Source organism: Micrasema longulum, unplaced genomic scaffold (genome assembly GCF_059751315.1).
Source record: "Micrasema longulum isolate JH-2025_06_02 unplaced genomic scaffold, ASM5975131v1 h1tg000097l, whole genome shotgun sequence".
Classification (NCBI taxonomy): Eukaryota; Metazoa; Arthropoda; class Insecta; order Trichoptera; family Brachycentridae; genus Micrasema; species Micrasema longulum.
The window spans coordinates 2483766-2555854 of record NW_028277303.1 but is presented as its reverse complement, the minus strand read 5'-3'; the positions used below and the strand labels follow the sequence as shown (position 1 = coordinate 2555854).

Here is a 72089-nt window from a genome sequence, read left to right as displayed (position 1 = left end):
TCTCCTGATCTTGTAGATCATCACTGAAACTAATATCAAATAAGAGTTATCATTACACATAACCTTTTCCATTTTTGTAATAAAATATCTCGAGAAGTTGCAATATGATTCCTATTTGGATACAAATAAATTTAATAATAAAATTAACCGCAATATCGTCCACATGAAGTTTAGCTACGTACAAAGCACTGATTTCTAGAATATTCATTCAAAATATTAGATTGAAATACAAGCCCGTTGAATATTAAAAAAAATGTCTGCATGGAGATAGATCCTAAACGAACTAATTTTTGGGTATTGTTAATTTATTCTTTGTTACATTGGGTTCTAATAATAAAGAGTTGTCTTCAATTTTTGTATTTTAATATTTTTTCTTGACACGTTCATTGCTAATTAAAAATCTTGAATATTTGTCACGCTGAAAATTTCAACCTATTTAAAGTTAATAAATTTCTAAAATAACTTGTCTAGGATCGGACAAACATAGGCTACCCGTTTATGCCTGTACGCACCCGTATGCTAAGCCTCTGCGCCTCGCGTGGTGCCCGCAGTCAACGAGTTAATGTTCAGTTGAGAAAAATGGATTCTGTTTGCTACTAGGGAAGATTTCAACAGTTAAGAGTTTAGACTTTCATATTCCGTTTCAGAAAGGTTCTCCTTTTCAATTAAAATATCTGTCAAAATCTATTCAATATTTTTACCGCTGAAATGCATTGTTTAAGATACACTGTTGTACTTAGAAAATGATGCAGGTAAGAAAAGAGTTATATTGAATGAAATGTTTTATCTTTTTTCTTATTGAAGTGAATCTATTGGTAATGAGGCGTAATTATAAAATCTTTCATGAGCTGTTTGTAGTATACTGACAATGTAAAGCAGCGAAGAGAATTTGCAATGTACAGTAACTAGGACATAATCATTAGTCTGTCTTCCCAGTGAATTTTTAAGAGATGAGAAAAGTGGAAAACGATACTGCATTAATTTATAATAGGTGAATAAATATCAATCTAGACTTGCTATGTATGAAATGAGAGTTGCTAACTTTCAGTAAGTAACTTTGCTTCACGACTGGCAGATGAAAGATGAAGAATATATAAAAGTAGTTAAATTTGATTCCTTGAATAGTTACCATCGATGAAATCATGTTGTGTGAGACTGAAACAGGTAAAAACCCTTCTTAGTGATAATGTTGTGTTATCACTAAGAAGGGTTTTAATATTTGGTCATATGGATTGAATGGATGATACAAAATTGTTTTGTTTGTAAACATAAATATATTTCGAATAGGATAGGAAATTGCAAAGACATATTAGTCTACGGGACGTGATGTGGTAGAGAACTTTCCATTCAACTAAATAAATCTGTAAATGTAGTTAATTGTGTTTTAGGTAGAAATCCAAGAAATTTACAAAATGCTAATTGAATATGCATAAAGCCCATATTTACTTTATACATCATATGATTTATATATCAGTGTCTTGCCCAATATTGAATTTAGAATCATTTTACTTCCACAATAATCGGTATTAATTTGAACTTAAATATTTTTATAATAAACTCTTCTATAATCCTAAAAAAGACTATTGAATATTTATTCTGAATGAGAAGTAAATAAAAGCAGTTGGTGGTTACTCGCATGTAATTAATCACATAATTGTGATATTATGGAAAAATGTATTTCAAAAAACAATATTTAGTTTAGATTTTTTTTTAAAGCAATCAAATAAAATACTTTGCACTATTTGACACAAATTATTTAATCTTAAGCATCAGTTAGAAATTGGATTAGCTATGAAAGCATGAGGATATAGCGTAAATCCACCATGTGCTAAAATTTAATACTGTGTAAAACGCATATTAAAGATCAAATATTCTCGAAGAAGGTAGTTAAATGAAAATATTGAAACAATAACTAAAATTGTCTAATAGTGCTTTTGCTTCATAAATAATTTTTATAAACATCATGGCATTCTTAACCCAATATGAGCCAAAAATGCACTTATTGTTGTGTTCATGAAATTTTGTATAAACACAATTTCAATTTTGCAATCAGATAATAACCGGGTAGATGGTACAATTATTTTTTTGCTTATTTTTCGGATATTTGATGTTTAATAATGATATTTTTGTACTGATGTTTACCACTTATTTAAATGAAATTTTTAGAATCTCTACTTAAATTTTTGTGAATTCTAAGAGTGCATATATATATAATATATAAACATGTTTATTATATTTTATCCTTATATTGGCGCTTTTAAAACTAGTTAAGTAAGTGTGTGACAAAATGTTTTTGCACTTTTACACAGGAAAGACTTAATCAGTGCTATGAAGCTACCTGATTCGGAGCCATTAGCACATGATGAATATTGGGTTATAACGGACCCTTGGAAGCAAGAGTGGGAGCGAGGAGTTCAAGTTCCTGTGAATCCGGATTCTTTACCAGAGCCTACTGTGTCTAAGATCGAACAAAATTCTAATGAAACCAGAAATGAATTCAAACTGTAAGTGGAAATACATTAATTACTATTAAAATTTTTGGTTAGTTTTATGAAACCCGTTTTTTTAATTTTTAAAATATGTTATCATTAATTTATTATGATTTAAAATTGTCATAATTAAGAATTAAAAAAATTGGGAAGGAATAATCTTTGATATGGTCATTTTTCATTCAAATTTATAAATGTTGTCTGGGTTTTATTTTCTAAATTTATTTAAATTGTTTGCAGACCTAAACAAAAGTATGTGAGGCTTGCTCAAGATGCTCAGTTTTCATCATCGGAACATCACCTCAGTACAGCAAGCGCTCTGGCCGAAGCTGCTTGTGCATATGACCTGGATGCATGTGATGCTGCTTGGCTGCGAGCTCTCAATGGAGAAAGGGCTCGGGCTGGCTCTCAGACCATTCATGAAAACCACCTTGAACGGGTCATTGAAGAACTAGAGGTATGATCATTACATGGATATTTTATTTTATTCAGAAAACATAGTTATACATAATAAGTATTAAAAACAATGATTTTCTAACATAATAAAACCAATTAATTTTTCATAAATTATGCAAAAGATTTAAACATTACATGTGACAAAAATAATAATAAATAAGAAACTCAAGTGAGAAAAGAATAATTGTTAACATTTGCATTTTCCATGGAGGTTATCATTGGTAATACCGAATGCACACTCCGAGCCATCCATCCATACACACATGAACGCACATATAAAACATACACAAACATATACATTGCATAAACCACTCAAGATGTACATTCAGCATATGCAATGCATTTATGAATTATGTTGGTAATTTTGTTTCACTTCTGATGTTTTTTTGAACATTTTGCAGGTTCGTTGTTGGGACAAGATTCAAGCAATTATGAAATCTGAGGAAGGTCTTGGAATTGAATACGACGAAAATGTCATATGTGATGTATGCAGATCTCCAGATTCTGAAGAGGGAAATGAAATGGTTTTTTGTGATTCCTGTAATATATGTGTTCATCAAGCTTGTTATGGAATAACAGCGATACCATCAGGTAATAATATAATATAAAATGAATGTTTTTATTGGTTTAATAATACTTGCAATATTGTATTAATGCTTTTTTTTTTTGCAGGACAATGGCTGTGTAGACCATGTGGTGATGGCGCAAGGCCTGTTTGCGAGCTGTGCCCCAATCTGGGGGGTGCTATGAAGTGCACACCCTCAGGACATAAGTGGGCCCATGTAAGTTGCGTTCTTTGGATTCCTGAGGTGTCTATTGGCTGTGCAGAAAAGATGGAGCCTATCACCAAGATATCTGCTATCCCGCCTTCTCGTTGGTCATTAATTTGTGTTTTGTGTCGTGAACGTAACGGAGCATGCATACAATGTTCTGTAAGGACATGTAAAACTGCATACCATGTAACTTGTGCTTTTAAACATGGCCTTGAAATGCGTGCCATAATAGAAGATGAAAATGCAGACGATGGTGTGAAACTTCGCTCTTACTGTCAAAAACATAGTGTTAATTCTAAAAAAGACAAAAACAATGGTTCTGGTTCTGAAGAAGATGAATCGAAACGTAAAAGGCGTAAAGATATGACATCAGAAGAAAAATCTCAGGCAAGAGCCCTTCGCTTGCATGAAATTGAGGCGGAGTTCGACAAACATGTGAGCATCAAAGACATAAGTACCCATCTCCTTGATGTAGATCAAGATGGAATTCAGTACATCTATAACTATTGGAAACTAAAGCGCAGAGCTGGCCACAATCGTCCCCTTTTACCTCCCAAGGCTGACGAGACTGACATATTAAGTCACCGCCAGGAACAAGCTGATTTAGATAAGATGAAAATGTTTGTCCAATTAAGGCAGGATTTGGAACGAGTGCGAAATTTGTGCTATATGGTAAGCAGAAGAGAAAAACTATCCAGATCATTCTTTCGGATGCGGGAGCAAACATTTCACAAGCAAGTTACTGTACTTTCAGAAGACAATGCTCTGGCTCCTGCGGCTATGGCTGCAGTCATAGAAGCCAATCACGGACCATCTATTTACGATAGGTTATATTCGCATCCTGATGCTGTAGATCATAAGGGGGATTTTGAGAATCTACTGGCTCAAATTGCTGGAGTTGATTCTGGGGATGAAAAGAAGAAAGATTTAAATGGAATTGTAAAAAGTACCAATAAATCTACAGAAAACCCTTACAAGCGACTATTTTTGAATGGAATTTCAAGAAGAAGTGCAAGTCTTTACAGTGGACTTTCTAGTGGAGCTGAGAGCATCCCAGATGGAGATATTTACTGCAGGCGTATCTACTCCACTACTGATGATGAAGAAAAAAGTTCTTTTCAAGCACCAAAGAAAAAAATATTGTACAAAGATAAAGAAAACAGTGAAAACTCTAAATTGTCAGATAAGAAAAAGCCAAGGGCATCCACAGCTTCTCAAAGTAAAATAGAAAGTTCCAGTGAAGATGAAATTAAGAACACTAAAAAGAGGGATTGGCCAAAAAGTCGTACGCTACGACAAATGGAGCGAGAAATGGGGGCGAGGCCTTTGTCGGGAACTGAGAGTGATGAATTGATGCCAATTCGTACTACTAAAAAGTTGAAATTGTCGGTAGATATTTATTCTGATAGTGAAAATAGTGATAAACATGAAGACATAAATGAAGATAAATCCTCTAATGCGACTAGTGATTCTCAGCAGCATCCTTTTAAAACGAAAGCAGCTGTTAAGGAATTCATTCCATCGCAAAAAGGCGAAAACAAAAACACTAAGCGCACTAAGAAATCTCTTTCTAAAGACAAAGCTCCAGAATCTGATGAAGAATTTAAAGATAAAGAAAACTTTAAATCTTCCAAGAACAAAGATTATCCATCTGATTTAATAGTGCCCCAGCGTCAAGCTGCCAAAAAGGCTTCAGAAAACATGCGTTCTAATACTGTGAATGTGAAAAATAGAGAATCAAATGACAATTTACCTGAGAATAAACCTGTACAAATAGCTGCAGAAGACGTAAAATCAAAAGTTAAAAACAAGAAAGATAAAAAAGATGGTAAAGACTCTAAAGAAAAGAAATATGTAATGACTTCTTTATCAGGGAATGATATTTTTGAATTTGAAAAGGAAGGAGAGCGAGAAACTCTAGATATTTTAGCGTATGTTCCACAAAGGCAAGCCGCTAAAAAAGCAGCAGAACATATAAAAAGTGGAATGTTTAAGCCCCCTGGAACAGAAATTACATTAGATGAATCAGGGAAGAAAAAAGAATCTGATGTAACCAAGAAGCTTTCACCCAGAAAAGAAGAAGACAAGCGTCCCAGATCTAACAAATCAAGCTCCGGCTCAACAAACAATACAAGCAGCAGTAGTAGTAGTTCTTCCAGCAGTAGTTCTGATGATGATGACGTGGTTAAAGGCGATCCCAAAGGAACTGTTCACAAAAGATTTATGGTAAAATCCATGTTCTCTCCCCCTAGAAGAATGAACGATGACCTGCCCTTTCTTGACAAGGGAAAAAAGGTCACCTCTTCTTCTAGTCCATCCAGTGATTCAGAAGCACATAAAGATGCATCCAAAATCCCCTCCATTAGTCCAAATAGTAAATCCTCTGAGAAAACAGCAAAATCACCTCCCGCAACTGAGAGTGGAGCTAAGCAGGGCAGTGGTGTATCCCGCAAGGCCCCGGACAAGAAGCTCAAAACTTCCGACGGCAAGCCTGAGCGTAGGCTACATTCACCGACTGCTGAGAGAGAGAAACCACCTCGACCAAATCATCCACTGCCGAGGCCTTCAGTACGTGCTCGTACCCGAAGCGTTACTGCAGGGTCGCGAAATCTGTCTCACACAGGTCTGGGAAAACCCGAAAAACTTCGCAAATCAGGAAATCAAACCTCTTCCTTTACACAAAATGAAGATTCCAAAGAGGATTGCCAGTCCCGTGAACTTCCATCTACGCAATGGGAAAAGGACAAGAAGTTAAAACCAACCACTCCATATCCTAAACTAGAAGTCAAATTAGATCAGCATTTTAGAAATAAAATCATTGATGAACCCAAATCAGAATCCACAAAAAAATCTGAAGAACCGCACTCCTCGCCTCAGGTATCGAAGGAAAAAGAAGTTAGAAAATTAAGGAAATCTCAATCTACTTTCCCTTCATCTCCTTCCATCGAAACATTACCCAGTAGCCCTACAAATAGTAATGTTAAGAATCGAAATTCTATTTCTGAGGAAACTAAAGAAGAAAATTTAGATATAGCAGAACAATTGGTCAGTGAAAGTATTGTTGAAAGTTCACCCCCAGCTAAAAAAGAAAAGATCCTAATGTTCAATCCAGCTCCAAAACCCAGTGACGAGTCAAACATTGAAAAATCACCCCAAATTCTAACAGAAATTGAACCTAAAATGACTGAAACATGTGAAGTTCAAATTCCTAAATCACCTGCCCAGACTCAAAATACTGACTTGAATATTACTCCACTAGATATCGAGAAAGATTTGAATTTTGAAATTGATTGTCAGGAGATGGAAGAAGGTGAACAGAACAAACCAATAAAAATATCAACTCTTCCTCGACCATATCAAAATCGATCAATATTCTCCCCTCAACCTACTGGAAAAGATACTGGATGTTCAGAACTGTTTGATTTTGAAAATGATATTTTAGCTGTTGACGATGGTTTTAATATCTCTCAAGCAGAAGAAATAATGAAAGTACCACCATTGACATCATTTTTCGGTTCAGATTTTCTATTCAAGGAGGATTCCAAAGAAGATAGGGGTGTACGTGAAACACTTAATTTAGTGGAGAAACTTAGAATGCAAATGAGTTCGAAAAAATCAAGTTCATGTGTTCAAAATGAGAGTTCTGATGCAGAAGTCAGTGACGTTAAAGAATCCGATTTAGCAATGCCACCATTTGTAGAAAATGAGCCTTTTTCAAAATCGCATTCATTAGATGATTCGAAGCCTTGGCTTGAAACAGCGGTCAAATCTATGGTGAAACAAGCAATGGAAATTAATGACATAATGCATCCTCTTCAAACTATTGATAATTCCGATTCTAAATATGATGAGACATCCTCACATACAGAATTGAATACTGATGAAAATCTTGAAAAGTATAAGCATTTGAACCCAGAAAGTGATAAATGGCCAACTACTGACAATCACTTTACAGATAGACCAAGCGATATGGAAATCGAAACAATGCATGTAAAACAAATGCAATATAATATAATGCAGCGGCCGGATATTTGGGCTGTGTACCCACATGGTTTGCAGAATGAATTACAGGATACTTCTCATATCAACGATGTTTCTAAACAACCATTTTTACAAGACAAAGAAGAGAAAAATACTGAAAGTAATATGGAAACTGATGCTAAAGAATCAATGGAACCTCTTCATATCTTCACATCTCAATCTAGTGAAACCAACATTAATGTCCCGTCAGAACCTCAGCAATGTCATTATGAAAGAGATAAAGCAAGCATGATGCTGCAACCTGATTGCACTCCAGTCTCATCTCCGTACAACAGTGTGAGAAGCCGGGAAAAATGGGTTGAGAGTGAGCTTATACCAGCAAGAAGATCCTCTACCTCAAGCTCTGCCTCAGACTCTTCTATTTGTGTAAATAAACAAGATAATGAACATTCCAATATTAACAATAGTATGGAACACAAACAAACAGAAATGGTACCAAACATGGAATATTCTTACCATCCTTTCCCTATGGACGTGCATCCTCCCAAACCATTTAGTTCTGAAGCATCTCCGTTTGGTGTTGTTCCAGTGTCATTATTACCTCCTACAACTCTTAGTTCTCAGTTGCCTCTGGCTTCTCCTGGTGCTGCATTATTTCCACCCAACCTCAACATGCCATATCCGAACTCCACATCCATGCTATCTCAGCTACCTAATTCCTCGAGTGAAGACTCTCTTTCATTTAGTGTCCCGTGTACAGCGGCGTTCACTTCTTCGTCTCATAATATGGCCCTTACAACTGCCATGATAGCTCCTCCTACCCCAAAACCCACCAGCGTAGAATCTCCTCCACATCATCCTGAATCACAATTAACACCACCAAATTCATTTTCTATGCAAGTATCTCCGCTACAGTTAAACCAAGAGCTCTCTAACAGTACAATACATCAAATGTCAAATGAAAAGCATTCCACTGACGAATCTTCTCCCATACAAGGAAAGAAGTCTCCTGCCAAACCTACAAGAATGTCTTCTAGATTCATAAACCCACAAGTTAAATCTCCTTGCAAGAGTCCTGGAAAATCACCTAGGCAACATGATACCAATGTTAAGGGTGGTGTTAGTAGAAAAGGTGGAGTTTCAAAAATTTTGCGTGGTTCTAAAAGTAAAAGAAGACCAAGAGGCAAAGTAAATTTGCACATAAATAACTATGATACAGAATTGTATACAATTCGTAATAAGTTAGCTGGAACTGTTTACGATTTAGATTTTGATGAAGACATAACCAATGATAGTATAAATAGTTTGAAATCATTAAGAGAAAGAAGAAAATCAACAGATGTTCATGAACGGTATCGAGACTTATCTCCATCTCCTAAGTTTGCGAGCCCATCACAGCAATCGCTGAAACGCCCATACTCTGCTGATATCCGAGATTTGAGGCCTCCAACACCCATAGCTAAGATTCCTGCTGTAGTTGAAGCTCCTAAGTCACCTCTTCAGATTAATGCTCCTCCTGTCCCGGCTCAGCCAGCATTTAATAAAATTGTACAACCTGTTCTGCCAGGTCCCGTAGACATGCGCACATATAATGATTTTGAAGCGAGCATCAATGATGCATTTAAAAACCTTTTGGGTGTTTTTGCCAGTGGGACTGCAGATCAACAACTTCCTGATATAGATGAAGAAATGGAAAAAGAACTGCATTCTGCACTGATAGCTAGTAGCAATAAGTCTCAAGAGCCATTAAAGTTGACTAATGAACCAAAAGGACAAGTATTAGAAATACCGTCTCAACAAGGTCAAGACTTAACTACACCAAAAATTTCACTTTCTGATTCAAGAAATCAATTAAAAGTCAAAATTAAAGGGCCATTTTTGGATGCTAATTATCCAACAAGCTCTATTGCTCCTTTAATACAACATCCTACAATCCCCATACTTGAACCTCCATCTGGGATTCCGATTCTAGGAGCTCCGAGTGCAGTCGGGTCTGTGAGTTCGGCTGTCATGTCTGGCACATCTAATCTTAGGAGGATGCGCAAAAAGGAGTTGCTGCGGCAGTACTGCACTCAAGACATGAACATGGATGATCCTATGTCAGTGACAGTGGTCAACCAGATAGTTCCCCCTGCACCTGTCTCCACTTTCAGCCGGACAGTAATAACGATACCTAAAGCCATAGCATCCATGACAAGTATTCCAACTATGGAAGATTATAAAGCGGTAGTTGAAGCCAATATGGAAAAGAAGCGCAGGAAAGTTTCAGGAAATCTCGGCCGCGACATGCGTAATTATGACAACGATGATTCTGAAGATACACATAGTGCGGGCAATTTATCAACTGCTCAGTTGGCTATATCCTACAAGCGCCGTGGAAGGGTCATCAAACCATATCAATCATTTAGTCCGAACAATGTCACTCCAGCTCCGAAATTAAAAATTAAAATAGGTAACTTTCATAGTGGAGAACCATCCGCAAACTCGAGCGATTCAAAATATGTCGTTCATTTTAAACCTCCTAAGAAAAGACTCGCCAGTATACCTAAACCTAGTGTTGAAGACCTACGCAGAGAGAGTATGAAGTTTAGGAGACAGGTGTTTGCCGATTTTAAAGAAGATAAAAAAGACAAAAAGAAACGTTTGAAAAGTGAAAAAAGAAAGAAAAAACGTGAGAAACGTTCTCCTGAAATGCATGTTGTGAATAAACAGTCAGAAAGTGAGACGAAACTCATAATCCGAATAGCTAGGAAGAAGGAGGTGAAAAAGGAGGGTGAGGAGACGGTGGACCCATTTGAGTACGACCCGACGGCTGTAGATCCGCTAGCGCTCGACTCGCCCGGAGCGCGAGTGTCACCCATTCGCCTGAAGCTGGCACGCGGTGCTGGCGGAGCAGGCTACGTCATGAAGGACTCTCCCGAGCAGGAAGCCTCCAAGCACTGCGAGGTCATTTGATAGTCAATCATATGCATCCTTCTTTACTGCATTTAACACAATGTACATTTTAACTAGGAACTAAAAGCCAATTATTCGTATCTACGTAAATCGTATTTCAATTTAAATTATTTATAATAGTGGCTTTCGAGAGTCCGATTCTATTTTTAATTTCTGAACATATTTTGCCAATAATAGCATATGAATTCTACGACTCAGTCGATAAGCGCTGTATTTCTAACTAGCAAATATTTAGTGAAAATATTATTTTTATTTCACTTTGTTTAAAATCACTTTGTTATATTTGTTAAATAATATAATAATGTGGATCTTGTACTAAGTACAATGGTACATATACATTGTAATTGTATCTTTTTATAAAGAAATGAGAAATATCTAGTAGAAATTTGATTTCTTTTATTGAGAAAATAGAGGCTTTATAAGATCTTCATACAGATTTTATTTTACCAAGTTAAAGAGTGGTTTAGAGTCTGTCCAAAAAAGCAGAAAATAGAAAAAAAAATATGCTGGCAAGACCAAATTATAAGTGGCTTGTTTTGTGATTCGTTATTGTTACTGAAGTAAAAGTTATTATTGCCTGTAAATGATTACAACTTTCTTTAGTACATTCTTTAATATGTAACACATGTTTCTTTCTTTATATATATAGTTATATCCATGTGAAGAATTAAAACTAAAAATTATCAATAATTATAATAAGTCTGTGTATAATTCTTATTCATGCATTGAGACATATTAAAGCTTATAAGTTACCTCCAATGCTATATTTTTTTCTTTTGGTATTTTTACACACACCAATACAATAGTTGCTTAAATCATTTCACTATTGTTTCTCCCTTTTGAGATGAACCTCGTTACAAGATTTTTGAACGGACCTTATCTTCGCTGCAAAGTTGTTTATACATATACCTTGTTGGTTATAAAAAAATCTTTATATTGATGTAAATGTTCCTCATGTGTGAGAATATTATCGTAATAATGCAATACATATTTACAATTTTACTAAAACTAAGAATTTAAAAGTTATTACTTTTTACATTCACTTCTGAATCATGTAAGTTGTTTTATATCTTATCCTTAAATAGTCTGAACATTATTTCACGATGGTATGTAAATGTAAATTTAAATCATGAATTCTCGCTTATTATTTGTACATGAAGTGGGTCAATTATCATAGAGAATTGAAATATTTTTGTACATATTGAAGTACAATGTATGAAAATAATCGATTACTTTTATGCTTATGTGGAAAATTATTTCTCATTAAGAATCACCATTGATTTAACTTAAATTTTCACGAAATTTATCTGTTTTCCATAATCTTAATTATTTTAAAAAAATAATAAAATCCCAATTCTTAAAAAAAAGCTTTTTTTTCAATTGTATAGGTATTTAACGTTAAGATATATTGTATAAGTTCTGAATGTTTTAAGTTGACAGCAATGGTCCATTTCTTAGTTGGTTGTGAATTATGGCTATTATAAATGCTCTGTAAATATAACATTATTATATTTATTTAAAAAAATATTTTTTATATTGAATTGTCTTTCGTTTGCTCTAGGAATAATTTATGTTTTAGTTAAGCTATTTGTACATTATACGTTTAGTTATCATTTAGAAGTAATTATTCAATACGACTATGCTTATGTTACACTGAGTCTGTTTTGTAAAGAAGTATTTATTCTAAATAGTTTATTTCTATTATTTGTATTAAATAGTCTAGAAACATTGCTGACAGCTTATATACATTTGAAATTATTGATACTCACTATTGTAAGAAAGTTATATAGCATAATTATTATAATATGCGTATTCAATTATAATTGCACATACACACACCCAAGTATCTATTTTTATCTCTTCATACTCCCGAAGAGTTGTACAAACTACTTAAATAACATATGTACAGATATATAGATAAATAAATTATAATTGTTTTTATGAAGAAATTTAGAATGTGTTTCGGTGTACTTTAATACATATTATAGTGTACCTAATGACATTGTGTATCATAAATTTGTTTCCATACAGTCACTGTCATTCTAATAAAAACTTTTTTAGAACCTTATCATTGTTTCATTCAACCATTTATCTTATAAAAATGTGACTCTTGGTGTTAATTGAGGTAACCGTTGTAGAATTTGGTCTGCTGTCGTGCCACTCGAACGGCTTATTGGTAGTCCGTGTTGCTGATACTGCCTTACTGAGGCTTAAGGGTTCGATTCCTCATATCGGCATTGTTCTGAATGCTTATATTTCCAAATCAAAGCTTACTGTATGAGGAAGTTTGTGCTATGGGAAATTGGATTTAAAAAATGTTTTGCGAGTGGTAAAAATTAGAGCACTAAATTGTACGGCAAAGTTTCTTGAAAATGTGTGATAAAGTCATTAAGATGATTTTAATAAAAACTAACTACTAATGATGTCACAGATCAACCGATAATAGTGTTGTGATCTTAGAGTAATAATGCGAGGTTAGCTTGGCGCATTATCACTCAGGTTGTGGTAGATTACCAGTATACGGGAAGCCAATTCACCAATCAGCAGAATTCCCTGACTAGAACTGTGATGTCTAGACTAGTGAGATGCAAAGTATGTACACTTAGTGGTACGTCTCTTCATCAACTCATTTATGAACAAAATAAAATAACCACTGAACTTCCTCGTTACTTGATTCCATCTCCGGCTTTAAATATTAGACGCAGTCTTTTATCTAAACTAGTGGTATGCTAAGTATGTACAGAGAAGTTTGTAGGGAAAACAGTGTGAACAATAAAATTAATTGAAGTTGAGTACGATGACTTTCCCACACCAGAGAACACTTCTTGTGGACCACAGGAACAGTCTTCCCGAGGAAGTGATTAATAATAATGTAAATAAAAGCGATTAGACAACACGAAGGGAACTTAAAATTTTCATATCGGGCTATAAATATCTAAACAGAGACAAATAAGTTTTTTTGAAAAGGGAAAGTGGAATTCTAAGCATTTACAGGCCTGTCATTGGTTAGTTTAAGTGATTATTTACACCATTACCCATATTTCTTATACATAATTTATTTATTTATTTCATCAACATATTCAGAAAAATTGTCTTTTACCACACCTACAATATGAACATATTTATTTTAATTATGTTTAAAAAACATACATTTCTTTTAACTCAAGATTTAAAAACAACAATTAAACTTAAAAATTATATAACTCATTCAGTAAAAGTTTCAAACAATTTATAAATATATGTAAAATCAAATAAAACAGTAAAATATTTTATAGGATTAATATAACAAGAAAATAATAAAGTTATACTTGTACTGTTTCATACAATAATTATAGTAAAACTTTTATAGCCATTCACCATCCTTGAAAAAGTTTAAAAGGTTTGTTCTAAAGGAACAATACCCTACATTAAATATATCCGATATGTGGGAATGACTATTGCCGAGTTCACGGAGTCTCATTATATCGTCATTGCGCCGGCAATATCTGTTGTAACATTGTAAACAGAATGAGGAGTTTTATAAAACAGTGTACCCTTCGACGGCGAATTTTATTTTTTATTGATAAAAAAAAAGATAAATATGTAATTTTATTTTTTAAATATATTTTAGCATATTTTGTTGAAACAAAATTGTGTAATATTAATGGGGTTCTAAAACAATGAACCTCTGTACATTATAAAACTGTAAAATAAATATATAAATGCTTTAAATATATTTATCTTTGATGATACATTTAGCATTTTTAAGAGGAGGGTTTTTCAATAAATTATTATTGCTCTAGATAATATTTTATGGTAAATTTATGCCTTTTGCTTTAATTTTGTTGAAATCAATGGTGACCTCCATTCCGTGGTGTAGTGGGTAAGATCCTTGATCCACCCATGAAGGTTCCGGGTTCTGTTCCTGGTGAGAGCACAAAATTTAAATGTGATTTTTAACAAGCCTGGGTGTTCTGTGCTGTAATTCACCACTGTAATTGGACCTCCTGGCCTGTTGTAGTGCAATAAAAGAACAATATTTTTTGTATTAATTTAAAAAAAAAAATCTTTATGATTTTTGTAACTCGCTTTCTGTGGATACTTATAAATTAGTATCTGTTTAAGGGAGAGTTGCTAGTAATTGGTTATTGTTCCAAAAATAAATGATTCGGAATGAAGTAAAATTACAATTGGTATGTTACTTTACCGAGCATAACTCAAACATCTTTACTATACTTATGTGCGTAGTCAACTCGAATTCGCTTCATTGCTATAGTCCCCTCAGTATAATGTATATTTTAATCTAATCAGGAACATTCAAAATAAATTTATTAGGAGCCTGGAATATCGTTTTGGTAACATTGAAAATGATTATGGCGCATCTTTGATTAATTTTAATATAGAATCACAACAAAAAAAGGCGCCTTACGTGTGATTCAATTTTTCTTTTAAAAATTCTAAATAATATGGTTGCTTCGCCGTATCTTTTACAAAACATTGGTTTCTGTTGTCCTCTTCACAATACCAGATTAAATTGCCTTTTTTATACACCAACTTGTAAAAACAATTTTACCTCGAATTCATTCATTAGACGTACCTGTAGAAATTATAATAGACTCAGTTTTGATATAGACATTTTTAACTGCACGTTGCATTTATACAGAAAATTTCTTCATGGGGTTGATTATTTGGGATAGTTGCTGAATGTGCATCTTGAGTGGTTTATGCTATGTATATGTGCCGCATGTAATGTATATGTTTGTGTATATTTTATATGTGCGTTCATGTGTGTGTATGGCTTGGAGTGTGCATTTGGCATTTTTATTTATTGTAATTTATTACGAACGATAACCTCCATGGAAAATGCAAATGTTAACAATTATTCTTTTCTCACTTGAGTTTCTTATTAATTATTATTTTTGTCACGTGTAATGTTTAAATCTTTTGCATAATTTATGAAAACCCAATTGGTCTTTTTGTGTTAAAAAATTGTTGTTTTCAATACTAATTATATATGACTGTATGTTTTTTGAATGAAATAAAATAAAAATAAATAAATAAAATAACATCCTGTGTTTGATTCCTAACAGCATCATAAGATATTATTTCAATTCCCCTGTAATATTCCCCTTCTACAGCAAGTAAAGAATTAACATATTACAACAGAGATGATGCACATTTAAGAGAAAGCAATATAGAAGTCTAAGATTCTACAAAGCTTATGACCTGTCAATGGCTGTGTAACATTCACCATTCTGCCCATATTTAAACATCTATATGCCTTCAATTCTTTCATCTGATGATGTTTGTGAAGTTAACGAGCTGAAACCTTTATTTATGCGGGTGAGATTCTTCTAATTGAATTATTTCACTAGGCAGCGCCTGAAAATGTTATTTTATCAATTTCTATACTTCATGGACCAGGTGGATTTATCAACAATATTTTGAGTTTGTCCAAATTTTTGTAGACAAGGACCGGATTCAACTCCCTGGGGAGCTGTTTATATTATATCTCTAGATGCCTAGACTTCTATATTACCTTCTCTTAAATGTTCTTCATCTCTGTTGTAATATATTAATATAAACAGCTCCCCGGGGAGTTGAATCCAGTCCTTGTCTATAAAAATTTGGACAAACTCAAAATATTGTAAATAAAATATTATTTCACACCCATGCTATTTAAGATCAATATAATTATGGCGAGACCATGTAAATAGAACGGAAGATGAAAGATTTGCCCGTGTTGCTGCAAACAAGATCCCCACATCCACCTGGAAGGTCACTAAAAAGATGAAGGGATAGGTGGTCATCAGTTTCCTAGGAGTGAGGAACCGAAAAATAGATCCTGGATCTAAGACAAGTGGAAGAACAATGAATCGGGTCGTGGTCCCGTGGCTAGTGTCTCGGAATCACGGGTCTAAGGTCCGTGGTTTGAATCCTACTCTACCCCATCTTGATTCCCATTTTTTAATAGTGAGTTATTTACAACTCGTTAAAAATGTCCCTCAAAATAAAATATTTGGGTAAATCATAACGAAAATATTTCTTTTGAATAAAAAAAAAAAAAGTAAATAAACAATAGTTCTGCGTTTGGGAAACAACACATAATATGACAAAACAATACTACACATTTCTACGAAAAATCTTTTTTTCATATGTATTTTTAGTGAATAAAAAAAAAAAAACAATATGATTAATACAAACGTTTTTAATATTTACACTTTCGCATAATATTTATATGACGCTCAGTATACAGACCTTAGCAAGGCTTTTGACAAAATTAGTCGCAAAATCTTTCTTCATAAATTATTAAAATGTTATAATCTTCTACGTTGGATTGAATCATATTAAAGGTATCGCCTCCATCAGTTGCATTATTAAACTGCCAGTCTTCATAAAAAAAATGCTATTCCGGTGTACCCCAAGGATCTCAATTGGGTCAATTATTATAAAAAATAAATAAAACAACTTTTTTTGAAAAACAGTTTTTAACCACTAACTTTTTATATATTTTTTTCCACCGACCGGTTTAAAGCAAATAAGCTTCTTATTACGTAATCATTAGTTACGTAAACCTTGACGAAGAAGCTTGTTTGCTTTGAAACCGGTCGGTGGAAAAAAAAGTTAGTGGTTAAAAACAAAGTTGTTTTCTTTATTTTATTATAATTAATAACTACAAAGTTAGAGCTTCAAATATAAACTTTATATGGGTCAATTATTGTTTGTTCTTTATATTAATGAAACGACTTTCAATTTTCTGAATGAAAAATTTTTGGTAATGACACAAAATAAACAAGAAAGTCACATCCCTTCGTCTTGACATGCAAGAAGATATTAAACACTTATCTACTTATTGTGTAATATAGCGTATAGCACGTATTTGTGGGTTATTTGCTTTGCTTCGATATTTTATATTATAATGAGAAGAAGCGGGAGAAATGTCACAAAAAAAACTTATGATATGTCATTTCATTGCTTTTTAAGTATATTAAAAAAAAAAAAAAACTTGGAACAGGCCCAAAAAGCGATTTTTTAAATCTGGGTCTATTTTGACCCACTTCGCCACTCACGTTTTTTTTACCATCGGGCTTTACGAGTTAGATTTTTTTATTGTTTTTTTTACAATATATATAAGAGGTAAAACAGAGCATACAAAAAATAAAGGATAATTACGTAGCAATGAAATACATATTAACAGTGAAAATAGTAAACAAAAAATTCCCCAAAGGTATGGCCTGTTCGTGGGTATACAAGAAATGATTAATTAAGATTAAATTTATCTACCTTATAAATGTAATAACTCTCATAGCGCGCTGCATTGGTACATCCAATGCAGCGTATTTCGATCACCCTAAAACATTGGCAGTTACTCAAACTCCACCAGTCTTACGCTTCAGGTGCTAGTCCAGGGATAGTAAAATGCTGCCTTTTAAGCAAATATTTCATGCCGACCTTGCCCGGTTTCGATCCTGGGACTTAAAATGATGGATAAATGCGCTAACCACACACTACGTGATGGAATAGCCCGGTTCTGAACCATGAGACTGATCAGCTCACGTCCATGTATCAAATGATCGTGATACGAAATATTTGGTACTTGTACCAATCTAGTGTCATATGCACCATTAAGTGTGGATAAAAAAATGTGATCCTTACTGTCATCGGTTTTTGTGAAGCAATAGAGCTAAAACATTTTTTTTTTTTTAATGAATAAACACGCAGGGGAAACGGAGGCACATTCAGGCTTGGGGCACATTCCACCAAGGTGTCCAATTCCAACAATCTACCTAAATCGTGAATATTTAAAAGGGAAAACAATATTTTTAACTGGCAACACTCAGTTTGCTGTCTTTAAGAAAAAATGTGGTATGTTTTGTTCGGCGACGATAAACACAAAATTTTATATTTAATTCAACGCTTGAAAGGTAAGATTTTTCGTAAGTCATATTTATGAAAATTGTTCTCAAACTTTATACATGATATTTATTCTATGTTTGTTGATTGTTTTATCGATTTCTGTTTGAGTTAATATCAGTAGGTAATAACACAACCCTACTATAGTCTGCTTAGAATACAGATGACATTTTAATAAAAGTCTGTGTATGGGGCTCATTCAACTGCATAAAAGGCGTATTCTGCTAAATCTACCCCCACCTGAAAGAAGGCAGGGTAAATCAAGTATTTATACTGATGTGCACTTGAAAACGCAGATTAAAAGAAATACAAAATTTAAAAAATCAATAATCATATAGCATTGGAAGAAAAGAAAAAGATCAACATAAATATTTTCAATAAGACGAAGTAGATGAAGTCAAGAAGGTACTCAATGTCATCCAGTGACTCCTATACTGAAGTGTTATTGTCTTCAGGCGAATCGTTTTGCATCACAAGTAGTGATGGAGAAGAAAAACAGAGCATTAATGATAATTTAATGACGGAATAACCAGCAAAGACAATACAATTTACTTAATATTTTTTTGTCTACATTGTACTATGTCGGTAGAGAAGAGAAGGCGAAGCCCCGCTCACAACACGAAACAGCACGATCAATGTACACAATACATTTCAGTTAATTTTTTTGTGATTTCATTTATATAAAAAAGTCCAAAAATACCCGTGTTTTTTGTTATTTCCTTAAAAATACTAATAGCTGAATCTTTTAATGTACCCCATATTCCCGCAATTTTTAAAAACGCTATTTTACTATGAATGTATTGAAATATAGTGAAAACTGAAAAATAGCTGGATGTCCCTCCCTTTCTCCCATAGGTATGACTTATAGGCACTTGTATGTTCGGTTGTTAAAACATATTATGTAAACCTATAAAGTAAGTGTTTTAATGTCGAATGTTCAGGAAGGTCAAAAAACATATTCAAGCGTGGCTTACATCTATCCAAAAACAATTAGTAAATATAAAATGTTACAAATCTTGTAAATATCTGGATTACATGCATTAGCAATCAACAAAGGTTAATTTATCTTATTACTACTTTTCATTATTTTCTATTCCGCACACATTGGTGCATTAGTACTCCGATTGCAGCGTATCGAGATCATTTTTGTTAGGTACATATAAAGTAAGGCGATCAATCTTACTCTTCAGGTGCCAGTCCAGGAATAATCAAACATTGCTGTCTGGAAACGCTTTTAAATTGATATTTTACGTCCTGTTTACGGTTCGATAGTCCAGGAATAATTATTGTTGATAAGAATTCACAGGAATTATTGATGATAGCAGGAAAACAATATCAAAACCAAGTATGTGCATGTAGCAATTTCATAACCCATTAAGTGGATGTTAGATAGGTCATCATCATTCCATGTCCCGCTCCCTAGTTGGAACATATAGTGTCCACAAAGAGCCTCCGTGCATCTCTATCGTCTGTTAGCTCCTGTGCGTCCTCCCAAGTCATGTTCGCATCCCGTAGATCTGTCAGAAACTGCCGTAAACAGTCAGCAGTGGACGTCCAGGGCTGGTATTCTGAACGGAATTGCGCGCAAAGAGATCGCTCTGTTAGCGTGTATTTAATACGTAAATACGCGTTAAAAACGTGTTATCTACGCGCGCGTTTGCGTTCAGAATACCACCCTTAGACGTCAAGAACCTGATGCCTTCTAAACTAGGCAAGCGTGGATAAGGCTTTCAGGAGGCATCCGCAGTATATGGTCCGGCCAACCGCACCATCTGCATGTTTGAACTGTTTCTGTTTTCTTAACTTTTTTATTTATTTGTTTATTTAAAAAAAATATATATATAATTTAAAATGAATTTTTACAATAACTGTATTTTTTTTGTTTTTGGTAAGGCTGTAAGAAATTGTAGGTGGCAATAAGTCTGCCATTTAACCATGTACGAGTATACTTTTATTTTATTTTGTATTATTTTATTTTTTTAAACGCCTCCACTCGTTTGCGAGTGATTTTGGATTATTTTGTATTTATCAAATTGCATATTATAGTTAATAAAGATTTATAATAATAATAATTATTATTATTGTTATTATCGCCTCCACTTGATGACAGTTGTCACCGGAGTTTGCGGCGTCCGTTCTCTTATTACTTCATTCCTCACGAAGTGAAACCACCACACCCAAGATTCTTCATAGACACCTTTTCTCAAAACTTAGTATTTTGTGGTTTTAGGCCCGGTTTAGGTTTGAGGTGCCACGATTCGCATCCGTAGAGGAGAATAGGTGTCATCATATCTCCAGACAGCCTTCATACTGTTGTGTGTGGCACTTGCTACTCCTAGCCGCACTCCCAGTTCTTTTTGAAAGCTGACATTTCATGAAACGTATACTCCTAGGTATTTGAAACTCTAGACTCTTTCGATGATTTGGTTTAACAGAGTCAGGAAATTTTGAGCATCAAGACACAAAGTGTTACACTGTTTTTGCAATATTGATATTTAAATCCATGCATGCGGAGTTTCTATTTAGTTTATCTACAGTGACCTGAATCGTCATTATAATCGCATCATCGGCATACTTTCAGGTCGCAGAGTTTTTGGAAGGGGGAGATGGATATTCCTCAATATAGTGGAATTAACATGAAGTGAAAACAAATGAAGTCCTAAGGATTATAAAAAGGAACGGTGCAAGGACGCAACCGTGACGAACTCCGGTGGTGATCTCAAAACAATTTGTGACAACATCATTAATTCTGGTTTGGCATTCGCTACTTGAGTGAAGGGCTTTAATGAGTTTGATTAGTTGTATAAACATTCCATATGCTTCAAGCATTTTCCAGAATGTAGATCTATGCGGACTATCAAACCCTTTTTGTAATCTACGAAGCACATAGCTAAGGAACTGTTAAGTTCTTTGTTCTCCTGTAAAATCTAGCGTATGTTATAGATTTGATCCGCACATGATCTACCAGGTAGGAAACTCGCCTGGTTCTCTCGTAATACTCGCATTAGGTAAAGGTCCTTGAACTCTTTGCAGTATACGAACTGATTTCATACAAAGTTGGCTAAATTAATGCCTCGGGAGTTGCCGTTTATCAATCGGTAACATCATCGGAGCATGTCTGGAAAGCAGCGGTTCTAATCTGCATACCCTATTTAAATGGAATTCTGTTGAGCAAATACAGTGACTCCAATACAACGCTGGTTCAAATTACAACTGACGCCGGACCCTTGGTAATAGCCTATTACTAATAGGATCCATGTACGTGGAACCAACCTCGGATTTTGATCCTGCTTCAAATACACTCAGACTCCTGGGAGATGTTCCCATTCCCATCGGAAGTGATCTAAATGCCAAAAATGTGTAGTGGAAAAGTACGAGAACGGACCGAAGTGGCGAAAAAGTTGCAGATTTCTTATCTGAACTAAATCTGCTCACCTTAAATGAAGGTAATCGGCCCACTTTCGAGGCCTTTCGCGGTCAAGGCCAACTTGGAGAAATTTTCGAGAAAGAAGAAGTTTACGTAGGTAAATTAAAGGAACGTTAAGTATTACAGAATCCCTTCTCCGAAGTAAGCAACTCACTAGATTTGGAGAATAAAATCGTTTTATTGATGGAAATTTTAGACGAATCGTGCAAAGCAAGTATACCAATCGGGAAACCCTTCAAAAGGCAACCCTGTCCTTGGTAGAACGCTGAGCCGAATAAACTAAAAAAAAAGCTAGGAAATGCAAGCACAGGCTTCAGAACTTAGGTTCTCTCCGTGGAGAGACTAAGACACTCCTTGAATATCATGATGACCTCCTTGAAAGAATGACCTTCAAGACATCAAGTCCTACAGACCGATCGGACTCATCTCGGTATTTGGTAAAGTACTCAAAAAGCTGATGATCAATCGGATTAACTGGCATTTTCATCGCAAAGGTAAGTTGAGTCAGAAGCAATACGGATTTACACTCCAGAAATCAAAAGAAGACGCTCTTAACGCATCAGTAAAGGTAATCAGGACTGCACTGCAAGACAAGAAAATGATTGTAGCGATCTCGCTCGACATAAGAGGAGCCTTTGATAACACTTGGTAGCCATTTTTAATGTGCCAACTGAGCAGTAAGAAGTGCCCTCGAAACTTGTTCTTGCTAGTGAAGATCTATCATCAACAAAGGAAAGTTGTATTGTCATACTTTGATGCCACCCTAGAATAAGTGACGTCTAAAGTATGCGTTCAGGGATCCTCCTGCGGACCGAGCTTCTGGAATTGCATCTTAGATAATGTGCTCAGACAATACATCAGAACTTGAGAGGATGACAACCAATGCGCTGAAGATTAAAACAACATGGGGCTCTAAAACCAAACTCCAATTTGCCGACGGCAAAACGCGATGTTTATAACCAAAAGAAAGGACCACCAGCTAGCCATTCACATGAATGGAGTTCAGTTGAATTACGTGGACCACTTTAAGAAGTTGAGTTTTACCATAGATCGCAACCGTAATTGGTCCAAACACGTTGACAGTGTTTGTAAAAAAGCCGCAGGCATTACAAACAAACTCTTGAGAGCCGCCCAGCCTACATGGGGTGCGTCACCGGAGGTTATGCAGCATATATACGTAGGCAATCTCCTTGGTATCAGCACAGGTTTTGAGTGGATTCATGCCCCTCGATCTGAGGATCAGGGAGCTTGCAGATGCATATGACGTGACGACAAGCCTCACCTTGCAAGACTTGCCACAGGACAGATTTTATCAGGGAGTGGGAGACTATTTCTCACTTCCTCATCCAGCGGAGTTTGATCCGATAGATCGTGGCTATGATGATCAGATTTTGCCTGGGATGGCACGAGAAGAGTTGAAGATCTTCACAGATGGAAGTCCCTTAGACAGCAAAGTAGGTGCATCTTTTGTACCCAACGATGGCGTCAGGGAGTTAACGTCGAGAAAGTTGAAACTTGGCGATTTCTGCTCCGTTTTTCAGGTGGAACTGTTTGCAATCAGAGAAGCCTTGGTCTATATTTTGAAGGAGCCACCAAATAGATGAAAGAAAATAACCATCCTGACCGATTGCAAATCTGGCGTCCATGCAATAACTGACTGAAATTCAGTCAACCCTATTGTAATGGAGATCAAATTAGGTATCCAGAAGCTACGATGCAGACATTAGGACGTGTACATTGGCTAGATAAGGGGACACTGCGGAATCCTTAGCAACGAAAAGGCAGACAAAAAGGCTCGGCAGGCTACGCTCAAAAAGACAGCCCCTGATTTCGACGATTTCCCGCTCAGCTTTGCCAAAAGGAAAATAAGAAGCAGGACCCTTCAAATCTGGAACGATCGTTATTTGAGTTAACTTACCGGAAGTATTACTAAAATGCTTTTCCCTGCAATTTTCCATACCTTTGATTTCAGGAGAATGCAGAAAGCTGGCTACGAGCTCACCCAGATTCTCACGGGTCATGGTGGGTTCATGAGCTACCTGCATCGCTTCAAGCTCTCCGAGATAGACAGCTGCCCATACGACGGTGAAAGTCCTCAAGATGTTCCTTACCTGTTATTTGTTTATTTTTATTTTATTTTATTAATTTATTTGACGGACTTATGCAGTCCATTCTAACGATGGTAAATGCAATTTCTCATAATAAATACAGGCACTAGTAAAATAAAATACAACTAAATAAAATTAAATCTAGGACAAAAAAAATAATTACTACCTTAAGATAAGATCCGGTCTATCTTAGTAAATTTTTAAATCTATCAAGACTTACACCAAAAAAGTCCAGATCTTGTCTCGAGTTTACAATACGACACAATCGGGACATTAGTGCATGCAAGCCATAGTTTGTGTTGATGTATTGCCCCTTTTTCATCTATCAAAGACAACAGCTGGAGGCGCGATGCAGAAACCTGGGTGAAGAAGATCTTTGCGACATCCCATTGCTGATAGGTAATAGGTAACGAACTCACACGAGAGGTAGTATCATACATGATCGATACAGTGCAGGCAATTGGTAAAATAAACCAAAGTAGGGAACAAAATGCCGACCACTCCTCTAGTGGAACGAAAGGCTTGTTGACAACTGTTAACAGGCCGGCTTTTCCTGACGAGTTTTAAGTGGTTTCCTCTCCACATGAGCAAATGTTGAAAAGTTCCTGATGGGCCCATATTAGAATATCCTTCCTGATCCTAACAGTTTAGCTAAAATAAAGTAACATAATAGCAGAAAATCCTCTTTTTGAAATTAAAACCTTGTATTTTATAATCAAGGTAAAAATTAATGCAACTCCCATATAAAAAAAAATATAAAAAAAAACAGTATTAAAAAAAGTAATAATAAAATAAAAATATGGATTTTCAAAATCGTGTCACTCGCAATGTTTTAAAATGTAATATCCGGGTTATTAAATTATAAACATAATGTGTAAAATCAAAAAATGTTGCATATTATCAAAACATATATCGAGGCCTTACTGACAGAATGCATTAAGTCATTAAAACAAGTTCCGAGATAATCGCATTTAAAGCTTTTTTAATTCTTTCAACGCATTATTTCTCCCACAATTTTATTTTATTTGAATTTTTCAAAGCTTTGAAACAGTATTTTTTTATTGAAGGCAAATCAAAAATATTGAAATCAACATCCAGCACCTATATTAAAAAAATATTTGAAATATATAAAGACTGTTGACTTAATGCATTCTGTCAGTATAGCCTCGATATAATGTACATTTAATGATAATTTTATCTCTGTTGACTACGTTTTTTATCGGTATCGCCTCATTATCGTTTTATTGATAAATTTATGTTTATTACACGAGAGACAGCAAGTTGGCGACTTCGTAGAAATGGAGGCTTCCGATCTCAAAAAGAAAGTTGTAAGAGTGAAAAATAAAAAACTTACGAAACGAGTCAAAAAAGTTTTAGAGGTAAGTTAGATATAATTTGACAGATATTTTAGCAGAGATAGGGGAGATAGAAGTATGATCTGTCAGGGCCCCGATATCAATGGGAAGTTAATATTTATTTTCAATTTTATCAACGCAGTAAAATTAAATTTATGTATGAAAAGCAGAATATCCATACATTTTTTTCTTCCAAACATGTTCTATTATAGGTTACCGACGAAGATACTATAAGTGTTCATGCAAACATACTCATTTTCGTACACAAATATGGGTTTTCTTTATAGACAGTCGAAGATAACTTTGTCAACTTCCCATTGTAATCAGGGCCCTGGTACATACGTTTAAATTTTAAGCACCAATTCCCTTGTCGGAAAATTAATTCATATCAAAGTGGGTGCGACTCAAATTCATATATTTGTGTTATTTGAAAATCACATAACTTAGTCTAAAAAAAAAAGACTTAGTTTTTCTTACTTACACGTCAGTAGTCGCTTTATACCTACATTGTATCATTTTCATTTCTGCGTGCAAAGAAATATTTGTGTTTTTATGATGTACCCAATTATCATTTCATTTTAATAAATTTGTTTTTTTTAAACAAGATGTAAATAACTTACTACTAGAAAATGCGAATAAAGTTGGAATAGAGTGGGGTTCAAACCTCAGACCTCTGATCAGCGAGTTAGCAACACTAGCAACGGGGCCACAACCCGATTCCTAACCCTATATTTAAATATCTATTTTTTAATTATTTTTTTTATAAAAAAGAAAATATTTGCGTTCTTATGATTTACCCAAATGTTTAATTTTGAGGGCCATTTTCAACGAGTTGTAAATAAATCACTATTAGAAAATGGGAATCAAGTTGGGGTAGAGTGGGATTCGAACCACGGACCTTTGTTCCGTGAGTCCGAGACTCTAGCCACAGGGCCACAACCCGATTCAAAATGAATATTTTTTTCAATCAATTGATGTTTTTCAGTTCATTAATCAGTTAAACCCATGTTAAATCAGCGATTGACAGGTTATAAGACCTGTAAACGCCTAAACTTCCACTTTTCCATCTCTACCTTGTTTGTTCTGTAGAGTTTGTAAAATAAACAGACATCTGGTTACGAATTTCTACTATTTAATAGTTTAGTCTCATTTTTAATAATAAAATATTATTTGATTATACAGTACATTTTATTTAAACAGTCATTAGTGTTAGCTAAATATGCAGTTATTAAAATAAAACCTATAATACCCAAATTATTAAAAATAGAAAATCACGATAATTGGAGGTACACGATAAGACGGAAATAAAAATTGATAGCATTACGATGTACCAGATCGAATAAAAAATATGAGTTCATACAAAATACTTAAACTGGTACCGAAAAGTATGTAAAAAAAGACAGATATTTAATATTGATTACATATATTTACGGCTCAAAATTAGACAGCAGAGAGACTATCACTCCCTCTCACTTCTGTTCAATGTACTTCATAGTTCTAACGCTCCTATATACCTGCGTGAAAATTTTCAGCGCTTATCAGTTCATGGTTTACCTCTTCGTTCTAATTCTCAAGGCACTCTTAATACCCATCCACAATTCCTCTTTCTTCTCTAACTCATATAGTGTCCATGCGGCTCGACTGTGGAATCATCTCCCATCCACCATCAAAGATGTTACTACATTATCTCTGTTTAAATCACGTCAGAAGAAACATCTCCTTTCTCTTCCTTAATCTCTCTTCTTTTCCTCTTTTTTTTCATTTTCCCCATAGAGTAATAGTTTTGATTTGGGGTAATTTATAAATAAATACGTTTATTTATATTTTTAGTAACTTGAATTATAAAAATAAAATTATTATTTTATGATTTGGTTGAAGGAAATTGCCATTTGGACATAAGCCCGCCAATGTACAAATAACAGCATGTGAAAAAAAATCAATAAATAAATATATTTTAGCAATGCCCAGTAATTAAAATATCTTTGCATTTATTTTTATTGTGAACTTTTTACCGCTTTTACAAAAACAAAAAAAATATTACATCTAAACATAACACGAATAGAAAAACGTTTATCAATATAAACTAAAAATTAAAACTAGTATCAACTCATGAAATTTTTTTCTTTTAAGCTTTTTAAAGTATTTTTAACCTGGTTTTGCTAGGGAATTTGAATTAAAAATAACGAAGAAAAATACTAGTAGAAAAACGTTTATCAATATGAACTAAAAATTGAAACTAGTATCAACTTATGATATTTTTTCTTTTAAGCGTATTTTTAACATGGTTTTGTTAGGGAATTTACATAAAAAATAATGAAGAAAATAGAATTGAATCACCGCATGTGTTGGTAACTATTGTAATTATAGGTGGATATTTAAAAAAAAAAACAAATACACACAGGTAAATAGTATTTCTCAGATATATTTTTTATTTCCACAATCTTCAAAAATCGTAAGTAAGAACTGCTGAAAATGGGGGTGAAAAGACTCATTCCAAGAGCGGGAAATGGCGTTCCGTGGCACGGCGGCGGCACGGAGCGCACGCGCGACGCGCGACGGCGCGACACGGCGCGCAATCAATAGCCGTAGAACTAGACTAGTTGGCAGGCATCTGCCTATGGGGTGACATAGCCAGCATGCAGCCGCCCCCGAGAAAGGTAACCATTTCCTTCTTATTTCTCGAATTGGATTCATTCGAGAAAACCATAAGTGCCATTACAGTTTTCCGCCCACATTTACACACCAGTTCATGTTATATGTTTCGCAAAGCAACTGCTATATGCGATTAAACTATTACAGTTTCATTGATTGAGAAATATTTGTATTATCTGCACGTGACTGAAATACAAACGATTTTTAGATATTCTTAAAATTTATTAAAAAATATGCGTGTTTGTTTTGTGTTTCTTGTTAATTTGTTTTATTGCTCTGTTATTTAGGTTGTTTCTTAAATGCACCGCGCTCATACCTAAAGAAATTACATTCTTTAGTAATATAATCGTACGTTTGTGGTTCTAAAAACAATGTGAAATAGTTTAAAACGTGCAAAGTTAATCGGTTGTGAACTTTTGACTTATTATTAATTCATATTACACTTTGGTTTGACCATTTAAATTCTGATACACATTTACAACATGGCGCTCTCCTTAAAACATTTTTCACCTAACGCCCAACTGAATGAAAAGGTGCGAGATTACATTTTATTAGAAAACAGTTTACAAAGAATGAAACGTCTTTTTTATTGCTATGAATTAATCAATTGTTTGTTTATTTCTTTGATATTTTAATACTTGTTTTCAGGTTGAACTTAATTTACTTTTACATCTCAATCTTACAACTTTTCGAAGGAAATATTTTACCGAAATTAAGCAGGATTATGAAATAAAAAATTAAGAATCAACAATTCAGTTTACAACTTTATAAATTTGAAGCAACATTATCAAATCGAAGTGTGCATAAAAAAATATAAAAATAACTGTTTATAATAAAATTTCACTGTATTGAAGCACCATTCAGTATAAGGAATTATAGTGAATTAATATTATTACGTTACTTTTCGAGTAATTAAAATATCGAATATTAAATAATTTAACAAAAAAGTTCACATGATAAAATATTAAAGTGTTAATGTCATAATGCAGTTTTATAATAATAGTATGTACTGTACTATGTTTTTGTAATAAATATTTGATAAACAGGGTAACTATGCGAAATTCCTGAAAAATCTGCACAGCGAGCAGGTCGCAAAACTACAAGCCAAGAACCAACACGAATGCGAACTGCTCGAAGATATTCGTCAATTTACCATCAAAAGATCGGCCATAGAAAAGTCTTATTCTGAGGTAAGTTACATAGCATTGCATTACTTATTCTAACTTTTATTTTTTTTTAAACGTTTTAACGTATTTTTGAGATGTTTTCCAATTTTTATACCATGAAGAAGTATAAAAATTGAATTATTTTTTTGCCTAGTATGTGAAATAATTTGATCAGATAATTCCCTTCACATCACTTAAGGTTTTAGCTCTTTTACTTCCCACAAGTCAACAGATTGAAGAGTTAAGGAAATGTGGATGTTTGAATATAGGCAGAACGGTGAATGTCATACAGTGTATAAAGTGGCTGCTTAAACCAGCCAATAACAGTTCTTAAGCCCTGTTCATAAGCCTAGACTTCCATATTTCCATCTCAAAAATGTTCTTAATTTCTGTTATAATGTGTTAATCTTTCTCACATTTTGAATTGCGAGTATACCTAAAATGAAAAACCAAGAAATAATAGATTATTTATGATATTTCAGGCTCTGTTGAAGATCTCCTCAGCATATTTGAACAAAAAGATTCCAAACATACCAGACTTAAAAGTCGATGGAGGCGAAGAAAAATGGTAAGAATCTCTTTACTTCGAATAATTATAACACAATTATTGTGATAACAAATATTTTTTTAAAATCAACACTGGTATCGAAAATACCAATGAAAATAAATATTTTGAATAAAATTTAGCTTGAACTATGAAATGTTACAATCAAGATATGATCGACGCATTTAACGAATATGAATCGTAAAATGTTTCATGGTATAGTGAAGTGGGTGGTTATATTCTCTTTTTTTTTTATTTAAGCGAATGTATCTGCCTAATTTGTAAAATATTTTGTCCATAATTATGTAAATCTTTATCACCTATTTCTTGTTGGCGTTTTCAAATATAAGAAACATTTTAAATATTTATTTGTACAGTCTTGGGCATCAACAACTAATTGCTAAAAGGTATTTTTATCCACGAGAGTTCGGTTACAATGCGTTTGAACACCACTAAATAATGTCGGTGACGATGTGATGATGATGGTGGTGAAGTTGGTAAATATATTGAAAATCATACATTGGTGAAGTTGAACCAAAGTTGTTAACGATACTGATAATTATTTTGAAGATATTTTAATTATGATGCTGGAGACGATGTCGGTGACGATATTAGTGACGATATTAGTAATTATTTTGAAGACATTGATGACAATGCCAGAGACAATGTGGGTGACGATGTTGGTGATATTTTTCTAGGAATATGTGGAGTGTGTGGCGGACCGTGCTGGAGGAGAATGAGAAGCTGGCCAGGGCTAGGTTGGCTGCAGTGGAGGTGTTCCAACAGCAGATAGCTGACGAAGCCAAAGCCCTGAGAGCCCACAAGATGGCCACATCTAAAAAGGTTTTACTCAATATTTTTTTAATGTTTTTGATATTTTTCACAAATTTGAACAAATTAATTAACGGATTGTCTAATGTTTTTGTGAAAGTGTTGGCAGTTACAAGGCTATTGGTTCGTTATCCGCCGATTTAAGTAATCACGTATACATAGTGTATAACAGTCACCAATTCTTATTTAAACATCTATATATTTTTAATATTTTGCTATATAGGATAAATACATTTGAACGCGGGATTCTAAATATTTCCCCCGTTGCGTGGTCTGTTGCTTTTTATAAATAAAATAGAACGGAAACATTAACTGATATGAGTTAGATTCTTTCGAGTTAGAAAACGCCTGAAAACATTTTCAGTTTTTAGTGCTTATTTTTAGACAAGTTTTAAAATCAACTATTCCTTAAACTGTAGTTAAATTTGGTGCAATATTTACAAATAAGGATAAATAAACTTTGTTACCAATTACGTATAGGGATAACCTAGATTATTTAATAATAATTACAAATTACGTATATAAAATTTCAGTCACAACAATCCGTTGTGCATGTTTACTGATAATATTTTAAACGTGAAATTTGGTGTATAATGTACTGCAATTTTACGCTTATTGCAGCGTACCTCGATCATATGTTGTTACTTGAAGATGAGATAGCCAGGGCTATGCTTTAGGTGGCAGTCCAGGGATAATGGACTACAAAATAATGCTGTCCAAAAATACCTCCATTAATAAATACGTATTTTATGTCTCCATTCCAGGAATCTTTATTTAAATTGATTAAACTAAATTTCATTAATTACTTTAAAATAAAATAATCTCAAGTATCAAAGTTGCACCGAATCATCTTTACAAATACTAATCTTGTCTAATCTTCTGTGAATGTGTAGCCACTTAGAAATGATTAACGAAATTATTTGACTACCTAAGTTATAATACATTTTTCATGCGAAAATGGCACTGTAAAACAAATTGTACAACTCCGCCTTATAATTTTACTAACTTCTCGATTTTTTGTAAATTGTAAATATTTTTTCAGTGTTCTGATCAGCTTATGTTTGTACACAAGGAATTGCAAACTTGTGTTCAGGACGTAGATAAAACTAAGAAACTCTACTTCGATGAGGAACATTCAGCTCACGATGTAAGGGACAAAGCTAAAGACATCGAAGAGAAGTAAGTATTTTTCCACGATCTTGCACAATCACACGTACAATAATATACTTGTATTTCACGTATTATCGCAAAACATTTTAATTGCGGAAATAAAATACAAAATCAAAACATGTGATATGTAAATAATATGGAACTATAAATATACATATTTTATTTGCGAACCGTATTTCAATACTTTTAGAGCGATTATGTGATATATCGTATTAATAATACTCAGTTATGAGGAAATAACAAAAGATGAATAATGTCGTCGTTTTGATGTTGAAAAGACCCGAGTGAGAATTATTTTACGTATCTTCTGTAACAAATGGTTTTATAACGTTTTCTTTTGAAATTTGTTGTACCTGTATCCGGTAGTTAATAATTTCCAAAGATAACGTTAACCTAGCCGAATAATGCCGGAAAGATTTATTTTTTGTTACCTAGTCAACTCAAGTCATTTTTCTCTAAACTAAAACGTTGTGACTTTTTTCTTTTCACCACCCAGACGACGATCTATCTTCCTAACTGCGGTTACTGAATCTAACCGGCCCAGATCTGGACTCATGGAAATTGTAATTATAGTTCAATATTTCGGCTTAGTAGCTGAAGAGTTGAAACAGAACTATATTAAAAATAATTTGAAAAATGAAGTTAAAGAATAAAAGTTATCCAGTGTATTATGAAAATATATATTACCAGTGAAATAAATGAGTGTGATGAACAAAGTGAAAATAAATTCTTATATATAATTATTTTATTTCCTAATATTTAATTATGAGTAGCAAATAATCAACACTGTGTATCTAATTAAAACAATATAATCACATTTACACGTATTTTCATAATATTGTAAATTATTTTTACCAAGTTATGTTTTCAATGAAATTCTTTATTGCGTTTGTATTTCTTCATAAATATATGTAAAATAAGTATCTCCTATGGCGTTGTTTTTTTTCCATGTAATCTAGTATTATAAGTATTGTTTTTAAGTATGATTGAAATTGTAATTTTTATCTTCTAATGATTTTTCTTTCAGTACGACTAGCGTTATCAAAATATCTTATCTATTTTACAATTTACAATCTAATTATCGGGTATAGAAAAGGTCTATTTTTTTTCTATTACAATGTAATATTTGCCTACACTAAGCCATCTGATAAACTCGTAATTCTAATGTTTGAAATAATCATATGAATACTGAATAATATTCTAATAGTGACTCAAAATATTCCAGCTTAACGCCTACTTAATTTGACTTCGGCAATCGTCATAACACTGAAAAAAAGTATCTAAATTTGATGAAAGTACATATAATCGAATTAAAAACAACTAAGAACAAAATAAATAAACCGAAATAAAAATATTAAAAAAGGATTTAAACAAGATAGGTAAAAAAAAACTTTAAGATCATCAAACATGTTATATAATTCGGTAGTCAGATGGCAGAAGGGACCATCTGTAATTTTCAAAAATGTTCAGGAGAGCTGAAATACGTCTGAATTACAAGACTTTAATCCACAGTTAAAGTATTTTAGTGTCGCTTTTTAATAATAAATTACCTTTCTAAATGACGCTGTTTTTTTAATTTTTTTTCTGCGTGTATTCACTAAAATTTTAATCAAAACTTTTGAAAACTTAAACATAGACAAAAATACAGGTGTTCCCCTCTGCCATCTGACTACCGAAATATCGAAGGTACTCTTTACAACGTATTTTTACTTGAGTCATTAAAGTTGTATATCACCATTTGCGATGGCAGATATTCTATATTTTTAAAATTTTATTTAATCCATCTATAATTTCATGTTTGAAAATACCAGTAAAATATTAATAGCATAATACTTTACGGTGGTTTTATTTGAACGTTAATCTGAATTGCCTAAAATAATTTTAGCGTCAAACTATTATTCTGGCATTTGAATTGTTCGTGCTTTTGCGATGTGATACTCCGACTGATTGCTTATAAACTTGTGCATAAAACTTTGCGGGAAGGTATAAATTTCAAGCATAAACAGCCACATACGGATTTTTTAAAGGCTACGAAATGAACTTTTGGCTCTACGACTGAGCTCTTAAGACGTGATTTGGTGTTAACGGGTGATCACGTTTGCAGACTCAAAAAGAAAAAAGGATCATTCTTCCAGTCTATAACATCTCTGCAAAAGAATAGCGCCAAAGTATCATCGAGACGAGACGCACTAGAAGAAAAGTCCACTGGGGCGAGGAATGATTACCTGCTAAGTCTCGCTGCCGCGAATGCCCACCAGGTAAATTGAATTTTCGCATTTTATTCATTTAATTTTAAAACGAATAATTTTTTAATCTTTTAAGAAAAAAATATAGAAATTAGTTAATTAATTAACAAAAGGTTTAATTGATTACATATTATAAAATTTGCTATTTATTGAATCTTCTAAGAGCAACTTGTGTTTTTATGCCCCAATGTCCAGGAAGTGTAGATTAGTCGATTTGTTAAACAACTTGGAATTCTTTGGGATAGATCTTCCGGCTTTTCGTAGATCTCTTCGCCACTAAAACAGTGTGGGTTCGAGATGGAGTGGCATGGTTTAGGTCGAAGTCTGTTTATCGTTTTTATTAATATATTGTCTATCATTATTTTATTGCGCTTATTTTTCTTTGCTTCATAGTTTTAAGTTCGTTTTGTCCAGTTTCATTTATATATGTTTCTTAAATACATTAATGTAAAATACATTTTTTAAAAGCCCCTGTCAATGTCCAAAGTTATAAGTGTTTTACATTATTCATTAGATAGAAACTCTAATAATCAATTTATAAGTGAGCAAATTAAAAAGTCAGTTATGATAAAATATCCAAGGTTAAAAAATATCATTAAAAAAATATTAGGCAGGTATTTATTTGCTTTTAAATTTGGATTACCGAGTTAGAAATAAATTTAAATGAAATAATAAATATTGAATGCTGAATTATTTGTGCTGAATGGTACCAATGACAATACTGTTTTAGTCCGGGGTTTCATAAAAAAAATGTGTTCGTACCGAGTAATCTACAATTACATCGTAAATATAAAAAAAGTAACTTACTTTGGCATAAATATTGATTTACCCACAAAGGAAAAATAATATTATACTATTGTTATATTTATATTATATTTCTTGATAAAACTCCAAAGTTACTGATTTTGATAAAAATACTAAAAAATCTTTGGTAAAGTTTTGCTTTGTTTAGTTTGACAACGAGCAGTTTCACTATTTTTTTAAATATAAATTGTACACGAATAAGATCTCCGACAAATAACAGCATGTCGTTAATGACGCTACGCATATTTATTTTAGTACAGTAGAACTCCAAATATCTGAACTCCGATTATCTGAATCGCTTTCAGAATTTAAGAAAAAAAATAACACGGAAACGTACTGCGATTCGCAAAATAACGACTTGGCTGCCCGAAAACGGATGGTGATAGTCAAACAGCTTACTTTGACCGATATGCTCAGCAAGCAATGCAAGCAAGCATACTGTACTAATGTACAGCACTTGTAACTACGCTTGCCATATAAAATTATTGCCCTTTCATTTAATTGATTAAAAGCTCATTTTTCATTTACAATATTATTTATTTAAATTTTTAACACACACCCTTTTTTCGGAAAAAAACTATTTATCCGAATTTTCGATTATCCGAATAGGGTCCGGTCCCAATTGATTCGGATAGTTGGAGTTCTACTGTACTTACAATATTATGTCTGATTTGGTAGGAAATATAAATATTTACATTAAAGCACTTTCAGGTGTGGATTTTTATACCAAAGTGGGCAGTAAAATAAGGAATTAATTTATTTTACGAACCGTACCAGTTCGGAAGAAAAGCATGAAATTTGATAGTTAAATTTTCTTGAATGTGACGAAATGATTGGACAACTCAAAAAACTCATTTTAATAGAAGAGTAGTTATAAACGCGCTCGCACTATCAGTAAACTAATATGCATTAGCAAAAACAAAGACACAACTTAGAGTTCACTCGCTTGCGCCATCTGATTTGAAATGTTTTCAGAAAAACAATGGCATTATTGTGCCACTATTATTTCTAGAATTTGAGTAAAACTTTTTTTTTGCTTTCAAGGCCACGTAAATATTACAAAGATATATTCCATTAATTGTCATTCAATATGTTTCCGCATCTAATGGTGAGTGGGGCACTATAATGGTACATCAATTGTAGTGCATCTTAATCACTATTGTTAGATGAAGGTAAGATAATGAGTCTTATGCTTTAAATTGTGCGGATACAAATTATAGTCAGGAAAATTACTGCGTAAGTAAATCAAACTTTGAAAAAACACGTAAATTTTAGACTTGAGCCTAATCCAGCCTATTACTCAGGTGCGATATGTAAAGTTTTAATACTCGTATTATGTTGAACCCATTTTAAAAAAAGGCTATGAAAAAGCTTATACCACAACCAAGTTTCAAGCCAAAATAGAGGAGGTATTTAAACAATGCTCAGCCATCATTGGTAATACTGAGAATTTCGTAGTTTCGTAATTGGTAGAAACCAGAAAGTATTTATTCTTTACGGGCTTGCCGAAATTCGATGAGGTCAGTAGTATCGTATGGAAGCGCTCCAAATTACGATTTTTGTGAAAAACTCAATGATTTAAAATAAAGTATTTAAAATTTCATAAAATTTACCAATAGAGTAATAAATTTGAATAAATAGTAAATTTGTTTGCGAATATCCCTGTAGAAGATGATAAAAAGTTTTTTGTAGAACTTTTATGTAACTTTGAATTAAATAATGCTATTGTCAAAGAGATAAGTAGAGTTTGTGACGTTTGGACTATGCAAAATTATTTTGAATTTCATGGAAATATATACAATACAATCAACGGGTTCACCATCGTTGCCAATCTTAGCAGACAAGTTTTTGAATAATCTCGAAGATAAGTTATTAAATTCTAGTAATCTTTTTATAAAATCGTGCGTGTTTAAATTGTTCAAATATTATGTTGATTACATTTTTTGTCTGATAGGCAATTAGTTTCCTTTTTTGCCCATATCAATACACTGCACAAACACATTCAAATTACTTCGGAAAATAATGAGGATAATTCCTTTAATTCCTAGATCGTTCAATCAAAGTTATAAATAATAAATCGGAATTGAATATTTAGCGTAAACCTACACATACTGACATTGCATCACTCTTCGTTAAACTGATTAGTTAATATTCACCGTAGTAATTGTAAATTGTCACCACGGGGTAAATATTATAAAATCAATCGCTTAAAAAAATTAACATATTAGCGCGTTAATAGAAAAAAAAAATTCACAAAAAATACCAGTATTCTGGAAATGAGTCCTGCAAGAAAATTCTATTCACAGGTTCAACTTCTTTAACTATGAGTAAACTATAAACCCCTAATATTTAATCTAATCCAACCAATTCTATACACACAACAATTTAGGAAAAATTCTTGACAACTCCAATTCAAAAATAGGTTTTTTACTAAAAAGGGTGTATATAAAATGCATGTAAAGGTTGTAATAGTAAATATCGCAATTCCCCGTCAAGGGTGCCATAAGTGAAAAAAAGATGTGTTTTGATTCAAGTATGACATTAATAAGAATTTGGAACGTGGTAGTCTATGACAAACTCCCAAAACTAAAAAGTTCATGATTCATACTATTCATAATTCATAATTCGTAAATTTTAAATATCAATGTATATGTTCCATATTAAATAGAACTTAATATTCTGTTCATATTGTATTTTATAACATTATGTACCTAGCTGCTTTAAACCTTTAACAGCATTTCTTTAGCTTATTTTAAAAAAAAAGGAAAAAAAAAAATGAACACATGTACATTATTATATATTTTTTTTTTTTTTAAACCAACTTAACTTCTAAACACAGTTCTATATTGTATTACTTTATATTGTATTTTTAAAAATTTATGTTGTTAATACACTCATCTTTTTATTTTTATACCAACTATACTTCTTAACACTGTTCCTATATTTTATTTCTTTTTATTGTATTAAAAAAAAAAAATGTTGTTTTTATACTCATCTTCTTTTTTTATACCAACTTTACTTCTTAACACTGTTCTATCTTTTGTTACTTTATATTGTATTTTTTAAATTTAATGTTGTTTATATACTTATATTGTATATAACTTTCATGTACGTAAAAGCCTTATGGGCGTGAAAAGTCAGTAAAATAAAAAAAAATAAAAAATAATAATTATTGCATACGGAGTCATTCCAACATGTTATTTATTTATTTTGTTCATTAACGCCCAAAAGGCATTTCCAAAAAATAAAAATGAAATATATGCCAACATACTAAATAATAAACAGAAGATACAGAAAAAAATTATGAAATTAGTTAAAAAGGATATGATAAAAAGTTTTACAAAGTAAAAAAAAAAAAAAAAACAATAATAACAAAGGTATCCAAAAAAAAACAGTAAGCATATAAACAAAAAATGTAAAGATATAAGCTTATGAAATAAATTCTGTAAAGCAAACACTAAATAAAGTGTTACGGTAAGCAAGAAAGACATTTTTAAGTTAAGTTAATAAACAAACAAGCATATATTATCACGAAAAAATAAGAAATAAAATAATCATAATGTATTCATTAAGTGTCAAAATCAACAGTAATTAAATATTTATTTATTTATGATCTATATACTCCCAGAGGGCTTTTACATGACAAATGTAAAAATAAAATTAAAGAGTTTTATGGTATGACAAGTTCATATGTAGGCACTTAAATAATAAACTGAACATTATTTTTAATTAAAAAATAATGTTCCAGCTCCATGAAATTATTATACACAATAAATAAAATTTTATTTTTAACATTTACTCTACAAAAACTTACAATTTCAAATACTTTTTTACGTATTTGGCTTGTATTGCGCCAGTAAAAAACCCTGCTCCTCGAATCTTGTCCTAGAACCGTTATTTCCTCGTGGACCTGCAAGGCTGCATGGGCGCCATGGAAGCTGCCGTGTACGAGAGGGTGGCCGAGTACTTGACGCTGATGGGACGCACGGAACTCCTCACCTGCTCGGCCACGCAGCACTCCTTCGGCAAGATTCGGGACCAAGCCCAACAGCTGACACGGGAGTATAACCTGCAATGCTGCTACCTCTATTATCCAGTACTCAAACAACACATACAGGTATAATATTCTATTTGTTCTTTTACAGTTTTAAGTCATTAAAAAAATATGTACCTTCATATAAAAAAACAAGGTACAATAAAACTCCCCGGATTGTTAAGTGGTGGATTTGATTGTTTTTGAAATAATATTGTCAATCTGAATCACTTCAAAAACTTACTTAAACATGACCAACTCTATTTAAATTTATTGCAACAGAGATAAAAAACATTTTTGAGAATGGAATATGGGAGTATAGGCATTTACAGGGCTTATGACCTATCATTGGCTGGTTTAAGTGGCCACTTTACACGCACTGTGTAACATTCACTATTCTGCGTATGTTTGAACATCCACATTTCCTCAACTCTTCCATCTGTTGACTTTTGTAAAGTTAAAGAGCTGAAACCTATATCATGTGGGTGAGATTCATCCGGCTGAACCAATTCACCTATTTGGCAACGCCTGAAAACCCCTGTAAATGCCTAGACTCCCATACTCCCATATTCCCTTCTCAAAAATGTTTTCTCTCTCTGTTGCAATAAATTTAAATATAAACGAGATTAAACTAGGGAGAGAATCAAGCCAGTCTGCAAGCATTTGAACATCATCAGCAGACAAGCATCAAAACATTGTTGAATGACCAACTCTCTTTGTTTCCTGATAACGATAGAGACATTTGGTAACCCGGGTGATTGAAGTTCGGATAAACGGAGTTCTACTGTCATTTCTTCATTCTATGTAATTCTATAATGGAAGATAATAATTTATAAATGCAGATGAAATTGTATCGATGAATAAAAAAAAAATCATATTTATTTATGTACTTACTCGTATGTATCTTCATGTCAGCCTCGTTATGTAATGGTCAGCGCGTTTGCCTACCATGCTAGAGGTCTCGGGTTCGATTCCCAACATGGTTGATATGAAATATTTCTTTGAAAGGGTGTTCTTACATTATAATATATCATTGTCCCTGGACTGGTACCTGAAGTATAAGACTGAATGGTTCTAGACCCTATTTACAAAATGTAGGTATTTTATAGTTGATAACATTTACATTTTTCAGTCAACTTTTTCAGACATAATTTATTCTTTGATTTCTCCGAAATCAATAGAATCATAATAATAATCTATATCGCTTATTCGCAGTACGAGTTCGAGGCCTGCGATAACGATCCGGTAGACCACGTTACGACGGACCACGACAGTGCCGCCGCGACGCTTAGCAGCGAAGCGCGACGCTGGGCGACGCGCATCGCGCGCGACAACAACTCCGTGCGGGAGGGGACGCGGAGGATGCAAGTGCTTATAGCCCTTAGGGACGCCGGGCAAAAGGTACACATTTTTTTTTTTAAACTAACCATAACATATTTATTGGAATGAGTTTTTGACAAACTATAATGTGGAAGAAAAAGTATATTATGGTACATAAAATTAAACGTATCTCGGCGTTATTATAATCAAGGTTTTACGCTTCCAAAACATGTGAAGTACTAAAGAGTAAAACCACCCTTTCAACAAATCGACCGCGTTCAGTACTAAGGTTTTAAACCACAATAGGGAAATATCACGTACTACGAATACCGATAAAAATATCTGAAATGGATTTCGAATAACTATTTGTATTTTCAAAATCAATTTGGATATTGTGGAAAAATGTATCATACATAACTTTAAAAAAAAAATGTAAATAATTATGTCGTTAGAAAAACGCGACATGTTTGGCATTGTTGACGTCGTGTGACGTCAAGATTCGTGACGATGTTTCATAAAAATTAGAATGGTTTGGAACAAAGTTGAAAATGAACATGCATCGTGACGTATTAGAGGCGTTGCCAATGCAATGACGGGAATGTATTTCTTAGATTCGTATTATTTTTAAAAATATATATTTTATTTATATTATTTTATTTTATTTTATTCAGAAAACATACAGTCATACAAAATAAGTATTAAAAACAACAATTTTTTTACATAAAAAGACCAATTAAGTTTTCATAAATTAAAAAAATATAAACATTAAATGAGACAAAAAAATAAATAAGAATTTTCAGTGAGAAAAGAATAATTGTTGACATTTGCGTTTTCCATGGAGGTAATAAATTAAAATAAATAAAAATACCGAATGTACACTCGGAGCGATCCACGCACACACATGAACGCACATATAAAACATTCACAAACATATACATTACATGCGGCACATATACATATCATAAACCACTCAAGATGCACATTCAGCAACTATCCCAAATAATCGACCCCATGAAGAAATTTTCTGTACAAATGCAACGTGCAGTTAAAAATGTCTACATCAATACTGAGTCCGTTATAATATATCCCCATTTTTACAAGGAAAAAGCGGTTTCATAATTTCAAATGCGCTGTAAACCATGTGTGTAGGTCTATATGCATTAAAACAAAAATAATTGAACTGCCAACATCTAATGACTCAAATTTTTTTTACCAAAATGGGACCAGCATAATTGGTTTAAAACTTATTGGAAACAATGGAACCGCATTTTTTATAATTGTGGTTTATAGCCTTTTTTTTAACACTGTTGAAATGTTTCACGTCGGCACTAAAACAATTCTCACTTTTTTCACTTGTATTTCACAGGCGGACCCCAATGACCCGAACGGACCTGATATAGAAACTAAGATAGACGAGATAAGACAGAATATCAGAAGGGCAGAGACATCTAAAGCGAAGGCAGAAGCTCGTATCGAATGCCTCAGAGCTGGAGGAGTCAGTGTGGATGAGATTGTACAAGAAGCCGAGGCGTTGTCAGTCCAGGACCTTCCCCGAAGCAGCAGCTCCCTCAGCGTCAGGACGGACGCATCAGGAATGGCCGTAAGTTGGCTCAAAATGTATTTATCATTATTCAGCTATGTTCAGTCATCATTTCCCTTTTCGCTTTTAATGATGCACACGGCGATGGATTGGTAAAGCAATCGAAACGTATCTCGATCATTTTTATTAGAACTCAAGAGGTTCCTGGTTTAACTCCCAACATGGACCTTTGATATGTGAGTCCAAAACTCTAGGCGTGGAACCACGACCCGATTCACTTTGTAGAAGATTATTGGCATAACCCTTTCACTCGTGAGATATTTTTCAAAATTTTCTTTATTCTCCTTTTTTTTGGACCATCTCTCCACTTCGGATACTGGAGCTATCATATTGAAAATGTGTTATTTTCTATGTGGCCAGTAACATGCACAATCGTTGTGGCCAGGATCTAACAGAATATGGAAGGCAATTTGAATTTTTGCTTGTACCCACACAAACGTGTTGGCCAGGAGCGAAAGGGATAAGGTTTTTTATGGTAGTTTGCAATTTTTTGAGCACTTTGAATCATAAAGAGGAAAATTTTACAAAAATTAAATCACGTTAATTCAAATTTGTATGATAAATATGCAAAAACTATAAAAATAATATTCGCTATTTCAATACAGGTCTTAAAAAATGTTTACTTCACCATTTGATTTGGGACTTTTAAACATTTAAATGAATTATTTGTAATAATACTCGGGGGTAGAGTACTAGCAAGGGTTTGCTTTTGACCTAAAGATTTTTAGCCGAAACCAAGTGAGGGTTTTGCAGGAGCCTTTACAGGCCACTGCAGATAAGATAACCTATACATTTTATACACGAATGTGATGTTTTATATCATAAAAGTATCCGCATCCCCGGGGGACCACTGGTTAAACTTGAAGATGTTAGAGCGCTTGCTCATACCCAATAGCCCGATACTTTAAGGACCTGGGCTTGGAAGGGCAGATTTAGCACTATGAGAGCACTCGCCCTCCACTCAGTAGGCAGGCTCTTCAAAGACCTAGGCATGGAGGGCGAGAATGAATTAAAGGGGACCTGTCACAACAGATCTACACAGGACGCAGATATGCCAGGAGCTTATATACACTGACCCCCATTTTTCAGAATAAGAACAAAAAAAGTTACAATTTCGTGTATTGTTTGTATTTGGATATATGTGTCTTTGAGTGTAAATGTTGAAGCTTACTGAGCTTTATTTTTCAGGACCAACCGAGCTCAGATTCTTTCTACGATAGTGATAACGCCGAAGGTGAAAATCCACCAGCAAAAGAACCAGAAGAAGAACCTGCGGACGAAGAAATGGATGGTAAGATTATTCCTTCTACAATCACAAATATGAATATGTTTTAATCTCTGCAGAGATACTCAACAAAATATTTTGAGTAGGTATTTGTAGACAGGTACTAGATTTAGCTTTCTACACATGTTATTAACAAAGAATTAGAAGGTGATAAGCGAAAATTGTTGCAACAGAGAGGAAAAACATATTTCAGAAGGGAATATGGTAAATGCTTAGAATCCCATATTCCCTTTTTGAAAATGTTTTCCCTCTCTGTTGCAACAAATTTAAATATGAACAACTCCCTTAGGAAAAAATCCAGCCAGTCGGCAAGAATTTGGACATACTTAAAACATTGTGATAAGAGAATACGAAAGTCGAGTCACTTCACACATTGAATAAAATTGACCATTCTGTATTCTGCCTGCAAACCTCTTGGTTTTTATAAAATAAAAGAGCCGAAGGCGTAAGTATAGCCTGTGAGCTCGCCAATACATGACAGATGACATTAACATAACCATAGAAAAACATAGCAGTTGAGCTCTCAGAAGCAAAGCAACGTGAATGCAGCAACGCTTGAACTACATGTCAATAATATTCTAATAATAAATAATATTATTTGGCCATACGGAACTTTAAAGCACACCTTGGTTTAATTACTAATAGTATTTTATCGGTTAGGTAGGTGTATTTAAAAAAAATGTTGCGTACCTGAAAAAAGCACAAATAATTATGTTTTTGTAAATGATGTCAGTAGCGACACTCAGAGAGTGGCTTTGTGACGTTTTGACATTTTTTATAAGAAATTCATGGCGTAGCCGAAATACTGTTATAAAAACGAGGATGTTTTTGTTGATTGACGTTAGCAGGCGCTACCCAGGGGCGAATTTGTGACGTGAGAAATTATTTAAAAAAAGAGATTCATGGCGTAGCCGAAATATTGTAATTAAAACGAGGATGTTTTTGTTGATTGACGTTAGCAGGCGCTACCCAGGGGCGAATTTGTGACGTGAGAAATTATTTAAAAAAAGAGATTCATGGCGTAGCCGAAATATTGTAATTAAAACGAGGATGTTTTTGTTGATTGACGTTAGCAGGCGCTACCCAGGGGCGACTTTGTGACGTGAGAAATTATTTAAAAAAAGAGATTTATGGCATGGCCGAAATATTGTAATTAAAACGAGGATGTTTTTGTTGATTGACGTTAGCAGGCGCTACCCAGGGGCGACTTCATGACGTGATGAAATTATTAATTTAAATATTTTTTTTCATTTTACATAGCGTAGCCGAGATAAGAAATTGCGTGGTGTTTCGAAATTTAACCGTGTAGGTAGCCGCCTAGTTACAATATTATTTTTGTATTTGTATAACTCCTGTTTTATAATGTTTATGTATTTATCGCTATAAGAATTAAACTAAAGATAGTTTTTACTTTTAATCGCTATCCCTTTTTTAAATTATGTTTGTAACACTCAGTAATATTTATTTTTCAAGTATTCAATGTTATTTTTGCATTTTAATTAATATTGTTAATATAAAGCGTATTTTTATTTATTCGAATTTACTAGACTGTTTTTATTACAAAAAATAAAAATGCATATTTCTCTATGTATTTTTCTGTTATAAACAATCTATTAAAATAATACACATCAAATTTCCATTGTCTGTTGATTTTATTTGCAATCTTCTTTTTTTTCGATGGTTAAAACTCTAGGAAATTCAAAGACAATAAAATTTTTACTGTCATATATTGGCGAGCTCACACGCTATACATAGCCCGAGCCGAATGTTGATGAAGGCGAATAACATTTTAATTTAGGGGTGTTAGAGTTACAGCTTTGCAAGACACAAAATGTGCGAAGACAGTTGATAATTTAGATTTACAATATTTTTACTCAGCTAAACAGGAGTAAAAAATGCAACTTAGACAAAAATAAACATCATCATCATCATTCCCTTTCCGCTACTAATGGTGCATAGGGAACTGTATTGGTACACCAATCGCAGCGTATCTTGATCATTTTTGTTACATGAAGGTAAGACGATCTGTCTCACGCTTCAGGTACCAGTCCAGGGACTATGAAATATTATAATGTAAGAACACCCTATTAAAGAAATATTCCATATCAACCATGTTGGGAATTGAACCCGAGACATCTTGCATGGTAGGCAAACACGCAGACCATTACACCACGAGACCGACGTGAAAAAAAAATGAAAAAACAATAAACCATGAAACTCATTTTTTGACTGAGGCTGTAATTTTTTGGTGTAAGGTCCTAATAAAGAAAAAAGATAAAAAATAAAATAAATTCATTCATAACCTTCATACTTTCAGGCATCTCATCATACATTTTCTCCTTTCTTTTATACATTAAAAAAATCTGTATTTAAAATTATAGGATTACTTTTATATTCTAATTTATGAATTTGATTCAATAAGAAAACTAACCACGGTGGTGAGCGGCTTAATTTTTTTTTTTTGTACAATATTGTTTTTTTTCCTTTTCATTTCTGATGGATAAAATTGGTTGTATTTTTCAGCCATGTTGGAAACCGAGCGACGGCACATCGAGCAGCTTACGGCGGGCTGGGAGGACCCAACCAGGGTGGACTGGGGGGCACAAGGCGGGGGAGGCGAAGCCTCCTCACCCGAGCCAGAGCAGGGCCCCACGTACAAGTGCACCGCCCTTTACTCCTATACGGTAAGACATAATACGCAAAGCCAGTCGCCAACGTCGATCAATATAATTGTTAACGAAAGTGACTTCAAAAATGTATATCCTTAAACTTCTACTAACACATAAACTGTAACATTACGGTGACAGAAATAATCAAGCTTTATAAAATAATAAAATTTTCTTTCATTCTAGAAAAAAATACTCGTTTTTGAGCGTTTGTGATAAAATATTTTTAAAAATTGGCCAGTTGAGTGTCATTAAAGTTTTTAAAATTTTTAGATGACCTAGTAACAAGCTTAATAAGCAATAAAATATCCAAAAACATTTAGAATGTGACTGACACTACTGAACCCCCACCTTCAAGTATTGGGTAGGTACATTGATATGAAACAAGGGGAAGCGTACGTCACGGTACACATATTTACGCACTAAAATGACATAGCTTCAGTATGACGTCATAGTTGAAGATAAAATTCTCCCGACCGACTACAAAGATACATTACCGATACCATCAAGTTTTGATGCAAGTACATCGATTTGTACCGACGGGTCTTGAACATCTCGATACGTTTATCTTCGCATTAAAAGTGTCAAAAATTTTACTCCATCGAGCAGTTTTTCCTTTAATTACAATTTTTTTAGATTTTTAATCGTTCAGAAGTTTGGATTTTTTTTTCTTAGAAGCCTATTAAAAATATGAGATAGAAATAAGTCGATTTTGAAGTCGAATTAAATTCTGACATAACTGTCAGTTTAGAAAACGAGCGCCTAGATGCAAAAAAATATGTCGCTAGATTCTGCCCTTTCAACATATAAGAGTATCTAGGCGTTCGAAAGTTTCCACTGTAAAAAATAAATTTAGTTTTTATGTTTATTCCATCTGTTTTACTATCTTTCTGAGAGGACGTATCGAGAGTTAGCCTTATAATAGCTCAATACTCCCTCAGTAGATAGACGATCGTTAAGCATCTCGTCTTGGCCATGGTCAAAAGTCATATAATTTCATGTTCAAGCGAGCATTTTTGCTTGTATTGGGATTTTTTGGAGTTTATAATCGCTTTGAAGTGGTCACTTTCTATAACAGAAGCCTATTTAAAATATAAATGAGAACTATTTTAAATGTTAATGAGGTAAAGAACACGGATTTTTTTTTGCGGTCGTTCGTTGGTTCGTTTCGATCATATGATGTCGATATGGCAAGTAGTTAGAACATAACGAAGAAGATACAGATAATGCAGAAGTTAAGTATACCGTCTTGATATGTACCGATGAATATAGCGTTCATAATTGAGGCCCTGGTTGAACAATACAGGTCAGTTTAAGACGATGTGGGATAATTTTAGTTATTTAATCAATGATATAACATGCCAGATCTCGTGGTACAATGGTAAAACGAATTAATTATTGGTTCGATTACCTGTGTAATCAGAATGTTTTTTTTTCTTAAGCCTGAGAGTTCTCATCTATAATGTACCACGGTTATTACCATAGAGTAATAACACGCCTCTGGCTAATAGAGTCGCTAATACGGATATAAACGATTATATAATTATTAACCACGAAGTTAGCTACATATGACAGCAATACTACGGGCCGTAGGTAATCGGGTCGAGAATTGCAAGCGGAAACCGAAACCGTCCGTGGCACGTTTTTTGATAAACTAAAAACCGAACCAAAAATTTGGAACGCTTTTGTTCTAGAGCTAAAAGGTTTCTGAATTATTACTCTGAGGTAATTAACTTATTTTTTAATTTTAATTATACGTTAGTAAAAATTACATTTTTTTTTTTTAATCAATTGTTCAATTGTGCAAACTTAAGAAAAGGTTTTGCTTTTGTTCAAATAGATCAGTCGTGATAAAATTATCAAAGGGATGTATTCAATGTTGAGTATCTAGTACTTGTAAATAAATATTTTTATATGCAAACGCTCTCAAAACATATTTATTAAAAACGTAACATTTTATGACAGGCTAGAAATCCCGATGAGCTGAGTATCATAGAAAGTGAACAACTTGAAGTGGTCGGAGAAGGCGACGGGGATGGTTGGTTACGTGCCAGGAACTATCGCGGAGAAGAAGGGTTCGTCCCGCACAACTATCTGGACGTGGAACGCGAGGGACAGGTGAGCCAGATTGTCTGCTTGTTTATAATAGTGCTCGCTATTAAGTTTCCAACGTAATCACGGCATAGGCAAAACTATGAGGATCATAGAAATAGTGTGATCAGTAACTCTGGTAAAGTTGGGAGTAAAAAATAAATGCTATAATTGCAATACATAAATTGCCTTTATGCATATGTATGTAAACTGCATCCAGGGTGTTCTTTAAACCCTGTCACATCCGAAACCACGATGACAGGATGAGCAAGAAGACGTATTGGCACATTAAAATACAATTTTAGAACCACTTAAATCTTAAAAAATAAAATATAGAAAAAAAACAAATGGTTGCTTACTTCTGCTGGGGAGTAACAAAGAGGGCGAGGGGGGAGTCTAATACACCGTCAACCGCACGGTCGCACCCCCCTCGCTTCTCCCCTGCAGAAGTAAGCAACCATTTGTTTTTTTTCAAATATTTTATTTTTTTTAAATTTCTTCGTTCTAATTATTTTTTTCAATATGGTAATATGTCTTCTTGCCTATACTGATCATCGTGGTTTCGGATGTGACAGGGTTTAAAGAACACCCCGTATAAAGTGTTTAAATAAATAAATGTGAACAGACAGTAACCTTCAAAATCATCAGTCACAATCAACAATCAGATCAGAAGCGAAGTTTCGTGACAAATTTCGCAATCATTCGTCTTATTTGTAAATTATCAATTAAATGATGGACCTGCATGAGATGTTCAGTTATTCGGTTAGCTTAAGAATAGTCAATCACCTATTTGAACGGATCATTTTTGTCATTTTTTGCATGTTCTCGACTATTTTTGAGGTCGAAGGACGTCCCGGTTGCTCGTCTTCAACTGACTTATTTCCCCTCTGGTCTGAAATATGTACCTCTCGTAGGATAGCTGAATACTAAAAATGTATTTGGATATCATTTTACGTCTAAACGAAAAGAACACTATTTGTAATTTTGCCTACGCCACTATTAGTGTTGGTCCAACTCAATTGCGGGCAATATGCCTCACTCCTGACTATACCTAGAACATCCCGTACGCTTTTTGTAGTTAGATATTATTATTATATAATGTAGCATATACAAGGGCTTCCGTACACCATTTATTCATTTGATCTAATCAGATTTCGGTTATCTGAAAATAATAAATAAATAAAAATAACAATCCTGCTTTGTTTATAAATTTATGTTACGTGTAAAGATTATATTTGAACACTTTGGCAAACATTAAACAATAACGTTATATAATAATCTTTAATTTGCAAAATAAGATGTCCGGATTTTAGCAATTCAAAATCTCTGCTGGTAATAATCGGTGCAAAAATGTACTTTGAATTACCTACTCTAAACATAATAAAAGTTTCCATGGAAAAGTTCTGGATTGAACTTTACGTTGCACGTAGATCATACATATTTCGAGTCAGTATTAAATTTAATATTATTTATAAGAATATTAAATATAATATTATTTATTAATTTACATGCTTACTGTTTATTACACATTTTTTGAGACATGTAAATCCCAACTCCATCGGACCGAAAGTCCTGTGTTATAATTATTTTGTAATATATTAATTTGTCTTTATATTTATTATTTGTGCACATTATACCTTATTTGTTAAATATCTTTATCTAACATATTCAGAATTCAAATAGAAAATAAGAAGAAAAATTATATAATTTCATAATTTTGAGAAAAGTCAAAGGCCCTAGTATAACTACCATTTAAAGCATTCTTGTACAAATTCCCTTTAAACTGACTTCAAAATGCATGTACAGTAACAGCTAAAATAACGTTTCCCAGCATTATAACATTGATAATTTATTTTAATTATATTTTTCGTCTAAATTGAAATAATTTAATTTTCCCGTGGACTTTTGTTGAATCTAGTGATCTTTAATATTGATTCAAACTATCCGAAACGGAAAGTTAAAATAGCCAAAATGCTATTTTGACTTCTCTTTTTCATTTAATAGCCCGGATTAAAAAAATATGGACGCATTTAATTTTTATGGGTTCATAAATGATAAAACTAAGAGTAACGTATATGTAAGTAATCGTATGTATCCAATATCGCTAATGCCATTTCGATTTTGGTCAATACGCACATACTAATAACCTACTTTATAAGATGTATGATTTTACTGAACTTAAGAATACATTTGAGCTTTATGAGTTGTATATAATATTATGCATTCGAGCATTCTAAAGACTGCTATTATGCGTACTCAAGATCACACGTATTCTTACGTTTAACACCTCTGCTCTGCTATGAATACCTATTAACTGTGCACGTGGAATATTTTGACGCTGCATTATAATTAACATGCTTTAAAAGTGTCTGTTTGCCTCCGACCCCATATTTAATAGTTTATGAGTTTTAACGAGGAATTTCAGTGGTTTTAAAAACATGTTTTAATTCTTGTATAATTGAGATTTAGACATACACTAAATGATATAAATGTTTTAATGAGCCCGACAAACCAAAATAGCGCTTCAAATTTTTTTTACCGGTTTTCATTACGATTTAAAGTCAGCTGTAGTAATTTTTCTACGTTATTTTAGAAACAAATTGGGTTCGCAGTTTGACGGCAATTATTACTACATTTCAAAAAAATACACAAAAGTAAATTTATTTTAGATTTTTCATACATTGTAAATTTTAAGACTTTCCCTCAATTACTGAAATCCCTCATTTCTTTCTCCCCTTCGAGTCGCATTCTACGTGGATATCTGTCAATATTCCTCGATATATTACTTTTGCAGGAGTTCGAATCCACAACGGAAACTAGTAACCAGGTCGGTGACTACTAGATTTTTCCAATTCGCTTGCTTTTGTTTCCATAGTCCAAACGATTTTAGATCTTTCGCCGGAATGCCGTCAATTTAATATTGTGAACACTGTATGTATAATTTACACTTGTACAATGCATATAAACACGATACACATTCATTAGTATAATGTAATCTGGTTGATCTAAAAATGTATTGCCAGCACTTGTAAATCTACACTACGATTGACTTGCTCAAAAATGAAATAAACTGGTTTACTCTATGCCAAAATCTTCAAACTTGTCGAGTTAACAAACTACTAGAAAGCGTACTACAGTAACAATAGGACTGTATTTTTTTACCGCGAATGTTAGTTTTAAAAATTATTAGAATCATTAAATTATTATCTCACAATTTCTATTGCTATTTTTAGTGAAAATCAGAAATGTACTTAGATTTTTGTAAAAAATTGCTAAAAAAACTATCGATTAAAACGTATGCCTATTGCGATAAAAATAATAATTTTGTAATTAATAAACGAGAAGTATTTTCAAAAAACTCACCTATGATTATTAATGAAATTAGAGATCGAACAATCGTAAGAACGATATTATTATCGTCCTTCTTTTCAAACAGATTTTTAAAAAATACGCTAAAAAGATGATTTGACAACGAGGAAAAAGAGAGTATTTCTACAACTAACATTTTTTTATAATCAAATCATCGAAAAAACCGTTACAATTTTTTTATTCATTTTCTTCGAATATGAGGGAAAAATAATTCACACCCACGCATACATATACCATACTACAATTATTAATGCATGGTATAGTTTATTATGATGTATGTAAATCAATTATCTATTTCATTTTAAATTTTTGGTACCTACTACTTATTATAACGAAATAATAGACAAACTTCTGTGTTTATTTGTATTTCCTTTATTATGTTTACTATTGAACAGTATATTTTTATTAATAATTTTAAATTTCGTATTTATGATAAGTAAGTAATGTATTAGTGCTAATTTTAATTGTATGTATTTATTTCATTATTACGCCGACTGCAAAAAATAGAAGTGTAAAACGTACATATGTATAATTCTCTAAAAATATACATATATGTTTAAACATGTTACAAACCTATGTAACATACGACAACAGAGATGGATAATATTCTATAGAAGGAAATATAAAAGTTTAAGAAGTATAAAAATCAAAAAAAACGTTTACAGGCGTTGTCTAATAATGTATGTAGGTTAAATAATTCAGACAGAGAATCTTATCCGCTAAAGGTTTTAGCTTTTTGACTTAACGAAAGCCTACATATGGAAGAATCGAAGAAATGTGGATGTTCAAACAATGGTGAATGTTATAAAGTGTGTAAAGTGGTCACCTAAATAAGCAAATGATAGTTCATAACCCCTTTAAATGCCAAGGTATCCATATTATCTTCTTTAAAATATTCTCCATCTATGGTTAATCCTAATAGTTTCCTAGAGGAAAAATCCAGTCACTCAAAATATTTGCGTTGCTAATTTGGGTAGATTTCTATAAAATAATTTTACTGCAACACAAACATTTTTTTTCTTCTCAGTTTTACACTTTTAATTTTTTTACAAAGGCTACATAATGAATGTGTTTACATTTTTAATATGAACTTCATTTTATGTATGGTATAAATATTATTAGTTTTACATAAAAGATACAAAATTAGTATACCTACATTATATATTATATTTGATTATAAAACTAAAATCGGTATCGTCAAAGACTAATAAAAGTCATTGCTAAACATTAATAAAAGTTTATTAAAGAGGTTATTATTATCAAATGTCAACAAAATCTTCGATTTATTTGATTACAAAAAGCTAATACTAGGTGTAATAAAGATGATGCATGATTACATGATTTGTGCATGGTGTAAATGTATTTATAAAAAAAACTGTGTATTTATTTCTCACATTTATTTTGGATGCACCTCAATATTCAAATCAGATTTATCCAATGAAAAGAAACTCCACATCTTCCTGGCACTAAGTATTGTTGGTGTAGTATGAATTGTCATTTTGTATTGAAAATAACATGTATTTCATTTAGTTGTCATTTAAATTTGATTTATTTATTTACAATATAATTATTAAAACATTTATTGAGATACAAGTCCCAACTCCATGGAACCAAAGTCCCGTGTTGAGTTGGGACGAATATATGTATTAAACTTTTACAGTCAATATTACCATATTTACAGCATACTCGTTTAACAAAATCATCATCAACAAATCATTATTAATATTTGATTATAAAATATTAATGCAATTCATCTAACAACTATGTTTACAGACATTTACAATAAACGCTGTGAAATTAATATATAAGTAAAATACAAACAGTAAATTTTGGAGGCCCACAAGGATCTATTTTGGTCCACTATTATATATTTTATATATTAATGACTTATCACTGTATAATTTTAAAGGAAAAAATATTATGTTTGCCGACGACATTGGACTATTCTATAAAAATCAAACAGACGTATTAGCAAACAATGACTTAAACTTAGACTTTACTACGTTGACTAAATGGACAAACACAAACTTACTTACTCTTAATGAAAAAAATGCAATATTATCCATTTTGAATCTAGAAAAAAATGTCACAAAGTAGATGCTTACATAAATAATGAACGACTAACTGAAATTGAACACGTTAACTACTTAGGACTAATAATAGACATATAATTGACATGGACGATTCATATAAACAATTTGATTAACAAAGTGGCGGCATTATCAAATCTTTTTATAAAAATCAAAAAATTTGTTCCAAAAAATGAAAAAAAAAAATGTATGAAGCCTATGTAAAAACTGAAATATGTTATATTTAACTACTATGGGGTACATGAAATCAAAATGACATAAACAAACTACAAAGACAGCAAAATAAAATATTAAAGTCATTATATGACCTTATCTAACGGCAACTAACGAACTTTTTAAACAAACTAAACAATTAAATGTAACTGAATTTTTTAATCTAGCTATAATTCAGCCATTGATGTTATTGTAGACGAATAATTTAAACTTGTAAAAAAATGTAGTAAACATGAACACAATACGAGAATATAAAAAAAAATCAGACACAACCTTTTAAAACGAAAAAAGGACAATCGAGACTAATAAACCATAGACTGAAATTATACAATAAACTACCAGACAAAACTAAACAAAATACTCAGACAACCTTTACAAAAGATGTTAAAAATAGTATTATTAACAGTAGAATGTGAATTTTAAAAGTAAAATTATTTTGTTAAATGTATGTAACCCGTAAGAATTATCAAAAAGAAATTTTAATTTAAAAAAAAAAACACTTTTAAAGAACACTTGTAAAAACATTGTGTAGTATTGGGAATTTAATCCGGAGCCCCCGAACGTGAGGCAAGCGCCTTAGCCATGCGGGAACCGCATACATAATCACCAGCCTCAAGTAGTAAATACCTTGTTAGAACGAACGTTTGTAAATTTGTGGATTTAAGTATCATTCGTATTTTAGAACTACCATTAAGAATTTTCACTAACAGACTTTAATGTTACAGGTACAAATAACAGTTATTTTAAATAAAGTGGTTGGCAATTTAAGTAAAAACATAATTTAATTTGCACTCTTCATTTTATTATTTTTATTGGACATTATAGGTACATATCGTTAAGTCTATGTGAATGTTAAATCTAAATTTTCGCAGTTTTGAAGTAATTTACCTAAATTTATTGTGAATGTCAAAATATTCATATCAATTCTTGAATCCATGTATGTAGGTATATCTACATACAATGCTTACAAATATATGCCATCATTCATAATTTTTATAGGTTTTACTTAATACTCATTTACCAATATTAGTGTTGTTAATTAAAATTAGTAGAATATTTTTAACAATTCATTGAAAGGTTACGACTTTTTACTTTACAAAAATCAGTCTTTAAAAGAAAAGATAAAATATGAACGTCCAAATATAGGCTGAATGGTAATTGTTACACAGTGTGAAAAGTGATCACTTAAACCATTCACTGACAGAACTTAAGACCTAAAATATATCGACTTTTATGTTTTTTATCGACATAGGTTTGTACGCGATATCATGTTATTAGTTTACATTCTCTTATTTTAAAGGTATTTTTTTTACAATTATGTTTGAGCATTAGATGATAAACTGTCAGTTAAAAGTTAATCAGGATGAAATTATAAAATATTTTACGCTTTTTTATAAGATAATAATATAATGTATTACATTGTGATTTTTTTAATTGAGAGTATTTTAAAATACTCATTTAACACACTACCAGAAGTCAAACTAAAGGATGGGTCATGGAGTCTACCACAAACTTTGAATTCGGGCAAAGAAATTTCAGGTTTCTGAGCCCCAAAATATTCAATATGTTACCCGAACATTACAAAACCATGAACCGAATTTGCATTTAGGTAGCGAAAAATCAGAAAACTTAACAAAAAACATTTTAAAATAATAAATGGTATACATAATATATTGTATAACTTTATAATAAATTAACTAGTAGGTAGTCATGTTATTGTTTATTTTTGCATAAAAATATTTGTCCTTAAACAGGTTGTTCTAGTTAGGCAAACTAGACATAATCCAGAGAAATTGATTACATAAGTATGTATGTAGTAGATAAAGAATTTGTTATTTTTGTTAATAAACCATTATTATTAATGTAGGTATTGTAGGTATCTGTAGGTACATTAAACATAAAAATGGTTCGTTTTTTATTTATGAAAAACACAAGGTGAAGTTTAATTTGATTTGAAGAACGCGTCGACGCCGGGGCTAGTGACGCAGATATCGTTCTCGTCCGTGGACTACACGGTGGACGGGGAAGATCCCGACACCGCGCAGTCTCCCGACCAGATCTCCGTCATCTCGGCCCCCCTCGGGGGCAAGCCCGCTGCGCAGGCGCCGGCGCTGAATGGAGAGAGCGGCCCCGCTCAATACTGCTGCGCTCTTTACGACTACGAAGCTACTGCGTCGGACGAACTGTCGTTTGAAGAAGGACAGGTTTGTAGTATTTTGAATTTGCCGCCAATTTGGCACTTATTTATGCGCGGGAATCTACCGCTAAAATGATATCAGCTTTTTTTTATCTCTAGTTATGAGCATTTAGGTAGGTATTTGATCGTTTTATTTCAGTATCGGTGCTGAAATACGACGTTTATTGCTAAAAAATAAAAAAAAAACACAAATAAAATAAAAATAAGTGTTAATAGGCAGAGTAAACATAATCCATAGAAATATAATACTTAAAACATGTAGAAGATAAATAAATTGTAATTTTTGTTAACAAACCGTGATAATTATTATAAAATTGATGGCCAACGAAATTAAACTAATATTAATTTGACAATATATATTTTTTTTCTTTTTTGAAGGAAAAAAAAGTGCTGTCCAAGGGTTGATGTCTTTTATAAAATTCAAAATCAAATATACCTACATACACTCGTTTTCATATATATTTTTTGTAAATAAACAAATACAGTAGAAAAATAAAAAATATGAATGAAAAATAAATCTTCAATAATTTATTTTCTTACCCAAATTCTTTTCAACGCAAACCTTTTTATAATTCATACTTATAATCATTCATCTTTAATTTTAGAATTCCACAAAATTGATACAATTACATTTGTTGTTTTTTAAAATAATATTATGAAAAATTATTTTACAATATACTATACAATAAAAAATAAGTTGTACATATGTACTTATTAACTAAGATTTATTCCTAAGAAATTATTCGCAAAAGTTGTTCAAAAAAGTTAAAATTTTATAATGGTCTTTCGGTTCTTTACAAATCCGTATATTATAGGTATTTGATACAATAAATTATTTTTTTTCTGTTACATAATTAGAAACGTTTAAAAACTAATATATGAATATCCAAGCAAACGTGTATTATTGAATATATTATTGTAAAGTAGGTATTTATTTAAGGTTTTAGTTACACTCACTCCTAACAAAATCATTCGATATGTTTGGAGTAAAAGTAAAACACATTTTAATAATCGGCCTCGTGGTGTCGTGGTCAGCGCATTTGCCTGCCACGCAAGAGGTCTCGGGTTCGTTTTCCGATATAGGTAGTTGACATAAAATATTTATTTAAAAAGGTGTTTTTACACTAAAATATTTCTTATTCCCCTGAACTGGCACTTGAAGCGTAAAACTAATTATCTTACCTTCATGTAAAAAAATAATCATGATACGCTGCGATTGGTGTACCAATGAAGTGCCCTATGCATCATTAGGTGCAGGAAGGGGAATGATGAATCATAATCGGATGATGGTATTTGAGTAATTATCAGTTTCTTGTTGTAGTTGTAAAAGTGACATGCTCCTCGGTTGAATTTCCGACGAAGTCGGCATTAAACATTTATTAAAACGGTTTTTTAAAAATCTTTTTTATAGACCATAGACGGAATCTAAAGCGCAAGACAACAACTTGTCTTTGTCTTATCTTATAAACACATGATTAAAATACGTTACACTTTGTGTGCCAACGCAGTAACTTGGGTGTCATTGGGTGGGGTTAGGAGTAGGAAGAAAAACAATATGATTTCACAAATTTTCAGCCGAGGCCAAAACCTTTTTGAATCGAACGAAGAATTGAACCTATAAGCAAGCGAGCTAAGCACTAGACCACGAAGCAGACAAATAAAATTGATATTACTTTATTTAAAAGATACATGCTCTTCTAATTCTTGTATTTGAATTTCAGGTTATTCGAGTTCTTAATAAGTGCGCCCATGACGTAGACGATGGGTGGTGGAGAGGCGAGGTGGAGGGTTGTATTGGAAACTTCCCTTCGCTAGTGGTTGAAGAATGCGATGAGGTTTGTTTACAATTTAAATTATTATCCAAACAATAAAAATCTCGTCATTGCATGCAGATAAACACTTGATGCAGCACTCGAATTGAAGGCAGTTGTGATGAACAGATTTTCTTTGAATTGTATAGTCCTATACGATATCAGCACAATCAATTTTATCAATCAACGGATTAAATAATTTTAGAAATATAAATATTTACTTAATTTTACAGTGTGTAAGCACTTTCAACACTATGAATGCATACATGTATTAAAAATAAACCTTTATAAGAATTATATGAACCTGTCAGGTTGGGATTGCCAAAAAAGAGTCAGACCCTTTAGTTTCACAATCGATTCACCAATATTAATAAATTAAAAAATAATTATAAAAAATGCTTAACACTGTGTTCATTTAATTAAGAGCAATAACACATTAAGTGCCATCAATACATTCATGGACATGTTTATTTATGTTCATTGTGGTGCTCACCGTGCTTTGTTGGTAAAATACACAGAAACATTAAAATATTATTTTATTCAGTTTTTTTTTACTACATTTATTACATCTTTCTACAACATTTTTACTGAATTTTTTATTATCTTTTTCCTACATTTTTTACTACGTTTTTACTCCATGTTTTACTATGTTTTTCACTTTATCCAAAACATTTAAAGACTTTCTTTTTGAAAAAATTACTTTTTCCCCGTTATAGAATACGGTTAACAAAAGACCACTAGTATTTTCATTCACCTGATTTAATGTAGAACGTGGCATCTTTGACGTATCAAAAAAAAATACACCGGCATTTAATTTTTTAAAAATATTTTCATATAATTTTTATATTTTGATAACTAAGCGGAGAGGGAAATAAAATTATTTGTGTGAAACTTAAAGTAGTCACTATACTTTTGCATTTTGCAAAAAGAGTAATGAATATATTGATAAGTTCTATCGGTAAAAGTTTTCATTAAAAATAAAAAAATTGTCCTCAGCAGACGCAGAGTGATGTTGTTGTATCAGACTTGCCATTTTATATTGCTCATGTAGGAACAACTGAACGAACACTTAGCTAACTATAGCTTCTCTATAAAAAGGATTTTTAAGTAAGAGTAGCTGATGATATGTATATTTTAGTATGTTTATGAAACACTAATTGCACTTTGTCAGAAGTATGCAGATGCAGGATATGATGAGGATTTATCAGAGACAACTTTTCACATGTGGCTTGCTCACAGGACGGTAGAAAAAAAACAATTTGAAAAATGAAGGATTTGGGTAGGAACGGGATATTTAGAGTCTTAAATAAGCTGCAAGTATAACAAATGTAAATTTAGTACTCAACAACTACGGAGTTTTATTCAGAAGTATCTTCACAAAACATAAATATCATTTTATCTGTGTTTTTTTATCCTAATAAAAAATGATCGTGTCACATAGAATGGTGAGCCTCTGACAGGGGGGTCGGACTGGACGCCCCCGAGCTCCGCCCCTCCTGTGGCCACGCCCCCCGGCCTGCGAGCGCCGCCTGCCGCCCTCACTATCACCCAACCCACCCCCTGTAAGGAAGGACCAGCAGAAGATGAGCACGATGACTGTAAGTCCAGAAAATCATTTTTTTCTATTCAGAAAGGAAGTCCACAGGGTTGCCAAACAGAAATGGAGCTGAGCTGGTTATATAGCCGGAACCGCAGACTCTAGATCAGAGGTCCCCAACCTTTTTTTCTCGTGGACTCCTTGTCGATTTTTTTTGTTTTGCGTATGCCCACTGCTTTTACAAAATTTTGTTTTAAAAATTCAACTTTAAATGTGTTTTTGAAGCTGACGCAGAACTACTCACTTGTACAGTGGAAGATTTAAAAATAAAATAGGAATGTTACATTTTATAGATGTATAACATTAAACAGGGTGTTCTTTAAACCCTGTCGCATCCGAAACCACGATACTCAGTATGAGCAAGAAGACATATTAGCACATTAAAATATTTTTTCTGAACGACTAAAATCTTAAAAAATAAGATATACCGTAAAACGGGGTTAAATTGCATCACTTTTTAATAACTTTTCAGCTATAATGATTTTTTTCATCGAGGAGATGAGTAGTGTTTTTGACAATAAATGTCATGGTTATATAATATATTTCCTTTACTTTTTTGTGGTTATAAGTATATTTTGTAGTTTCATATACAAGCTATAATTTTTTGAAAAATGATGCAAAGTAAGCCCTAGGGCGGGGTGACATTGCATCACTTTTTTTTCCTTCAGTATCTTAATAGATTCCACATGGACATGGAAATATTAATATTAGTATTTTTTGGTAAATTTAGTAAGAAATACTGGTATTATCAAATACATGACAAAATTCAACATACGAAACCACTTTACTCACCTTAGAATGATACACACTGTTGAAGATGTGATAAGAATTACCTACAGAAATTATTCATAAAAACTGCACAACCAACCCAAACCGCTAATCGCTCAGTACTTAAGTACCATATTGAATGGAAAATAACCTTAGGTAAGAGTGAAAAGTGACATCCATTGAATATTTGGAGAAACAATGAGTTATTGTTAGTAGCAATGACAACAGGTGTCTCTAAAAACTTTTTTTTTGATGCAATGTTACCCTTGATGGTGCAATTTAACCCCGTTTTACGGTATTGAAAAAAAACAAATAATAATAAGTAATATTTTAAGTATGGCGTGTTTGTGGACAGGCTGGATTTCGCTCTCCGGGGAGTTATCAAAATCTAAATTTGTTGCAAGAGAGCGAAACATGTTGTATGGAGACATGATTCATAAATACGTATTTGTATGAGGATGAGTCTGACACTGCGAGTTGTCCATATTCCTAATCACAATGCATGTAATGTTTTAGGCGTACACTTGTAATGGATGTTTTAGTAACTAAGTATTTGTTTTAAGTCACAGAGCAGGAGGTGAACGGTTGCGGGGAGCCCGCCATGCCGCCTCCCCCCCCGCCCCCCGAGGTGGACATGGCCGACACGAACGGGTTCAACCTCGAACTGAGCCACAACCAGCAACAGCAGTATGGATCGCAGTTCCAACCTAAATACCCACAAGTTGCCATCACCGGTGAGTTCATTCATCCTGTTCTAGTTTTCAAGATGGACTTTTTCATAAACATCACCATCATCAAACTCTAATCCGCACCTGGTGGTGCGTAGCGCAGCGGTCGGCAACCAGCGGCCCTCGAGGCGTCTTGGTGCGGCCCGCAAGGTTTTCCTCTTCGCCGTGGATATCGATAGTAAATACTTGGATTTTTTTATGGGACCTTCTGAAAACTACAAGGAGGTAAAAAGGTTTGCTAAGCTAATACATTAGTATGTTTTATAGTAAATACATTTGTAGGAAAACTTTTAATTACCGAACAAACAATCACTGTTCTCGGTCAGGTCACAATCTCAGATTCATATTAGATGCAATAACTACGTGTCACTACTTCAAAAAGTGCAAGCTTATGTTAAAAGACAACCAAGTCAAATGCAGTTACAAAAATCTCGTTGGTTTTATTGACTACATTAAATGTTGAATAAATATACAACGAACGTTTTATTTTTAAAAACAAAAATATTCGTACACAAATATTTCGATCCGGGTTGTAATCATATGGTAGTATTGTGGACTCACGGGTCAAAGGTCCGAGGTTCTAATCTCACTCTACCACAACTCGATTTCCATTTTTTCAGCACAAGTTATTTACGACTTTTAGGAAATGGTCTTAAAATTTAAACATTTGAATAAATAATAAGTACTCAAGTAATTATTTTTTATTAATAAAATAAATAAAACTATTCTTGGTATACTGTTATAACATATAGCCCTAGTGCGGCCCGCACCACAGATCCCCACATAAAACATTTCGCCTTCTTGCAATAAAAGGTTGCCGGCCCATGGCATACAGCACCGAATTCGAAAAGTACAATATCTCGATCTGTTTTCAAGGAAGATAAGTTGATCAGTCTTACGCTTCAGGTGGCAGTCCGGGGACAGTGAAATAACGCAGAGTTAAATCACCTTTAAAACAAACATTCAAGACCGCCCTACCAAGAATCGAACCCGGGACCTCAAGCATGGTAGTCGAATGCGCCAACCCTTTCACTACGAGACCTAGACATCCCCACTCGATTTCCGTTTTTATGATTTTTACCTGGGAGTAGCCATCGAGTTTAAAACACTCGTCCAGGGTTCTGGTTCTATTTCACACCCAGAACTGTATTCTTGTTCCGCCTGGACACATGAAAAACAGATTATTCTCGTAACGTTAATTCAACAAATAATGGTGGTAAGCGGTTAGTTCTATCGAGTCCCGGTTATTCTTCATATGAACATTTTAAAAATTGTGTGGAGTAAATATTACCTTGCAAAAAATTATTATATGTTTTCTAATATTGTGTATTTATTGTGTGTACAATAATTGTGATATAACACAATTTATTTATTTATAAGGTTTAATACATAAAATTAAAAAAACGTTAGTTTCTGTTTTATGAGAATTTTTTTTAATATTTTGCATTTTTATGATTAGATATTGAAGTATTTTTGTCCATTTTCACAAAGTTGCAAATAACTCACTATTAAAAATGTGAATCAAGTTGTGGTAGTGCGGAGTTGATCTCCGAGTTCTCGCAAACAAACATTATTCATATTTATAATAATATGTTTTATTTATTTACTTGAATTAATGTAATAATTTACATACCATTATAATATCATTTTTTTATCCATTGTTCCATTTCCATTAAGTGTACCCTTTGTATACACATTCAACAAAGATACTCACCAACATTATTGAATATAAAAAAGTATTGTGCATTTATTTTACACGCTACCACAGTGGACGAAGTACCAACTTTAATCATTGAAGAAGAGGTATTATTTTTATTTATTTTTTACAATTATATTGCATGTTAAGAACTAGATGAACGTATACATATATTCTGTATGCACAACAACGTGTTATTTAATAATTACACTTACGCAAAAAAGAACTATTGAAAACAATGTAAACTCATGACTGCTTCAAATCCTGTGCTTTCTTCTAAGTAAGATATCTGCCCCGCAGTCGAGACACGAACTGCTGATGGATGAACTGACAATAGTAGACGTCGAAAACTAGAGAGTAGGCAAGCGTTTGGTTAAGGCATTTTAGATTTATTAGACACATAACACTTATACATTATGAACTACTGTAAAAATAAATAGAATCATAATAATTGGAGAAATTCTGAAAAAACAAGATCGTATTAGCTTTATTTTCTTCTCTGTAATACACCTATTTAAATTTTAAATTGCCTGTGAGCGTTTCATACTTATTTTAAATTTTCGATAGCCTATGATATATTTTTTCATGTTACAGGAAGTCGATCAAGAAACTGGAGAAGCAGAGATGCCCGAGGTAGCTGAAAGTGGAGACCCAGACTTTGGCCTGGGAGTAGCACAAATTGTCATCACGGCTGCAACTCCGATGATAGAAGAACCCGAACAAAAGTTCCCCGCGGAAGAAAATGGCGAAGAGGATGAGGAAGAGGAAAGGGAAAACCCGAAAGTCGTAGCACAAGAAACCAAAGTAGAAACAAAGGTACCCGACCAACAACCCATGGATTGTGAGTCACCCATTGATGAGACTATCCCAGATCCTGAGGATGGAGCACAATCGCCTCCAAAACAGGTCCAAGGTGGGAGAGCGAGTATTCCCGATGAGCTAGAGCCTCATCAGCTAGCTAGACTTCAGGACCTCAAGGAGTCCAATGCTTGAACTGTTAGCGCTCTACATAATGCGCCGCTGTGTACTTCCTGAGCTCCATTCTTCGCTATCACCTTGTCCTGGTAAACTCGAGGATGTATCCAAAGATTTCTTCCTCGAGTCTTCTAAGCCTTCGTTAAAATGTTTCTAATTAAGAATTATGTATTAGCATATCGCAATAAATTACTTTTTACGTTTGGAAGATACTATATAAAACACCTTTGAAAATTTACTCTGAGTACATTGGTGCAGAATTGATGTTATTCATTCAAAATTGTTTAGCTGATACAAAAACAGATATTAATTGTAAACAGATTAAACCAATATAATTAATTTAATGGTAGCAAAAAAAAAATAAAAAAATATATTCCTAGGTAACCACTTTTTTACTTTATTTATTCCTATTAGATGCGATTTCATTTTTTAGCAAGTCCTGTAATACATGTAACCACTAAACCGTTATCAAAATTTACAGTTGCTAGGTTTTTTTAAACGTGGGTTCGAATTTTTCTGTATTTGATGTTGAACTAATATTAATGTAGGTATAAAGAGGATAATTTCTCTGACTGAAAAAATAAGGCCAGAAACCTTTTGGCAAATGGTCTTTAGAATTAATTGGGTGACATCGTAAACCAAAAGATCAACCTTTTTCTGTTACACAAAAACGGTACTTGGCTCAGACATTATTTATGAATCTAGTCGTTTTAATTAAAAGCACAACATTTCAACATACATAGATACAATTTTCATAAAATTCGTAGTATAATATATCGTAAGAGGTGAACGGGATGTAAAGAATTTTTTCTCATTACCGACTCGATAAATAATCGTGACGAGTGTAATACGAATGATTGTACTATAATCTCAGCGGGGTTAAAGTAGAATATGATCATTTTATATGTTGTGTATGTTTGTTAATTTAAAAAAACATCAAATGAGATGACACGTTATATTATATTTGATGTTATTTATGCTGTGAGTAAAAAGTTTTTTTTTTATTACCCTTTTCACAGATCATAAATTTCATGACTTTAAATCATCTTTCCTGAATATTCTTTAACAATGTATAACATGTTTTCCTTTCCTATTAGCAATAGCAATAGTATTAAATATTATTTATCTGGTTTGGCAGAGTAGAGCATATAATGTATAATTAGAAGAATGGAGAATATAAAAAATGCGTTGTTGATAATGCTTACGCTGCGGTTACATAATAAAACTAGCCTGGAAAAAATAATTATGTTTCAATGCAAGGAAAAATACTTATTTGATAGACTCAAAATGTATGTTTTTTTATAAAAATATTTGTTACTGTCTACAACGTTAGATATTTTTAACAGAAAAACATTTTTTGGTATTTATGAAGTTTTATAGAAAATATTTCTGTACCTAGCAATTAACATGATTTCTCATAATAGTTTAACATTATTCTAAATAGATGTCTCCTGAGAACATTGTACGTATTAGTAATATCTTGTTTAGATGTTTTTTGTTGTATCTACGTACCATAACTTATCGTAATTTTAGGTGCTTTCATATCCAATTGTACAAGTTCGTATGTACGTATGTATGTTTCTGTTGGGTAGGAAATGTGTAAATGCTTTATACTATGAAGAGTTAGGGAACTGTATTTGCAACCGAGATTTCTCTATTTGCACAGCATGCAGTTGCTTTGTACATAAATACCCAGTTGTGGAAGTGTTCTGTAGTTTGAGGATTCCACGCACATGTGAAAAGAAGGGAGAAAGTCAACTTTCGTCGGGTCGAATTTCTGGTAATCATAAGTAAGACTCAATCGTTTTAATTAAATTATAATATTATATTCACGTCATATTATTCAACAATATTGTTTATAAAACTGATAAAATTCTCTTTATAAATGTTTTATGTGCATTTTTGATGTTTAATATTATAAATATACACACATAGACTTATTATACACAATGTTATGCAAGAAATAGTGAGATGTACATACAATATGTCAAAACTTTCCTTTGAGAATAAGTAAAATATGTGATTTTACTAAATTTGTACCTTATAGTACTTTCAACATAATCAACATAAACAGCAATAATACTTTTAACGTAAACTTTGTGACACTTAACCATATGAAGCGTGATAATAATTTGATCAATATTATTACTTATAATGTTAGGACATCTTTATGTTTTTTTATTTCCGCCAATGGAAACATAAATCGAAAGGTGAAACGAAACTATGATTTCTTAGGCAAGTTGTACCCATCATTTATTTACATTCATTGAGGAAATTAACAAATATACAATACCGCAATGCTTACGATCTGCTGCAATTATTGTGCATAAAATACTTTAAATGTGCCTATGCCGATCGCAAACTATATACTCGTATATGCGGATTTGCAAATACATCATTAACACAAACAATTATTATTAATACGATACATCATCGTAACAGTATTTAAAAAAAAAAAAAAACAAAATAGTGTAACAGTAAATTTGAATTAAAAATGTTAATAATGTATCTTAAAGTTTACAATTCCCACTAAATATGTCATAGGAAAATATTAATTGAATTTACTACAGGTTTATGTGACATGTAATCATGTTTTGATTTCGCGGCAATTTTTTTGTGGAAAACAAAATTTTGCCATTGGCACGTTTCACCTGTAGAGAGAGCGCTTTATACCTACACCAATGGCGAGGTAGAGAAACGATGTAAAATAATTTCGCTAACAAATTACGTTTTATTATTTTGAAACGAAGTTAGCACCACCTGTAGTTTTACTATTTTCAGAGAAAGTAGTGAGATTCGCAATATTTCTTAAATATCATTTTTGTAAGCAATATGTCTATGAAATTAGTTATTTACAAATACGTTTTGCTTTTAAAAGTATTTTATGTACATCTATTTTTAAGCAATAAACTGGGTACTCTAGTTTACCTAAAAACACATTTAAAAGCACTACTTGCTTATGTTTCAATATGTACCTACATACCATGTGCTTACCGAATAACAGTTCTGAAACTTATTAATAAATTTTAGTTCTATTTTATTACATAATTAATAGAATTCTTATAGGTCAATTCCCAAAAATATATCGCACTTGTAGAAAATATAAATCTACTGAAAATCTAACAAATTATTAATATAATGAATGTTTTTAAAATATATTAATGTGTTAAATTAAACTCAATTCATACAGATTTGAGAAACAACTTCTAAGAAAATAATATTTATATTAAATTACTGTGTAATTTACAAATCGAAATAATATCTCATAATTTACATGTTTCTTACCTGGCTTTTGATAAATCATTCCTAGTTCTGTAAATTATGAATTAGAGAAAGTATTAATAAAAAAAACAAGAGTACAGTTACAGTTAAAAGCTTTATATCTTATAATTAAATGTATCCAAGCACATAAATCTTTTAGAGCTTTTTTGTTAATTTGAATAAACGAATTGTAAAATATATATACTATATTCATATCCCTGTTAAGATTGCTAGTGAATAAATAATGTTGATTTGGAAACCAATTTACAACACTTGTGTACTCAAATGTAATAAATGTTTTATTATAATGTTTGGTTTATCAATAAAACTTAGAGAAACTTCATTTTCTTACACTTGCTTCAATGCAATTTGTGATTGAGGAAATATTACTTTAATTAAACAATGTAGACACAAATCGGAAGAAAACGGAAGATAAAAATAAATGGAAAGATTGATAAATTAGTAGTTTATCAATATATAATAAACGAGTTTACATAAAAAAAAATTGTAGAGCCGAAGAAGAATGCAAATACAAATGCCAAGTTCATAGCAAGCGGTCTCAATTTGCTAGTCTACATAAGTTCTTCACTACAAAAATGCGAAACGTGCGTGTGAAATCACTCCACTGTATAGTAACAATCAATGAATAGTGGAAATAGCGTACGCCTCAGCTATATATTATTTTTTGTAATCATTTCCGTCTTCAAATAACTCTACAATTAAATATATTAATTCATAATACTCTTTTTATTATTTGGCTTAGTTATAGAATAAATTAAATAATAGTCTGTCAGTAGGTTTGTGATTTTTAGTTTTAATATGGCAATACGCTATTACTATTTTTATCATCAACGATGTTTTGAGTTTGTCCCAATTTTCGTAGACAAGAACTGGATTTAACCCCCTAGGGAGCTGTTTATATTAACATATTGCAACAGAAATGGAGAACTTTTTAGACAAAAATTTGAACAAATCAAAACATTGTTGATGAATCCGCCTTGTCCAAAAGGAGTATAAAAATTGAAAAATGTTTACAGGCGTTGTCTAATATATGAGTGAAAAAATTCAATCAGATGAATCTCAAACCCATACACACACAATAAAGGTTTTGGCCCTTTAACGTAACCAACACCAACCGATGGAAGATTGAAGGAATATAATTTTTCAAATATAGACAGAATGGTGAATGTTACATACTGTGTAAAGTGGCCACTTAAACCGGTCAATGACAGGTTATAAGCCTTGTAAAATATTCTCCATCTCTGTTGTAATATATTAATATTTGGATCATAAAATCCACACAATACGATATAGTTAAATAGGGTGCATTGCTTACTTTTGTATTAGGTACGATATTTATTTAATTTATTTATTGGCAAGCAAACGCACTCACAAGTACAACATGAAGCGGACTAATTTCCACTTAATTTTTTTTAATGAATTCATAATAAAATAAAAAAATTGCAGTACTTTACCCGAAAATAGCCACTAAATAAGCAAACAAAAATCCACCCTAATTTTTTTCTGTCATATTGATTTGTAATACCTATGTTAAATCGACCAAATGGTCAAATAATACTTGCATTGATTGTGCAGTATTAGACAATTATTCATAGTAGGTTCCTATATAACATCTATAATATGAATACTCTAGAGTTGATTCATTGCGTCTGTTTCTTATACTCGCGCACAGGAATTTAAGCCTTATTATCGTGGTATCAACGCTAAACAGAGTCATTTTTATCTGTTAAAATTGTACGTACTTTTAAATAAATTTTTAAAAAAATTATCGCTTCCGCAATATTTTTACGTAGATATGAAATATTAATGTAAATCCTGTGTGGATTTTGTAGCATTATTTTAAGTGAGAGATTATTCTTTATTACATTTAGATATCCTCAAAGGGACGATAATTTTAGGTGACTGAGATCCTAAAAATGTTGCCCATAGGGCTGATAAAACGATTACATGAGGCCCGAGGAGTTGAATTCTCTAGCATGTAACATTCAGCCATAACTGTTGCCTAATAGTTTAATATTTTTATATTATAATATCTGGAATTAAGTCCTGACTGGAAACCCTTTAAATTTAAAAGAAAGGTCTTTATCACATAATAGTTTCAGTTGAACTATTTATTGATTTACCTTTTAATTAGATTACATAATACACGGGTTTTCAGGGCTAGACCGCGAAACTTCCTAGGAACATTCCTCATGGTAAGCTTTAAAATAAATCCCAGTATTTTTTTTCCAAAAAGTCATTGAAAAAAAATATATAAAAAATAGAATGATCTCAAAATGTAGTAAATCCTTAATTTCTCGGACAAGCAGTCCCTCCACAAACCCCAACCCCTCTCCTACTCAGCCGCTTCCCTTGTCCGCGTCTAGTGCGTATCGCTTCGTTGGTCAAATACGTTTTTATCGCATTTTTTGTTGTTGAGGAGGGGTTCGCGGAAGGGATGCTAGTGCGAGAAATGAAAGATTTACTCCATTTTGAGATTATTTTTTTTTGTTTTTTAAAATGACGTCTTAAAAATTTTGTTGCTAGGATTTTTTTTAAAGCTCACCGTAAGGAGTATTCCTCTGAAGTTTCGCAGTCTGTCCCTGAAAAACTGTGTATAGGTACATGTATCTATGTATTATATTACGTAATATATAATATTGATTTTTTTTAAAGCTCACCATGAGGAGTATTCCTCTGAAGTTTCGCAGTCTGTCCCTGAAAAACTGTGTATAGGTACATGTATCTATGTATTATATTACGTAATATATAATATACGTACATATGTGTAGGTATTATATAACGTAATATATAATATTGAAAAAGTTTGGAGATTTGTTTCGGATAAGCCATATACCGTCAATTATGTTCCTCAATGACGGACAAGCAACTAATGGTGCCGACATTGCAAATTTTTTTGCAACTCATTTTTCATCCGTTTTTGCAAATAATAATTCCTCATGCTGCGCTATCCCATAACAATATTCAAATACCATAGATTTAAACAGTTGCACAATTTTTAATAATGATGTTTTCCGTTCTATGAACAAATTAACTAATAAAAAGACCACTGGGCCTGATGGTATTCCAGATTTACGAGTATTATTAAAAAATTGTAGCTACACTCTCTCTAAACCAATTTCATTCATGTTTAATCTCTCTCTGTCATCTGGTGAGTTTCCATCCTTATGGAAGATAAGTTATAAAGGCCTATTTTCAAACCAGGCGATAAATCTGATGTTAGCAATTATAGGCCTATTTCAACATTATCTTGTATCCCTAAAATGTTTGAAGCTATAATTGCTAGGAAAATCACGCCCATGTTTAAGAATATACTGATCGATGAACAGCATGGATTTAGATCTGCCAGATCAACCACCTCTAACCTGGTAGATTATACCCAGGTTATTGTCAAAGCACTCGAAAATGGTCGGCAGATTGACGTTCTTTATACAGATTTTTCTAAGGCATTTGACAAAGTAGATCATAAAACTCTCATGTATAAATTACATGCCTTGGGAATAAGAGATCCATTACTCTCATTCATTAAATCGTATCTAACTAGTAGGACACAAAATGTTCGGATAACTAACTATTTATCAACCAGTATTGATGTTACATCGGGTGTACCTCAGGGTGCTCATTTGGCACCCCTGCTTTTCAATTTGTTTATTAATGATGTTGCTAAATCATTCTCTTACTCTCGTTTTTGGCTCTTCGCGGACGACAACAAAATTCTCAAAATAATTCAAACTTTACAAGACTGCTTTCTTCTTCAATCAGACATTAACTCTTTTAACCGATGGTGTAAAGTCAATAAATTAGAACCAAATATTAAAAAATGCAAAATAATGTCATTTCATAGAACAAAACAACCAATTTCCTTCGAGTACCTATTAGAAAACTCCAAAATTGATGTAGTCAAGTCCATCAGAGATTTAGGAGTTGTTTTGGACTATAAACTGACATACAACGAGCATATAGATAATACAGTAAATAAATCACTGAAATTACTTGGCTTCATTAACAGAATATCTCTGATTTTACTAATGTCCGTACAATCAAAACTCTTTATTGCTCAACTGTTCACCCTCTTCTTAAATATGCCTCAGTGGTCTGGTCTCCATTCTATGTCAATCGCATAAATCACATTGAATCAGTCCAACATCGCTTGCTTCGAAAAATAGCGTGGATGCTTGGACTAGAGAGAGATAATTATTCTTATGCTGAAATAGAGTCAATGTTAAATATTTCTAGTCTACAAAAACGTAGAACTAATATTGACTCCATATATATGTTCGGCATACTAAATGGTATAATCGATGTTCCATCATTACTGGGACGGGTGTTCATTAAACCCTGTCACATCCGAAACCACGATGGTCAGTAAGAGCAAGAAGACATATTGGCACATAAAATATATTTTTTAAACAAATAAAAATTTAAAAAACGAGGAGGGGAAGGGGGGAGTCTGATACTGCACCGCGCTACCATCACTTCTCCCATGCAGAAGTAAGCAACCATTTGTTTTTTAAATATTATTATTTTTTTTAATTTTCTTTGTTCTAAATATTTTTTTGAATATGCTTATATGTCTTCTTGCATATCATCGTGATCTTCTGATCATCGTGGTTTCGGATGTGACAGGGTTTAAAGAACATCCTGTATATCGATAACTGTATGAACTAACTGAAAGGTTTAAGAATGGGAGCAATCTGTCGATTGTCTTTTGTATGCTGATGATGCCGTGCTTCTTGCCAACAGCAAAAAGGACCTGTAATTCTTGGTAACACAAGTCTACGATGTATGCAGTGGAAGTGATTCGCTGATGAATGTCGATAAATTGAATGTGATGGTTATTGAAAGAAATGAAAATATGAATAAATGTGAGACCACTGTGAATGGAGGTTAATGGGAGACTTTTCTCTGAGGTGCGTACTTCACATCTCTTGAACTGGTGCTTGAGGCAAGGACTAATCAATCATATTGCTTTCATGTATTGGGTGTTAACATACACTGTATCCATTTTTTTCCAAATTTAAAAACGAGCAACAAAAACAAAACACAATGGTTGAGGTTATTCGAAAGAAAATTATCTGTTCTAGAAGATATTATGTTTCCTTTACTTTATATATATATTATTTTGTTTAATTTCAAGCCTTGTCTTTCAAGCCAAAAAAAAGAATGTCAAGTAGAAGAAAGTGAGTAACATATTTTGACACTTAGTTTTGTTCGCGTTCAATCGATGGAAAGCAGTCAAAGCTGCTCGCAATAGTTGCGTAGTGTACGGTGAAAATTTTAAGATGTTACAAATTATTGACTAATTTCTTGTAAAATAATGAAGGAGAATACATTATTGACTTATTTTTTGGGTACATATTGATTTATTTTACATAAGTTATGTCCTTTTTTCCAAATAAAGAGAACAATAGGACATAACAAATTAAAGATAATATTTGGTGAGATTAGAGCACCAATGCAGTACCCTATGCACATTGGGTGATGACGGTGATAAAATAAGTTATAAAGTTATTGTAAT

General features: G+C 32.7%; 2 protein-coding genes across 4 annotated transcripts in view; both read left to right on the top strand.

Moving 5' to 3' along the window:
* Positions 1 to 12720, top strand: part of rno (PHD finger protein rhinoceros) — a 19275-nt gene extending 6555 nt beyond the window's left edge. The window contains exons 3-6 of the mRNA XM_088236604.1: positions 2310 to 2504; positions 2730 to 2946; positions 3347 to 3536; positions 3618 to 12720. Coding sequence (XP_088092730.1) covers positions 2310 to 2504; positions 2730 to 2946; positions 3347 to 3536; positions 3618 to 10654 — 7639 coding nt within the window. The 3' untranslated portion in view covers positions 10655 to 12720. The remainder of the gene's footprint in view (positions 1 to 2309; positions 2505 to 2729; positions 2947 to 3346; positions 3537 to 3617) is intronic.
* Positions 12721 to 25363: 12643 nt separating this feature from the next.
* Positions 25364 to 65697, top strand: nwk (FCH and double SH3 domains nervous wreck). Of its 3 annotated transcripts, XM_088236623.1 has the most exons (19): positions 28041 to 28094; positions 29136 to 29279; positions 29738 to 29823; positions 30498 to 30642; positions 31673 to 31809; positions 33905 to 34058; positions 38740 to 38967; positions 40099 to 40284; positions 41570 to 41803; positions 42992 to 43094; positions 45612 to 45772; positions 47720 to 47872; positions 50640 to 50672; positions 55476 to 55721; positions 57436 to 57549; positions 58967 to 59123; positions 60454 to 60624; positions 62387 to 62421; positions 62909 to 65697. In XM_088236623.1, the coding sequence occupies exons 1-19, from the start codon at positions 28074 to 28076 to the stop codon at positions 63305 to 63307; spliced, it is 2907 nt and encodes a 968-aa protein (XP_088092749.1). In that variant the 5' UTR covers positions 28041 to 28073; the 3' UTR covers positions 63308 to 65697. The 3 variants fall into 3 exon arrangements, with proteins under 3 accessions (XP_088092739.1, XP_088092749.1, XP_088092756.1); XM_088236613.1 differs by lacking the exons at positions 28041 to 28094; positions 50640 to 50672 and adding an exon at positions 25364 to 25461; XM_088236630.1 differs by lacking the exon at positions 50640 to 50672.
* The last annotated feature ends 6392 nt before the right edge of the window (positions 65698 to 72089 follow it).

Excerpts from the sequence above, each read along its gene's own strand:
- nwk (XM_088236613.1), top strand. The coding sequence starts at position 25,381 with ATGGAGGCTTCCGATCTCAAAAAGAAAGTTGTAAGAGTGAAAAATAAA. Across the intron at positions 31,810-33,904 it reads GCTAAAGACATCGAAGAGAA|ACTCAAAAAGAAAAAAGGAT; the intron begins GTAAGTATTTTT and ends TCACGTTTGCAG. Across the intron at positions 55,722-57,435 it reads TGTCGTTTGAAGAAGGACAG|GTTATTCGAGTTCTTAATAA; the intron begins GTTTGTAGTATT and ends TTTGAATTTCAG.